Consider the following 52,270-nt stretch of genomic DNA (forward strand, 5'->3'; position numbering starts at 1 on the left):
CTTCCCAGGTGCCAACCATTAAGGGGACTTCACACAAGAGTTGTGCCCATGCAAGTTGCTGCCATGGTGACCCAGGAAGATAGTGGACCTAGATATGAGCCCAAACAGTTTATTGGCCACAATGAATAGGAGACATAGCTTCCAGCTCTCAAGTGGCAGGGTGTGGGAGCTGATGCCTGCATTAACCCATTGTCCAGAATGGCTGTACCCCTACATCCAGAAAAATCAAGAAACATTGTCCACCTCCCCAAGCATGGAATTTTGTTTTGTCAGGACTCTGTGATTGGGAAAACAGGACCTCCTTGAAAAGCCAAAATCTTAATCCTGCACTATACAAAGTCACAGAATCCAAATTTGTTCTTCCTACTTGGGACAATTCAGAGACAATAAGTTAACATAAAAACTAATCACAGTCATGTGCAATATTGGGGCTCTTAGCAGAGCCAAACTCAGAATTGATGTGTGGGGCTATTTCCACATACCAGAACTCACAGAATGCATCCTATACGCTCTCTCTCTCTCTCTCTCTCTCTCTCTCTCTCTCTCTCTCCCTCTCTCTCTCTCTCACACACACACACACACACACACACCTGAGATAGATGAACTCAAATGAGGAATGGATACACCATTAGAGAAGATTAGCAGACACAGCATCAAAAGAATGAGTGCCCCTGAGAACTTAAGATAATTAAACAACATGAAAAGTGACCCTGCAGAAAGGAAGAAAGAGATTTGATGAAGTAGATAAATCTCAATTATAGAAGTTCCCTGAATGCTGAGCAGGATAAGTAAAAACCAACCCTGGAGGTATTGGTTTTGTCAATTTAGATTTTCACAAACCGAGTATTCTTAAGGCAGGGTGGTTCCACCACACACACAAAGTGTCCAAATTCCTGGGCAAGGACTCAGGCCACCTAAACTCTTTTACCCTGAGTAATCTCTCACAGTCCCTGTCTCCCATACATTGGTGGCCCACTGCATGTCTTCTCTGCTTGGTCTGTGCCTATTGGATTAAAAGGTTGGTGGGTTGCCATAGAAGGAAAGATTAAAGGAATTGAAAATGAGTACTGAGCTGGATGACAGACTGCAGCAGTCTGGCTGGGCACAAAATCAGGAGCCACTCAAGCAGGAACAAACTTTATTTCCAAAACTCCTGCCAATGCCACGCACGTGGCCTTCTCCCGGGACACACTACACCAGCAGGAAATCCCTCCTCCGGAATTCCCTCCTACCGCACTTCCCCAACCAATGGGAACTCTCCGGGAGTCCCCAAAGTAGCTCCAAAGTAGCAGGCCAAGGCGGACAGCAGGGGTCTAATCTCCAATTGAATGCACATCTTAACATAATCATTATCATCTCAATGGCTTGCTGGCGTCACCTTTCAACCAAAAATGCCATTCCTACTGGGCTATGGCTCTTAGCAACAGACTGAGCCGACAAGACAGCTGCCTCAGTTCCTGCAGCTAACAACTGATGGGTCACCATGACACAGGGGAGAGAGACACTTCTTGTCACCACTGCCGCCCGAAGGGCTGCACAGACTGGTCTACCAGGTTGACAAAGGCTGTTGCTAAAACGGAGAATTGGAAAGTTAACATTGTGTGCTGGGAAAACCTCCTGCCAGGCACACCTTCCTCAAGAGGAGAGCACATTTGCAAGGAGGGAGGACTCTCCATATAGGCCATGCAGCATGTGCGAAGTGGCTGTGCAACAATTGGCTGCTAATTTGGTTCCTGGAGACCATACAACCTGCCATTTCTTTTTTTCCTTCTTCAGGATGTGTCTGCCAAGTCCCCTCTTAAACCTCCCTGCTGTCTCCATTCCAGACTTGGTTGTGCCCTTCCTCAGTGTGCCTTTACTATGTCCACATGTCTGTACAGAGAAGAATGCCAAAGTGACTCAATCACTGGGCAATTACCTTGCATGTTTTTGGTCCCCAGGACCAGCAGAGGGCACCCAGACAGGGTCTCAGGAAGGGGATGTTCAGAAGAGCAAAGTTACCCCACCCCAAATGTTATCCAACCAGTATGATATGTGCAGGTGTCAAGTTGATTGCAAAGCAGAAGCTGATACACACATGGCCTTGATGCCAACCAGGCATATCATATCAATATTAAGAAAAACCACACACAGTAGGAAATGATCAAACAGGTGGTTCCTTTCTCCTGCTCCCTCTCCTTCTCTTCTTCTTCCTCCTCTTCCTCCTTCTTGTGTGCTGGGGATCATACCCAGTACCTCACAAGTTTTTTGGAGGGAAGTACCAGGGACTGAACTCAGGGACACTCAACTGCTGAACCACATCCCCAGCCCTATTTTGTATTTTATTGAGAGATAGAGTCTCACTCAATTGCTTAGTGCCTTGCTGTTGCTGAGGCTGGCTTTGGACATGATCCATCAATCTCAGCCTCCTGAACTGCTGGGTGCACCATCACATCTGGATCATTTTTTTTCTTTAATATTTATTTTTTAATTGTAGCTGGATGCAATACCTTTATTTCATTTATTTTTATGTGGTGCTGAGGATCGAACCCAGGGCCTCGCATATACTAGGCAAGCACTCTACTGCTAAGCCACAACCCCAGCCCTTTTTTTCTTTTTTTATATTATAAAAATTTCCTCTTTAATCAAGGCTTTAGTATGGAACAGATTTCAGAAATAAAATGGAAAGTTTCCTATACATTGAAATGTAAATCCACAAGTCACCCTACATACAACACCCAGCAGGATAAAACAAAACAGCAAGTTTACACAATCCCTGTAACAACTGCGGTCTGATTCTCAGATTCTTCATTTGCCAAGTGTGTTCTGCTGGATATAAGCACATTGTGGCTTCTGGGGTCACAACCAGCTGAGGCTGGGTCCCCAGAGAACTCATCTGACAGGGCAATGGTGGTGGAGGCTCTATTCCTAGTTACCAGCACATTCAAGCAGTGCACTGAACGTCATTTAAAGATCAAAGTGGAAAACAAGAAGGCAACATAATCATGTTATGAGAAAGATGTTAGCAGGTAAGAGCAGCTATGTAAAGCCTGAGGCTGAAAAGTGGCTCGCCAGCTTCATTTCTTCGGCTTCTTGGGTAGTGGCTGTCAGAACAAGGAGATGTGAGTTTCTAGTTCATGGATTGTATGACAAACCCATCCTGACTCTGTTGAAAGCCAAGATTCCTCCATTCAGATTCAGCATCAAATGGGTTTTAGAGAGGAGTTTTGCTATGTCCTTGGGCCAGTACTTGAGCTCCTTGTCCTTGTATTTGTCCAAGTAGTCCATTTGTTTGTGTGACCTGATGGCTCTGCCTGTGGGCCTCCAGCATGGCACCAATCTCTGAACAACTCCCCAAAGCACGCACTCCCACTCCCTTTGGCCTTGCTCTCCTGGGTAAGCACTCTTTCACTGAGCTTCGTCCCCAGCCCTTTTTGTTTTGTTTTGAGACAGGGTCTTTCTGTATTGTCCTCAAGCTTGTGGTCCTCCTTTCTCAGCCTCCTTAGTAGCTTGGACTCTAGGCCTGTGCCACCATGCCTGGTTCAAAGAGATTTCTTGAGTCTGGCGCCTTAGACCACTCTGCCATCCTGACAGCTGCTCAAAGAGATTTCTTGATGTGGTATAGATAAGACTTAGTTGACTGAAAGTTTTTCACTTCATCCAAATGTTTTGGCACCATTTAGACTGTCATTTATTCTGATTTTCCTAGATTAAAAAAAATTCTGTGGACATCTAAAATATCTTTTCTGGCCAAGTCTGCAGGAAAGAGATTCATTAGGAGAGCCAGCAATCTATATTTAAATGCTTAAGTGTGGCTGTGCTATTATTACTATTTTTTTAAATTATTTTTTTTAAAGAGAGAGCGAGAGAATTTTTAATATTTAATTTTTAGTTTTCGGCAGACACAACATCTTTGTTTGTATGTGGTGCTGAGGATCGAACCCGGGCCGCACGCATGCCAGGCGAGCGCGCTACCGCTTGAGCCACATCCCCAGCCCTATTACTATTTTTTTACAATGGATTTTTTTATGATTTTTTTCTTTTAATTTTATTTATAATGCATAATTGCATAATGGACAGATATCACCAACTTGACTGACCTAAATTAAATATCTTGTGGAAAAAGTATTTTCTATATTATACAAATTACCGATGATTGTTCATAAGCTGGTTAAAAATGTCATCTTGGACCAAGTTTATACAATAAGTAAATCTAACTTTTACAATCAGATATTATATCTTTAAAAAACAAGCAAACTAGTAATGTCGCATTTCTTCAACTTTTAAAACACTTGCCCAAGTTGCTTGCTGGGATTAGAAGCACAGGGATGACAAAGAAATATAAGATAAAAATTTCTTGTGAAACTGTCCATCATTAATGCTTTTCTGATGGGCAGGACTTATACTGATGTGTCAAAAAATACATCTTGAAGAATAATGGAAAAAACACCCTTTTTTATTTCTTCAACTTTTTACCCCTTAAATGTCCACATTAGTAAATCTTACAGTCCACGTGAAACATCTTTTTTTTTGGCACTCAACCACTGAGCCACATCCTCAGCCCTATTTTGTATTTTATTTAGAGACAGAATCTCACTGAGTTGCTTAGCGCCTTGCTAAGTTGCTGAGGCTGGCTTTGAACTCATAATCCTGTCTCAGCCTCTTGAGCTGCTAGGATTAGAGGTGTGAGCCACCACACTTGACTCACGTGAAACATCTTAAAACGTGAGTTACCCAGTGTTCACCATGGCAAATAGCAGATCAAGAGCCAGGGCCTGGCACGCTGGGAAACACCACACAGTCTTCTCTTTCTCTGCTTTATTGATCTAGATACAAGTACATATTCCTGGGAACAAAAGACTGAACCTTGCTTTATCTCCACAGTGATAATAATTAGCTTCCCCGGTAAATAAAAGTAGCCACGTGGCCTAAGTCCAGTCACACGGAAAAGGTCAGGCAGCTCCTGAAATGCCAGCAGCCATCTCTGTCTCTGTCTCCTGTTGTGGCAGAGTTGGTTACCTCCACTGTCATGTTGCCCGGTGGTCGGCAGTAGACACTGTCACACAGAAGGCACTCTAGTGGCTTCCATCTCTGCAGCATGGTTTGTTCCAGTATTTACAGTGCATTTCAGTGAGTCACCTGTTCCACTGCACATGCCCATCAGATGACATCCAGGCCATCAGTAGATCATCACCCCGACTGGGTTTGGCCTGGCACGAACTCTGGACAATGGATCAGCAGACAGAAGTCTGTTTGTGGCACACTTCTGGGAGGAGGGCCCGGGATTGGGCATTTTTCTGGTTCTATCTTTTTCCTCATTTTTTTCATCCACAACTTCTACTTCTGTGCTGTCCTTCAGGGCCTCTAAAATGAGATTAAGTTTTGTAGTGAGAGTCTGCACACGGTGAAATCCAGCAATCAGGGAAATAGGCAAGAAGCCTTGCTCATCCATCTTTCTCTGAAGAAAGAAGTCATGTTCCAAGTTTTCTATACTGAAGTAATGTTCAATTTGATGTTTAATATACTCTTTAAGCAATGCTTCTTCCACAGGATACTCCTGTACACCTGTACCATCGTCATAGTAATCCATCATAATGGTGTTAATTTCTATTTGAAATGGTTGCTCTGTCTTTTCACCGTGAAATCATACAAATAATCAAAGTTCTTCCTCCTCCTCTTCCCTATCCTTGTCCTCTCCCTCAGCCTCTTAAGGAACTTTGGATATTACCCCCCTTACTCCTTACACTGGACGCTTTGGATATTACCACACACCCCTTACACTGTCATCTCTTTTTTGTCTGTCTTGCCTCCAACTTCATGTGTCATTTCTCCTGTTATGGGGTGATTTATTTGCTTCAGGTTAACACTGAAAACTGTTGTGGATCCAGGTCTCTCCTGACTCTCTGGTCTTAGAATCATCTAAGTGCAGTGGTACCCACTTGTGTTTATTAGCTCTCTTTCATTGACTACCTGACTGGGCCTCATCCTTGCTGACATTTTCAACAGGATTGTCTAATTTTGTTTCCTGGTTTTCTTTGCTCTCACTGTTATTCCTCTTTTCAACCTTCTCCTCTTCTTCTTCTTCTTCTTCTTCTTCTTCTTCTTCTTCTTCTTCTTCTTCTTCTTCTTCTTTTCCCCCTAATTTGTGGCTCCTTGGTTGATGACACTCTGAGACTGCAAAAGTTTTTTTTCCGGTGCTTATTAACCCTCCTGGTTTTGGCCAGTTTGCCATATTGCTGAAATCACTGGCCTTATTGGATTTCCTTGTCTTCAGTTCCTGCTTTTATAATTTTAGGGGAACGTGACTTGGCTGCTGATTCTACAATGGATTTAAGCATTTATTTTAGCTATTAAATTAGTTATTACTCCTTAAGGCTTTCTGCAAGTGGTAGAGGAACACAAGAGGGTTATAGTGTTTTAATAGAAATATGGTCCATATGAAATAGGATACTATTTATCTAAATAGACTTCAGGACTTAGTCAAAGTGGTTCTTATCAGAAGCCCAAGTTTTGAGTTGGGAAACACATTTGTTAGAAGCATGATCCAGGATGCTCCAGTGCTGAAATCAGAAGCAGGGCAAGAAGTTCATTAAAATAATCCATTTATAAGCTCAGGGAGTCTTCTTTTCATAAGTAGCAACTTCTCCTGAATTGGTTCAGACTCACAGCTCCGACTGCAGAGATGGTTCTGCTCTAGGAAGCTCCGACATGATTCCCGTCTGTTAATACCTTGGAGGGTACAGGGCTGTATCTTTAATGCAGCTCTTGGTCTAATCTTCCTGCCAAAAAGGAGTCTACAGAACTCCAGGAGCCAAAATTGTTGCTGTAATATGAGAAGGCGACAAGGAAAATGCCTTTTGCTATCAAGCCACGTGTGCTGGGCTAAGAAACAGATTAAATGTCTTTCTGTGTGCGGTGAAGTGACAGGTACCCAATTTCTTCCTCTAAGAGCTTACAATGTGAGAAGAGCATGGTGGGTGTGTACGGCGGGGGGTGCTGCAGTGTGCACGGTCATGGAATAAATGCTTCCTTGGAACAGAGGTTTAGTCAGTAAATAAAAAGCTATATCGAGAGGCTAAAAGTCTGATTTGAAATAAGATCAGGTATAATTTAAAATAAACTCAGGTTGATTAGTTTATAGTTTAAAGCCAGTGGTTAAACTGAACCAAAATCACAAACTAAACCTCATGAGGCTATTTTGTTTGGATCTGAGGAAAGAGTTGCTTCCTGTAAATGTTGTTTTTGTTGTTGTTGTTTTTGGTACAGGGGATTGAACTCAGGGACACTCGACCACTGAGCCACAATATCCAGCCCTATTTTCTATTTTGTTTAGAGACAGGGCCTCACTGACTTGCTTAGCGCCTTGCTTTTGCTGAGGCTGGCTTTTTGAACTCCAGATCCTCCTGCCTCAGCCTCCAGAGTTGCTGGGATTACAGGCCTGTGCCACCTTGCCTAGCTCTGTAAATTTTTCTTAAATCTACATCTTTGGGGCTTCCCAGGAAACTTTTAAAAATTGTTCAGGCCCAACCCCCACATTTTCTGAATCAGAGATGAGGGGATGGAGTCCAGGAATCCTGGATCTGGGAAACGCTGAATGGAATTTGGAGAAAGGTTTCAGTCTTGGGGCCAGACAGACCTGGTTTTGAATCTTGCCAGGGTGCTCTCAAGCAAGTTTCTTCACTCTCCCAAGCTTCAGAACCTCAAAGAAGAGTAAGTTTGTGATGGATCAGTGAGATAGCACATGGTAGGGGCCTTAAAGTTTGGCACAGAGGCTGGACACTACTTGGCATATGGTAATTATGGGATGCTCTCCCCTTCCTAACTCTAGAAAATGATGCCCCTGAAACTGCTGCCCTGGGGATTTCTATGGACACGCAGGTAGCCAATTAAACTTGAATCAGATCACCACATAGTAAGTCATGAAATTAGCTAACTCACAGAGAGGAAGTTTTGGCATCCTGGTTATTACTGATAACCTCAGGTTGAATCTGATTAAATGTGTGAACATCCAATCAAAGGCCAGCAACAGTTGATGGAACCGGTTGAACAGGCCAGTGCAGGCCTTGGGGCTTCTGATTCACTGAGGGCTGGCTGTAGCCCTGGGTCCTGCATGTGATAATCATGCTTTGTGCTTATAGGCCCTCGATATCTTTAGGGTTCACTTGATTGTCACCATAATTGAGGGATGGCCTGCTGGCGCTGTCCCCAGACAACACTTTGCTGGCCTGGCATTAGTGCTCTTGCTCTTCCATCTTTTGAACGTACAACTAGAGGGAATTCGGGGTCCTTTGAAGCCACAGGATAAACGTGACTGAGATTCCTGGAATGACGATTTTACTTCAAGCCAAGAAGGTATGGCATTGTACTTACACTGATAGTAGCTGGTGTTTATGAAGTGTTTGCTTTGTGCCTGGCACTTTTATTCTAAGAACAATCTTATAAGAAAATACTGGGAGGTAAGAACTATTATCATCCTTTGTTGTTGTTGTTTTGGGTGCTGAAAATCAACTCAGGGCCTTGCACATGCTAGGCAAGATAATTCTTGCTTTACAGATGAAGAAAAACCAAGAAGCAGAGAGGTTAAGTATCTAGGCAAAGAAGTATTAGAGAGGAATGAGAAATATGAGGAAAGAGGGCATTCCTGACAGAAGGCATAGCATGTGCAAAAGCCCTGAGGAGGAAATGAATCCAGCTTGAGGAAAAGAAAGGCTGGTCTACAGAGAAAGAAACCAAGGGCTGTCCGATCCTGCAGTTTCTTAGGGGCCACAGTGATTTGTGCTATTGTGATAAGAGCAATGGGAAGTAATTTTAATTTAACTTTTATTATGGGATTTAAAAAGTATGCTCCCAAATAGAACATGAGGTGACAGGCCTTTATGTACATCATCCAGTGTCAACCACTGCAAGAGAGAAGATGACATGAGGAGCTTTGTTATAATGACAAAGAAACCCTGTGGCTTCTGAGAAGGAGGAAGCCTAGTGGATGTGGCGACCACTGCAGTGACCAAGCAAGAATGAGCACCAAGGTAAGGTGCAGATGGAGGGAGGGAAGCAGGAAGATTCCCAAGAAATGGATGTGAAGGGGTCTTGGTTTGGCTTTTCTCAGAAGGGACAAGGATTGTAGGGCAAGCTGTTTAGTTGAGAGGCCAGAAAATATTGACCAGGAAGCAGGGAAAAGAGACGGGGAGAGAAGAAGGCAGGTAGCCAGGACCTTCTCAAGTCAGCTTGGGCAGAACAAGCTACATCCTTTGCAGGGCCCAATACAGAGTGAAAATTGGAGGCCTCTTGCTCATAAGTTGTTAAGAATTTCAAAGTGCTGGTGGCAGAGCACCCAGCCCAGCACGGGTCCCTTCTAAGCATGGGGATCCTGCAGCTAGCTGCCCATGTAGCATGTCCGTGAAGTGGGTCCTGCTGTTGGGCAACTGGAGTTTAAACTTACCAGGAAACTTGGTCACACAGTGTGGAACATACATCTCAGAGGAATGAGGGAGTTTTGCATCATTGCTCAAAGGCTGCTCCTGGAGAATTCCAGCTCCCTGACACTTCCAGACCTCCTTCTGAGGAAAGATGGTTTCCCGGGATACCTTTTGTAGATTCTAAAAGTTGGCATGTGTCAGTGTTCCTACATGGGCCAGGCACCAAGAACCTCTGTATCAGGGCTGAGGACAAGGGAGGTGACTTTGAGGCTTCTGAGTTTTGCGCTGGAAGGTTGGAGGGTCCTTCTTGAGACAGGGGGTGTGGGAAGGGGAGCAGATAGCAGTAGCGGGGAGGAAACATCTAAGTGTGGCTTGAATGTGTTGAGCTTGACTCTTCCACCTAGAGATGTCAAGATGGCCGTTTGAGCTTTGGGTCTTAGGCTCATAGGAAAGTGAATGGGAAAGGCATGCAGTGGGCTCTGAGATGCCTGCTGTTCATTGTCCATAGTCTGGGGCTAGGCCACCAGTCAGCACTGTGGGCTTTAGTTAACTAAAGTAGAAAGCTGCTCCCCGGGCCCCAGCAAGCCATGTGGTCACCCGCCCTGTAAGACCCTCCAGGTTTGTGCCATCCCTCGGAGGAAGGAAGGCTGGAGTCATTTCTGGCACTCCCCAGGCTCCTCCTGTAAATGACCTTCTGATATACAGCTGCCCCAATCCTGACCTGCCCTTGGGAGGAGCAGAGAACAGATAGTCTAAAACCATCAGTGTCAGGCCGACCTGTGCTGCCTCCCTATGCACCCTCCTGTGCCCAGGGTAGGGGTCAAGGAGAGGGAGAGGGAGGTTCTCCAATCACCTGCGCCAACATCACAGTTGTTTTTCCTGTTCTTATCTCCAGCTTGTTTCATGAGTTTTCTCTGGGCAAATAGAATTCTAAGTTTACCAGTGGATATTAAAACAATGAATTTTCTTCCCAGATGGAGACAAGCGAAATGGCTGCAGTTTTACAGAGTCTAATTATCAGGAGTAGTTAAAGTGGCCAAAACTTGGTAAGTGGGCGTCCCACGGTGACATGGGTGTTCTTACATATTTCAATGTCTATTTTTAAAAAAGGGCATACAGGCTCCATTAGTGTCAAGAGATGCTCCTGGAAGCCACTTTATTTTACATCATTAAAGTCAATCTGAGTTTCCAAACAAAGAAGAGGTTAAATGAATCGGACCTGCCAAGTCCAGGTAGCCCTGGAACCCTTGCCCAGTAATTGCTTCATTGTTCTTTCTCATTAAATTGAAGGTCAAAGGAATCCTATGGCAACTTGCTTTTGGGGAGAGAAATCTTTCCAGGGGTCCCTGGAGACTGTGGAGGGGCCCAGGAGCCCACTGCAGGGGCATCTGGGCACAGACACGGGCCATGGGTTGACTTTATGTTTTCATGACCTTAATTCAGGTCCTCCTGGGCAGAGTCTTTCTACTTTCTTGTGCTTGTAAAGAATGTACACATACAAGGGGCTGGGGGTCTAGCTCAGTGGTGGAACACTTGCCTAGCATGTATGAGACACTGAATTTGATCCTCAGCACCACAAAAATAAACAAATAAACAAAAAATAAATAAATAAAGGTATTGTGTCCATCTACAACTAAAATATTAATAGAAAATAACGTTCACATATGAGGTTGGAGTAATCTGAAAAAGAGCCAGAGTGCTTGTCTATGTTACTCTGAAATATTCAGATGGAAAGTAGAAGAAATATAGATGAATGTTGTATTTGTCATTGTGGAAAATTAAACATCTGGCCTGTTAATTATTTTTTAAACTTTTTAATCCAGCTATTTTGGCAAGGCAAAGGCACAGCTTGAGAAATTCCTATTTATTATAATTTCGTGACTGCTTTATTCAGGGGTGATATTCAATTTGAACATTGGGTTCAGCATGTATGCCAGCCCCAAACAGCCAATATAAATTCATGGTGTGTGTTGGCTAGAGGACAGCCCCAATTATTCTGTTCCCTCTTCAGGAGAAGGAAGAAGAGGGGACATTGAGGCAGTACTTTCAGTGGCATGTCCCTTGCGGTAGTGTCTTTCCATAAAAGGGGAGATGAAATGATGCTGGGGAAAAGCTGTGTTGGGAGGATCTGGCATCCGCTGTGAATCAGTCCCTGGGGGCTGATGCCTACCTGGCTGCCCACCCCCAGGACAGGCCTGTTGCTACTCGACATCCTCTAGATACTGAAGCAGCAGAACACAGATACTAAGGACTTGGAATCTGAAGATGAATAATCCGTGATATTAAAAATGACAGTCCAAATTGGTTCCAAATACAAGGATGTTTTCGTAATGGTGCTGGTGCTGATTGTCTCACACAGCTTCATGCTTCAAATATTTTCCAGCCAAATAAAGAGGCCTAATAGCCATCAAACTCTTGTCCAGTATAATTACCATAAATCATTATAAATGGGCTCTAATATTGCTAGAAACATAGATGCATAGCCATGGTCATAGGGAACTCGTGCCAAAAGATTGTTTCACTGAAGGAATGTGATATCTCATTACCTGCACAGCCTGCACTTTGCTCAGGTTGAAGGAAATCTCCCCAAGCCATCCTACCTGCCATGGAGCATAGGGAAGAACTAGAGTGCAATAGCATTCTAGGAGAAAAATCAGTGGGAGATACTTATCTCAGCAAGCACTGTGTGAGCAATAGTAGTAAAGATTAAGAGCTAATATTTATTGAGCACTTATTATATGCCAGGCTTGTTTCAGGTACTTTACAGTGACTACCTTATAAAGTATGTTTGGTTGTTTTACTGATGAGGAAACTGAAACAGGGAGCGGCTGCAGAACTGGCCCAACATTATAGAGCACAGGTGGACTGTAAAGAGTTGGGAATTTTCATCTTGAAATCCATTTGTTTTACACCAATGACTGATTCTTTCTAGGTGTCTTAGGAGAAGGAGAGTCAGCTTCTGCTCTTAAGGGAAGGGTTGGGCGATTAACTTGGAGAAGAACACTCCACGTTCTGGGTGTGTCCTGTAGACATCAGTTTGAAGATAATGGCCTTTAGTGGTTGGACAGATGGAAAAGGCTGGGGAAGGGACATTTGAGCAGATCCTTGGGAAACAGGTAAGTTTGTCCTTGTTTCCCGAGGCTCTGTTCCACCAGATGATATGGTTGTAAGTTCCAGGTAAGTAAGTTTTCATTACTGCTGTCTTCTCTGGCCACAAGCTGGATTTATACCAGAACTTCTGGTCTTCCCCAACCTCTCTGGAAACCTACTCACCCAGCCTCTCCCTACCTTGCTCCCCACCATGGCCACATGGGCCTCCTGATGGCCCTTACTCCACCCAGCCAAGGTCACCAGATTTAGCAAATAAAAATAGAGGATGTTGATTAAATTCAAATTTCAGATAAACAATGAAAAAAAATCAGTATAAGTAGGTACCATGCAATATTTGGGACATACCTAGACTAAAAAAGATTACTTGTTGTCTGATATTCAGATTTAGCTAGGTTGTCCTGTATTTCATCTGGCAACCCAATACTCGGCCCTCAGCACGCCCAGGGCTCTCCCAGTGAGGCTTTTTCTAGTTTGTCTGAAATTCCTTTGTGTATTCTTCAGAAATGGCCTGAGCACCCACCATGAAGAGGCTCTGGGTTCTCTTCCCCTCTCCGGAAGCCCCCTCTGCTCAGTAGGAGAGAGGGGACACACCCCTTAGCAACACTGGTGCAGAGAAATATCAAGTACTGTCAAGAGTTGATGGAAACTGAGGTGAAAAGTTGCGGGACAAGTGGCTTTGAGGGGGACCTTGAGGGAGGGCAGCACCTCGTGGTCAGGGACAGTAGAATGATGTTGTGGGGCTGGGCTCAGGTGAGTGGGGGGCCCCTGGCGCAAAGACTGCGGAAACAGCTTCCCTGAGCCTGGCTCCAGGAAAAGGGTTCCCAAGCAGAAACAAACAGTCCCCAACTCTGGCCACCAGAGGGCGCGCTGGCTTGTGAAATGATTTTCCTCCATTACCGGGAGGAAAACAAGACTGTTCTTGCTGGACGGAGAGATTCCATTAGAACCCGGACAAAGAGGAGAGAAAATCTTGAGTGCAGCCCCTCCTCTCTGACAGCTGAGAGTTTTTATGAAACCCCATAAGAACAAGGACGGCTCCTTTTTGGGTCACAGGTGTCTCCCCAACATCTACTGAAAGACCCTATACTCGAAGGGTGCTCAGTAAGTAAGGACAGAGAAGAAGGGAGGAAGAAGGAGCATCCAACCCAAGGCTCAATAAACACTAATTGAATGCATGGCCCCCAGGAAGGGAAAGCACTTAGAGCCCTTTCCTTCCAGACATTTGTTGTATTGATGCATGGTTGGTCCAGAGTAAAACCTGGGAAAGGAAGTGTTTGGAGGAGCGGGAAGTAAGGGTGATCCTTCAGAAAGAGAGTGAGATGGTGAATGTGCTCGGGAGGAATGGTACATTGGTTCCCAACTGTATCCTGTGACTTTGGAGAGATTATATAACTTTTTTGAGCCTCCGCCTCTACATCTTTAACATGGAAGTGCACTTCCTACTTCAGGGGACAAATGAAAAAAATAGGCGTGATCCTGTGATGGTGCACTGTAAACTGGGAAGTGTGTGTGAAACAATAAGCTGTTGTCAGTGTCTTTTTCCTCCCCTTAAACAAATCAGGGGAGTGAATATGTTGAATGAATGAAAGAAAGGAAGGACAGAAAGAAGGCAGAGAGGGAGGGAGGAAAGAAGATCACACTCTGATGTGATCTGCCTTCCTCCTCGCTCCTCCCCCCTTGGTAAACTTTCTAAAGACCTCCCAGGACTTGCATTCTCCTATTTTTCAATCAAGAAGTATCATTTATTATTTGACAAGTGTTTGCTGAGTCCATTTTTGCCCTCCCAGGAATGTATTTTCTAGTGGGGCCACTGCCCTGGACACCTCCGAATTCCCACACTTGTCTACACTGCTGTAGGGCTGACAAAGCATTTTTATGGCAATATTCTAATTTGTCCTCTAGGTGGCCTTGGGCAGGTGCAGAGACAGGATTAATTTAACTCTTCTCCATTTTAGAGACAGAAAGTGTTCAGAGACATCAAGTTTTTGCTCAAGGTGACTTAGTAATGAGGGGTGATAATAGTCTCTTTACAAAAGGTTCATATAAGGATTTGGAAAACATAACTGGAAGAAATGATCTTGTCTGTCAAATAAATGAGCAAACTGTGGGAAAAAAAGTCCATGCTCTTCAGTGGAGTAAGGAAAAAAAAAAAAGTCACCCAATACACCCTGACCATAGAGGGCCATGAAGCTATTTTTGTGTCTGGTTCTTGATTTTCAGTGCTGGGGATCAAACCCAGGACCTCACATATGCTGAGCAATACTACCATGAGCCATACCCTCAAGCCCAGCTTGTTCAGGTTTTGAGACATCATGGCACCCTCTATGCATTAGGTCCCTGCCAAACTTTTGACATACTTTCTCACGTAATCTGCACAATGAGGTAAGTACTCAGGAAGGTTCCATGACCTTCACACAGCTGGGCAGTGTGGTGGTGGGCTCTGAGCCTGGGTCTCTCTAACTGCAGGCCTGTTCAGCACACATAGGTGATGGAGAATGTTTGTGGGAAGGCTGAATGGATTCTCATTCTGCCAAGTTGTCTTACACTGACATGGTTCTCTTCTCCAAGAAATCTTCTTCCTAATGTGGCAGCTCCCTCTGCACTGAGCTGGCAAAAGAAAGGCTCCTGAAGGCTTGTTGAGTAAAATGAGTGAGAAAAGGAAGTTTCTGTATGTGTTAAAAAAAACAAAACTTCATATGTGCTCATATTTTTGCCTATGTACAAGAATAATTCTGAGAAGGTACTAACCAATTTTCAGTGGTCATCTTTGTGGGGAGTGGTGACAGGTTGAGGGAAAACTTCTAACATAATTCTACAATCTTGGCTGTTGTCTGAATTTCCTGTAATAAGCCTTTAAGAACAGAAGAAATGCATTATTGATCATAGTGAAAACTTAAAAGCCACCCAAATGCTCCCTCCACCCAAAAGTCCTTACCAGGCTGTCCAGCCAGGCTGTCTTCCCAGCTCATCCTGGGGGGTGATTGAGGGTTCAGGCACATCCAAAATGAGGATCAGTCTCAATTTAAGTCAAAGGAAAGCTAGTTGTGTGGCCAAGGCCGGTTCATACCCTTCCCCACAATGTTTGCTGGGACTGGACTGAAAGTCTGTATGGGTGTGTGGGCATACTTGGACACAAGTATAAAAGCCCCCCAACACTTCACTCTGGCCTCTGCTCTACAATCCGCAGGTTCCTCTGTGTGCATAGAAGCTTCCTTTCCTCGTGGTTGGGATCTGCTCAGGGATCAGAAGAACAGATGTGATCATCCCAGCCTCCATTCCCGAGGACCCCTCATAGTTGAGATTTCCCCTAGACTTGAGCCTGCTGCTGGGAATGGGCTAGGAAGGGGGACTCAGGTTCAGCTGGTGTCCCAGAAAACCAATACCCTGGGCAGCCAGCAAAGGTCCCAGATTCTTGTCATTCCCTTTCTCTAGGGGAAGGCAGGGAAGAAAGGCTTCTTCCTCTTGCCTTCTCCTCTGGAGCAGCTTAGAGAGTCTGAGAGCCATTTGGGTGGAATCTCAATTTGGTGGTAAGCATGTTGGTATATTTGGACACGTGTAGAGAAAACTTTGGGAGAATGAGTCCAAAATGTTCCCTGTGGTTATCTCTGGGTTTAGAGCTTATGAGTAAGTGACAATTCCTTCTTTTATCACATTCATGGTGATGTAGTCAGCCCCATATATAAAATCATCAAGAGAGGAAGAGATATAGGAAGAGCCAGAACAAAAGAAAAAATAATGAAGAGAGAATAAAATGAAGTGAGGAGAAGGTTTAGGAGAGGCAGAGAAGGTGTCAGGAGGCAGAGGGCAGAGGAGAGAAGGGGGGTGTGCCCAGGGGGTCTAAGCATGAGCCCAGCAGCTGGTGTCCTCAGAGCCCACAACCTCACCAGGGCCAGTGGGCCTGACATGGATTAGGCTTGCAGCTGCTCAGGGGCCACCTCCAGATGGCATGATAGTCTCCCTTTCAGGCCAACCTTTCAAGTCCTTGGGTTCTGTGGGCAGCTCCAGCATCTCTGCTGCTGATGAGGAAGCAGGTGTGGAAGGTGGCTAGGCCAGAGCAGCTATTAGGACACATTTCTTCATGGGGTTCTCATATTTCTATGCAGCTCATGAGTAGGGGGACTGGCTGCCTCTGCTCCAGATGATCTTTCCTAGGATGTTTGTACAGCAAATATCCTTAAAAGTGCATGATACTGTTTCCTTCTGGAGCAAAGAGCAGCTATGCCTACTGCTCATTATAAAATATTCTGTTCCCTTAAACTTAGGCTTCATTTTTTGGAGGTTTCCATTGCAATCACTTTCTATGATATATTATTAGCCTATGTTCTCAGAAACACAGGGAAGCAGTGGAGATAAGAGCTCAGGCTGCACAGGCTCAAATCCCTGCTCTACCACTGATACACATGTGACCAGGAACAAGTAGAGGTCAACTTTGGGGGCAGTGATTGGAAGGAAACCCAAGGAAGGCTTCTAGAGCTAGTCATTTTCTCTGTCGTCTTGAGCTGAGTGCTGGTTATACAGATGTAAAAATTCATGATTTGTCTCTCTGTATGTAAATTATTTTCCAATAAGAATTTTTAAAAGTGGAAAGGGATGGTTGGGATGGATATGTTTAATTCAAGATAATGAGGCTAGGTTTCTCTGGAGCCTGAAAATGGTTGTTTCAGGAAAATCCATTAGATCCTATACTTTTCACAAGGCAGAGAGATGGATGCAAGCAAAAAGAGCTTAGACTCATTCCAAGAAGCTTTGTCCAGTGACTAAGAGAAACAGACTTAATAACCTTTCACATGTGGGCTGTACTTTGTGGTTTTCAAAACACTTTCATACTTAACTGATCTTCATGTATTGAGTATGGAAAATTATTATTTTAATGGATGATGCTTTTAAAGAAGGCACCAACTTTAGGAAGTTCCTTGATAGGCCAATTTGCAGGTGGAAGGTAATATTCTGGAAGGTGACAGTGAAGCAAAGGGATCATCCAGTGCTCAACATAAGAAATGCAAGAGGATTTTGGTGGAGGCGGGGTAGTGCAGAGGAGAGAGAAAATGGGTAGGTAGTCTTTGGCAAGATGGCAGAGGGCTAATTTCTTAACAATGAAAGTAACTTTTATATAATAACTGTAGTGGGTAGTTGTAGGGCATGTTGTAACATGCGGGGCATGTTGCATCAGAAAAGAGGAAACCTAACTTGCTGGCTGCTACCCGCTTCCCAGTCCTGGGGCCACATGTGGCTAAGAGGGCGCCTGGCGATTAGCCAGAAGTCATTGCCGTGGGTTGTGAGGAAAAATCGGACCACCTCTAGGATAGGCTCAGAACCCTTCTGCCCTCGTGGACAGCTCTTGTCTCCCATTACGGCCTGTAGGATGGGTGTACACGTGAACTCTCCCCACCCTGCTGACCTTTACCCTGATTGGCTCCTGTACATTATATTAGCTGTGTGTGTTTTCTCAATAAATGAGCTCCTGCTTTGACTGTTCTCCCTGACACATCTGATTGTCCTCAGGGAGTGAAGGAGGAAGGGCTGGGTGCGGGCTGTCAGTCGGCCCTCTCCTTTCTTGGCTCATCCTGGTCGGGGCGTGCTCTCCCCCTCTCTCCCACAGGTCAGGAGGGAAGTGGGGGGGCTAAAACCCCGACAGGTACTATCTTATGATCATTCATCAATGCACAAGCACATTCCATACAAAAATATTAAATCCTCCGTTTTGTGGGGAACTGAAGTTTGCTTGTTCCAGATCACAACATAAATGTTCCTTTGGGGAAATCAAGGAGGGAGGCTGAATTGCAGAGACAACAAAACAGCCATGGATGTGGGCTGCTGTGACCATGAACCCGAGTTCATGGCTTGCCACTTGAGAAGGCCAAGGACTTGAGGACACATTGTTGGGACAAGGACCAGGATTTATTTAGAAAGCTAGCAAATCAAAGAAGATGGAAGTTCTTACCAACAAAGACCACCTCACTTAGGGCTTGTAGGTGCAAGGCTTCCAAAGGGAGCGGTGGGGAGGCATATCTCACAATGGACATCATAGGTTTCGAGTAGTCACAAGTTTCGGGTGATCTGGTTTTCTAATGCCTGGACTGCAGTCATCTGCAGACCACTGGAAGTCCTGGGATCTTAAATCTAAAGAAAATTTCCTGATTGGAAAGTCTTATAACTCATGTCATTTTAATTCCTTTTCCAGGAATAGCTAACTCAGCCATTAGCCATTAGGATACAAAAAAGCATCTTTCACCAGAGAAAAGGGAAAGATAACAGAATAGCAACTTTATGCTGGGAAAGATAGGGAAATGCAGCTGCTCACAGAAGTAAAGTTTTAACCCGTGAGTTGCCTTCATTTGGAGAAGTTATCTATAGTGGGGCTAAGGGGAGACTAATAATGCAAGACCCAGTTTGTGACTTCCCAAACTAGTGATTTTGTTTCTATATGTGCACAGTACTGGGGACTGAACTCAGAGCCTTGCACAGGCTAGACAAGCACTATACCACGGAGCTACATCCCCACCCCTTTTTAAATTTACTTTTTATTTTCAGACAGGGTCTTGCTAAGTCACCCAGGCTGACCTTGAACTTGTGATCCTCCTGTCTCAGCCTCCCAAGTGATTTTTTTTTTTTTTGAAGTCAACAAAGAGTAAATGAAGCTAGAGAGTTTGTTTAGGTTTCCTTCTGCAATAATACCAATGAGCTGGAGATGCCCACAGGACAAGAGGTGCCCCTGAGTGCAACCATCCCCAAGTATTCACAGAAATCTTGGGGGAGGATATTGGATTTCCATTGACAAGCGATCTGGGGTCCCAGCCAATTTCATTTAGATTTCAAAGAACAGCAGGACTGCAGCTGGCATCTGGATTATACTCACAACAAACTGTGAAAGATGGGGTGGAAGGATTTATGATCCTATGACAGATAAATTAGCCCCAGAGAGGTTAAGAAACTTATTCAAGGTCACCCAGTGAGTATAGTACAGTGGGATTTGAACTATTTGTTGTTAAAACACCTGGAAAATATTTGTGCCCTAAAAGTACAGCATCCCCAGATCCCCAGACCGTCCTGAATCTTGCCCTCCCCAAGGCTGTGAAAGTTTATTTCCCCTTCCTTTTCATCTGTGTTTGGATTCTTCTGGTAAATTGTCTTCTTTGGCCTCACTAAGCCAGAGGGGTTTCTTAGTTTGTCACTGAAATACTATGACATGTATGGGGCCTTCACTGTCCCCAGCCTCCATCTGGCCCTGAGCAGGCAGACTGGTCCTGCTCTTGGAGAAGCTCATAGGGGGAGAAGGATGGGGCAGCTACCCACTGAAGGAGCTGATAAGAGGGTACAGGAGGGCCAAGAAGGGGCCTGGGCTACCAGTGCCCAAAGTCTAATCCTGAGATCCTCCAAAGACCACCGTCCTCAAGGATATGGGGCAGAATAGTGGAGGATGGGGGAAGAGAATGTCCCTCATTTGCAACAAGAAGACTCGGGTCTATAAATAGCCATCAGAAATAGAGCAGAGAGAGGAGGAGAGAGGAAAAAAGTCATTTGTAGCTTCCATTTAATTCAATAGTGGCCTTTTTCTGCCTTCTGAGACAAGCTATTTGATTCTGTTCTCAGTGGGGGGGGGGAACACCTTAAATTACCAAATAATCTATTCAGCCATCTTGATGCCTCTCAGAGCTGGTGATTCATATCTTAGGTGGCCCTGGTCCAGGTTGTGTGTGTGTGTGCGAGTGGGTGGCTTCTGGGCATAGAGGAGTGACAGCTAAACACCCAAGCTCCTGCCCTCCCTCTCCCTCCAATAAAGGTACCTGCAAAACTAATCAGCACCAGCAGCCAGAGTGGGAGAAATTCATTAGCAGATCTGGTTTTGCATAATTAAGTTGTTGGCATTAGCAAATTAAGTCTGCTTGGCTCCCCTCATGGTAATAGCCATTAGAGAAAACGTGAGGAAACACAGACTCATAATCCCAGCAGTTTTCTGAGATGATAATTAATAACAACAATAAACTGCTAATAAGACTTTACAGTTTTCCCTTCCGTTCACATTCTCTTGCTTGTTCCTCACGACTGGAGAAGAGGAAGCGGATCTGGACTGTTCTCCCTTTGGATGGGCTGAGACCTGGGCAGGGAGCTGTCTTGGAGGCCACCTTCTCCCATCACCCCCACTGCAGGTCCTGGGTATGTCCACATGAGGTTGCACTCAGTGGCCTTTTGAGAACACGGGCTCAGGCAGCACCCATGACCAAGGCTCTGCTCTGCCCACAGCCTCCTGGTGTTCACCTTGGTCTTCCTTTGACTGAGCAAGTCCTTCTACCGACAGCAGCAACAACAATAGTAACAACAAGTAAAAATGAATATGCAAATATTTATGGAACATTTCCAGCCACTGGACATGTTATACACAGTCTCATCAAAAACTCACAGCTGTGTCAATATCATCTTACTTCACTGTGGAGGGAACGAAGGCTCAGAGAGGCATGAGAGATAACCAACTGGAGTGGCTTCCTGGTCCCTGGTGAGTCTCCTTTTCTAAGAATGATATGGACACATTATAGCCCTAGTAGCTATCCCTTTCTCACATGACATGTCCTATGACTCTTCCCCCTTGCTGAAATTGATTGAACTGGGAAGGGGCTACTGACCCCAGTTTGGCCAATGAAAACCTCTATTTTGTTTTCATCAGGCTGGATCTAAGGCAAGGGAAGCAGTATTGCTCTGATGATGGCTGGTACCATGGCCGCCCTGTTTTTCCCATGTGGAGGAAGTCAGGCTGCAACATGAAAGACAGATGCTGAGACAGGGCAGAGGGGTGAGTAGCATCCTATGGTATTTCAGTCTTCATTTTATCTTCTCCTGAGCACATGGGTGATGAAAAGTTCCAGAATCCTTTAACATTCCCCCTCCCCCTTTTTGAGTCAGTTGGATTTGGGTTTCTGTTACTTGGAACTGTGAGCCCTAAGCTTGGACTTTGGATGGGTTCCCCTAGGAAGTGTGTGGTATAGCAGGGACTGGAGTCTTTTTCCCTCTCTGCCATGGGTCTCCTGGTCACTCAGGCATGTCTGAGGGCACAGGGACAGCTGGATCAGTATTCTAGTTCTTGGTGTCCCCCTGGCTATGGTGACTGTTGGTCCTATGCCCTGCAAAGGGTCCCAGTGAGGAGCAGATGGTGCTGAGGCCAAGTCCTCAGCTAAACCCCCAAGTCACTGCACTAGTGTGACACAAGGCTCACTCATGTCACCCTTTTTCTCTGGGCAGGGCTGGCAGAAATGACATTTGGGGCTTTGTGGTTTTGAAGGAGAGGAGGCTACCTGAGGTTGGAAGAGTCAGGAAGGTGAAGGTGTCCTTGGGCTCCCTGGTCTTTGTCCTGGGCCCTCACCTGTGACTGGACTCTGAACGCCCCTGCAGCTGTCACTAGCTCATCTTATGAGTTAGCATGAGAGGCCCCTGCCTTCTTCCTACTCTCTGGCCCCCCTCCTGAGTGGTCAGGATTCACTTTCAGGACCTCCACCTCTTTCCATCTCCCAAGGCTCTCACTGTGCCAGAGATCCCCAGTCCAGCCTCTGGAGAGTGCAGTCGGTGCCCCTGGCATGGTGGTGAGTATGCAGGGGCTGGAGCTAGACTGCCCAGGCCCAGGCCTCAGCTGTGACCTTTGGTGTGCTCTTAACCTCTGCACACCCCAGGATTCTAAGACCATAACAGAGAAGATGGAGGGAGCTGCCTTACAGCATGATCACCAGGACATTACAAGTGAAGTGCCAAGCTCAGTGGATTCAGTAAATACAGGTTAGCAAAGATGGGGGACAGGTAAAGACAGGAAGTGATTTGCCCGAGGTCACTTTGTACATTAGGATGTGGCTGGGACCAGAAGTCAGCCTTCCCCTCACCAACCACTGGTTTACCTCCTCGAAAGACCCAGGAACACTCATTCCAACTCCACATCCTGCCACGTGCCCACCCCCACGGCCAAGGGCTTGCTGTTGTATGGAGGATGCCCGAGTCCTGCGCTTCATGTTTGGCAGCTGCCATGGGAAGGGAATGGTGCTGGGCAGGAGGTAATGTATTTCTGAGTGTCCTAGTTTTTTAAGTAATTCAGGCAGAAACTTATGATTTATTGACATTTCAGGAAAAGCTGACAACCCTCCCTAGTCAGCGCCTTCCTTCTCAAAGGCGCAGGCTCCAGGAGCCTCTGCCACCCTAGAACCAATCCTTTGGAGGTGGGATGTGGGTGGGGAAGAGATCATGCTGCCCAATGGTGGGTGTTATTTGCTGAGGGGTGTGTGGTGGGATCTCCCTCCTGACCTACAAACATTCCAGTCAAGTTTACATTGCTCCCTAAAGGGTGTGCGTGCAAGTTAATATTCATGAATAGAATGGGGTGGACCTCCAGATGTCTTGTCATCACAGGTTTCTTGGAAAGAACAAAGAGCCAGACTCCAGAATGCAGGGCTGAAGGTTATGCTACCATCCAAAGGATGTGGCTGCTTCAGGAAAGTGAACCTCTCTCTCTCATTTTCTGCCTCAAAGATCTCTTTGATTTTTTTTTTAAACCAGAATAATTGATTACCTTTACAATAACTTAAAAATCAATAAGGAAAATTTAATAGCATTCAGGAAAGAGGTCTTAAAGGAGAAATAAAAGGACAAGGGAAGAAGAAATACAGCTGGGAAGGAATTCCAAAGCATCACCAGGTCCCAGAAGAGAGCAGGATGGTGGCCCTGGCATGCTAGGAGGTCAAATGTATTGTCCCCAAGTGAGTCAATGGGGTACTACTATCCTGTGTCCACAAAGTACTGCTGGGTCCTACAATTGTTGACCCCAACATACACCTGCAAGGTAAATAGAACAAACATCACATTACTTCCTTTCTACAGGTAAGAAAACCAAGTCTTGGAGAAGAGACCATGACTTTCCCAAGCACATGTGGATGAGTAATGGCAGGACCTTGACCGGGCCCCTGATAACCCATATGGTACCTTCATGGACCCAGTCCTGCACATTGCACAGCTGAAGGCTGAACCCCTTTTGCTAGATATTTGGGGACAGAAGGCAACCAACTGTACCTGGTAAGCCTGGTCTGGACATGAATCCTGGCCTCTGAATTCCAAAGCTCCAGTTCCTTCTATTACTAGAGCAGTCTCAGGACCAATGAGGGGTCAGAAGGAAGGGTCTGGGACATCATATGGGAAGGCCCCTGGATACAGCACAAAAGTGAACACAGTTTGATCTTCTGCCACTTGGTCCTGGGATGCCCTGAACAAGGTATCTCATCAAGACACACTGAGAACCACTGTGAGTAGGAATTGCTTATAGGCTGTGTGCTCATCCTTAGTGACAAGTGATTGGCCAATGCCCAGAGCCTGGTGGAGATTTCTTTACACGGTTCATTAAGACAAACAAAAAACTCCTAAAACATTCCCATCTCCTCGTGTCACCAGAACAGCTTGACTGTGGAAGATGGCTTTCATCTGGGAGTCCAGTTCAGATGGTCAGCAAGAACTTGGTGAGCAGGCCTGGGGGTATTGGCCATGAGCCCCCCTTAACAGGGAAACAAAAGATGAAGATATAGCCAAAAAGATGGTCCAGTGTGGTGGGTGAGTTTCAGCTCTAGAAGTCAGGAGATTAGACTCTGCAGTCTTACTTCTGTTCATCTGTCTATCCATCTGTCCACTCATCCTCTATCCAACACGAAGCACCTACTTTGGGTAGAAGTTTCTAAGTGGAAAGCGCACGCAAACCCTGAGGGAGGAGGCTGATTCATAAGGGCTCTGCCCTAGGTGGACTGAGTCACTGCAGTCCTGTTCCAACCTTCAGGAGATCCACCTGGTCAGCATCTCATAGCACACAGGACTTGGGGAAGCTGACTCACATCTCCAAATCCTCTGAGACCGAGGCAGCATGATTCATCCACTGATCCATCACCAGTGAGAATGATAACTGCCAGGCAGACCAGAGATTTGTGTGCCTGACCAGCACCTCCTCCCTGCTGGCCAGTGAGGTGGCAGGCCTGGTTTAAAATGGGTCCATGGTGGGCACAGATGACAAAGAGTCAATTAGGGATTCCAGTGATTTGTACATTGAGAAGTGGGGATTAAAGGCAGTCCCCTAACCTCCAATGTGACCGTGCCTTACCCCAGAACTTTTAGCTCAAGCATTTCTTCTTCTAATTAATGGAGACGGGGCCCCATTTACTCTGGACCCTGCTTTGGAAGGTATGGTCCACCCTGCTGCTGGTTTCCCCTTTCCTAAGCTTTGAGAGCGAGCCGATCTCTATACTTTTTGTACACTATACTTGTAGAGGTCTCTTCCATATTATTTTCTTGCAAGGATACAGATGTCCAAAGGGAGCCATGACTGGAGCTGGTGGGGAAGGGCTCCGGCAACTCTGGGTGATGTCATTGAGAGCCGCAGCTGTGCTATCCCAGGTTTCAGGGTCCTTTGGCTCCCTTTCCCTTTGGGTGTCCTCCCTGGTATTACTCATTCTCAGCTATTCTCCCTGGGTAATGTGAGGTCCCAGGATTTTGTGGTGTCTTCTGAATACTATGGGTTCTTCTTGCTTTCATATCCTTAATCCACCTAACACTCAGCATGGAGGTCATAAGGGATGAAAATGGGGTTAATGTTAACATTTTAGTAGGTTGTTTAGGATGCGTTAAGATAAAGGAATGGGCTTCCTAATGGTGCAGCTCCAGCAGAAGTGAGCATGAACCTTCCAATATGTTAACAAGAATCTCTCCCCGACCAGGTGAGACCTAGGGCAAAGACTATCCCTTCTGAGTCTCCATTCCTTTGTCAAATGGGGATGGGAAATACCAAAATCTACCCTGCAGTGTTGTGGTTTAGGGCTTAGAACAGGATTGGTGTTCTTTGTTGGTGGGGGAGCAGATGCTGGAGAATGAACCCAGGGCCAAGCAAAAGGTATGCATGTGCTCTACTGCTGAGCCATCCCCACCCCCATCAGCTCTTCTTGGTAATACTTAGCCTCTCCTCTGAACTGACTCTTTAAGAGGCGCCTCTCTGTCTTGCTGTCTCTCTGTCTTTCATACTTACTTCCCGCTCCTGCCAGGCTCCTTGGGAGGACAGCTCTTCCTCCCAGGAAGGAAGTGCCTACAAAGGGCTTTGGGCATCTCACTATGGGGCACTGGGTCTGGCTTGAGCAGTGATGCTCCAATCCAGAGAAGGCTCCACTTTCTTCTATTTAATTAACTGAAATCTTTGCCTCCTAATGAGTTCTTGTCAAGAAAATTGCTCTCAATCACTTATAGCTATTTTCCTTTCTAATGAGTGTTTAATTCTCGGAATGTTGCCCTAATTGTATTGTATTGTGGCTTATGAGAAGGTAATGATAGTGGGGGCTTGTGTGTGTGTGTGTGTGCTGAATGGGTTTCCCAGGACTGAGCGTAAAGGGTTCTTAGTGACTTTCCCCCCAACTGTGGTGCTAGAGATTGAACTCAGGGCCCCACACATGCTAGGCATGCATTCTAGTACTGAGTTACATCCCCATCCCTTTAAAAATTTTTATTTTGATTCAGTCTTGCTAAGTTGTCCAAGCTGGCTTCAAACTTGCAATCCTTCTACTTCAGCCTCCCAAGCCTCTGGAATTACAGGTGTGAGCCATTGCACCCACTTTGGTGACTTCTTTTTCTGTTGGGAGGTACTGGGAATTGAACCCAGGGGCACTCAAACACTGAGCCACATCCCCAGCCCATTTTTTTAACATTTAATTTTTAGTTGTAGGTGGACACAGTACCTTCATTTTATTTTTATGTGGTGCTAAGGTTCAAACCCAGTGCCTCATGCATGCTAGGTAAGCGTTGTTCCTCTGAGCCACAACCCCAGCCCCTCCAGCCCAATTTTGTATTTTATTTAGAGACAGGGTCTCACTGAATTGCTTAGTGCCTCGCTTTTGCTGAGGCTGGCTTTGAACTCTCGATCCTCCTGCCTCAGCCTCCTGAGCCTCTGGGATTACAGGCATGTGCCACTGGGCCCGGCGCTTGGTGACTTCTTAAAGCCTGCATTTTACTGAACAGAGTAAAAGAAGGACTGGCTCCTACAATGCCCTCACTCACCCTTGGCTTCTGTGCTGTGTCTGACTAGGTACCTGAGGGACCCTGGCCTTCTTGCTGGACCCTCCTTGCTGGACCTTGACCTGAAACATGGTGAGGTCACCAGTTTTGGCCAAAAGTGAGGCAGAAGTGCCTTGGGCTTGAGAAAGGCCAGTGGGAGGTCTTGTTTTCAGCAGTACCGGAAGGGACATGAAGGGTGGCAGTAGGTGCCCAGAGACATGGAGTGGGCTCATGCCCAGAAGGACCAGGGTGGCCCAGCTCCTTTACAGAGTCATTTCCTGTCTCCTGGCCTTTACTCACATGGCCACTTCCTGCGGCCTCATTGACAGAATGTCTGTGTAGATGAAAAACTTCATTTTTCTGCTACTCTGGCAAAACTTCTGGACTCCAGATATGTGGGTTTTTTGTTTTTGTTTTTTCTTATATCAAGCAATTCTTCAATTCTTTGCTTGGGTGTCCTACAGCTGGATGTCCTATAACTCAATTTAGTTCTGACACTATCTGGATTTAGTGCAGACACCAAAGTTAAGGGCTCATGCCCACAAGATTGGTCCCCGTTTTAGATGCTGATTACAAGGGAAGGGTCATCAGGTTTCTTACAACTTCTTTCTCCTACCCACCCTTCTGACTATAAACTGGAGGCTCCCATAACCCAGTCCTCAGGTTCCATAATTTGTTGGAATAGCTCACAGAATTCTTACTTGCTTATGCACACTGGCTTAACTGGTATAAAGGATATAGCTGAATAACCACATGAAGAGGTACATAGGGTGAGATCTGGAAGGATCTTGAATGCTGGGGCTTCTGGTCCCATGGAGCTGAGGTGTGCCACCTTTCTGGTATATACATGTGTTCACCAAGTGTGAAACTCTCCAAATCCACTAGGAATTTTTATGGAAGCTTCATCATGTAACCGTGGTCAGTATTGACTCAATCTCCTGTCCCTCTTCCCAGGGGACTGGGTATAGGGCCAAAGGTTCTAAGCTTCTAACCATGGTGTAGTTCTTCTGACCAGCTGCCGTTCAGGAATCCATCATGACATCGAGAGTTTTGTTCCTTGTTGGAACAAAAGACAGTCCTATTACTCAGGAAATTCCAAGGGATTAGAAGTTCTGTGTCAGGAAATCTGAGGGTCAAAGATCAAATATTATAACAAAAGATATATCCTATTGCTCAGGAAATTATGAAGTTTTAGGAGCTCTATGCCAGGAGCAGGGGACAAAGACTAAAATAATCATCTCTTATATCTATGAAACCATATATTTTATGAACTAGCTCATTTTTTTGGTACTGGAGATTGAACCCAGGAGCACTTAACAACTGTGCCCCAGCCTTTTTTTTTTTTCAATATTTTATTTAGAGACAGGGTCTCACTAAATTGCTTAGGGCTTCACTAAGTTCCTGAGGCTGGCTTTGAACTTGCAATCTTCCTGCCTCAACCTCTTGAGCTGCTGGAATTGTAAGTGTGGAGCCTGAACTAACTCTATTTTTATGACACACACACACACACACACACACTGAAAAAAATAGTTCATTTTAACATTTCACCTAAAAGCATCTCACATCCTGCTAATAGTAGCTGCAACTCTTTGAAAAGCAATTTGAGTTTGGGAAGAGAAAAGAGGCAGGAGTGTGCACATGTGCATATGCTAACTCTTTTTCAGACTGGAACTGGGTAAGGGCAGAGGCTGTGTCTAGTCCTGTACCAGGTGAGCCAGTGTGGGTAGAGGACACAGCTTCACATTCAGGTCTGAGTTGAAAAACCAGCTATTGTTTTACTGTCTGGGCAACTCAAGGGAAACTAAATAATCTTGGTTTTCCATTCAGTACAATGGGATGCCATCTACCCTACAAAGATGTTGGGGCATTTAAACAGGATCATATATCCAGTAACTCAGCTCAGAGTAGATTCTCTTTTTTCTTTTGGTACTGGGGATTGAACTGGGACATTTACCAATGAACTACACCACCAGTATTGTGAATCTTGAGACAGGATCTCGCTAAGTTGCTGAGGGTCCTGCGAATTTTGTCCAGGCTGGCCTTGAACTTGAGATCTTCCTGCCTCAGCCTCCCAAGTCTCTGGGATTACAAGTGTGTACCACTGTGCCTGGCTCAGAGCAGGCTTGAATAGAGGCCAATTTCCTTCTTTCCTTCTTTCCTTCTCTCTCTCTCTCTCTCCCTCCCTCTTCCTGTGCCGGGCATCAAACCGAGGACCTCCTGCTCACCAGGCAAGTGCTCTACCACTGAGCCATACCCTCATACTCCTTTCTCTTTTCTGATATTTGATTAATCAACTAGCATTGGCTACTAGTGAGGTAATATGCCCTCTTTCTCAAAGGAATTTGCCTAGAACCTCAAGAATGTGTCAATCTGGGATTGAAACATTAGCAGTACAGCTGAGAGGCACAGATGCTGAGCAGGCAGCTCCTGACTGGGGATCAGAGTTTCAGTTCTCCCAGTGGGGCCATGACTCCTGCTGACCTGAAAGGCAGAAGTTAAAATGGGAGCTGGTCACAACAACCATGTCATTTTTAGGTTGCCCACCTCTGCAATAATACTTCCTCCTGGAGCTGTGGCAGATAGTGAAACTGACCTTCAGCATACTAGAGAAGGCCCACACGAAAGCAGCCACACTATTAAAATGGCTGAGAGAAACAGGTTTGACCAGGCCACGGGGGCCACCAGTTTGTATCCTCTAGAAGCCTGTTCATGCTATTTCACCACCGGAAGGCCTGGTTGGTGATACCAGTAACTTCCCTTCAATCCTCACCAATCCCTGAAACTCTGGGCAGAGTGAGGAATGAACTTTTTCCTGGGTTCCAAGGCTTGATGCTGCTCCTTTCTCTGTGTCATTTTGTTCCCAGTCTAGATATAAGCTGTCACTTGCCTGGAGGGACTCTGGCTGTGTTTCTTTCTGGGCCTCCTTCCCTGAGGCAGACCAGGTGAGCAGTGGTTGCTTCCGGTCTGTGTGGGATACTTGGCATGGGTCAGTTGCTTCTTCTGATCCTGAGGATTCCCATTCAATCCAAAGTGGCCTGGTGTGACCTCAAACCCAGGCTACTCTGCTGATGACAGTTTCCAGCTCAGATTCCTGGAGCTCAGTCCTGGGGAATCCTGCCTTTTGATCTCATGTCTGCTGCTGAAGGGAGGTCTACTTGGGCAGGTGTCCCTGAAACACACTTGTATGTCCTTTTCTGAGACTTGGCTTACTACATTCCAGCATTGCTGGGAGGACTGAATGGAATGCCCATCTCTTGGCAGAGTGAAAATCACAAACATCAGGGATGGGGATGTAGGTGTGGCTTATGTGCCCTCTGGTCTGGCTGTTGTAGGCTGGTAATCCTCCATGACCAACCCAGTTCCCACCATCACCACCATCACAGGATGGGGATGAGCTAACCCCACCCTGCACTCCTGGTATGAAGCATCCCTCACACCTTGTGTGTTCCAGTTTGTCATGTACTTCTACATCTACACTCTATGGGATCCTGTTCACTGCTCCCAAACTCGGCAGGACAAAAAAAGTTCTATTTGTGTTTTAGGTTCAAGAAGAGAGATCAAGGGCTTATTTAAAGGATACCCAGAGAGGCAAGGACAGAGTCAGGATGAGAACACAGGTTTCTGTGGCTTTCCTTATTGTCCTCTACCTCTCATTCCACCTGAGTGTCCTCTCCTGTTGGGGGACACAGGGCTATGAGTAGGCACATTGCCTTTTATTAAACTAGTGAGCTGTGAAACAGGGAGCAGGGAACATTTGAAACCCAGTAATAGACTCCTGTCTCAAGGTTTACAGTGTACCTGGGTCAGATAATGCGTTTCACAGAGAATGCACTACTGCCTCTTTGTATTCTAGACAAAGTGTTCAACTTGAATTCATCGAGTAGAGGGCCCAGTCTTGGATGACAACAGTCAAAGCAAACAGAAGATGGGATACAGAGATAGTGCCCAGTCTCTCCACCAAATTTATCACATAAGAGGAATAACATACTAGATTAAAAGACATTTAAGGAATGTATCTACCAGTTGCAATCTGTGGTACTAGATCAGACACTGGCCTCCACAAAGTGGCTGTAATCAGGAAAATCTGATTGTCATTTAGGTATTTTACATGGAAGGGAAACTTAACTGAATGGAGTAGGTTGGAAAATAATCAGACAAACCTAAGTTGAAGGACATTCTCCCAAACAATTGATTGGCCCATTCAAAAATATTAGTATTATAAGGATAAAAAAAGGCAGAAGGAGTTGCTATAGAGGGAATGTTTATCTCCCCTGCCCCCAATCTTATATGCTGAAACATACCCCACTGTGAGCATATTTGGAAGTGTGGAGTTTGGAAGGTGATTAGGTCATGAGAGTGGAGTCCTTATAAATGGGATTTGTGGCCTTGTAAGAGGTCCCAGTGGGATTCCTCATCCCTTCTGCCACATAAGGCTACGATGGAAAGAGCCATCTAGGAAGGACAGCAGACTCTCACCAGACACCAAATGTGCTGGTGAACCAAATTTTTGTTGTTTATAAGACATCGAGTTTATGCTATTTTGTTATAACAGCCAAAACAGATGAAGCCAGAAATGCTATCATTTAAAGAAGACTGGAGAGACATGACAATGTAATGCAACAAGTGACCCCTGATTGGATCCAGGAAGTATGGAAGTGTCCCACCCATGTCTCCCCTCAAGACCTGCTGCTGCCCAGTGGGGAGAATGTGGCTGGCGGGCAGCCTCCAGCTGTTGGCTCTTCAGGATCTGCTTTAGGCAGAGAGAAGCCTGCTCCAGGTAACTGACCCAGGAGGGGCTATCAAGTGCGGTCTGGCTCTTGTGTAGTACAATCTGCTGGGCAATTCTTGCTCCCCATTGGGCAAACTGAGGCTTTGTCAGGCTGGTGTGGCAGTTCCGCTCCTTCCTCTGTCCATTCCTCCTTCCTTTCACATGCATATGTACTGATCAACATTTTGCACCCCAAACTTCACTTCTGTGTGAACTTCCAGAGAACTCAACGTTTGAAGCCAACTGAAAAGGCCAGTATTGGGCAATTGGGGAACTTTGAATATGGGCTATATTAATGTTAATAACGTTGTACCAGTGTTACATTTCTTGAATGTGGTAATCGTGTGTATAGGTGACGTCCTGGTTAATGTATTTCTCTACATGGCTGTTGCTGTATCTGTCTATATAGATCTGTTTATATAGGGATCTTTATATCTTCATATAGATATATTGAGCCTATATCTAGACATGAAAATACAGAAATCTATGTACCTCTTGGGAACAGAGACAGGCAGACAGACAAAACAAATGTACCAATTCATAAATCCAGGTGATTTATTGATTTATTTATAGATGCTCATTATATAATTTTTCCCATTTATGGTAGGTTTGAAAATTTTCAAAATAAATGTTGAGAGAAAAATATCTGTATGTGTGTTGTGACCTCACACCTGTTTACCCATGGAAAATTCTGGAAGATTATATCCAACCCAATCTCCGAGTGGCTGGAAAAGTATTATTATTATTATTATTATTATTATTATTATTATTTTGGATACCAGGGATTGAACTCAGTCGGGGCACTCGAACACTGAGCCACATCTCCAGCCCTATTTTGTATTTTACTTAGAGACAAGGTCTCACCGAGTTGCTTAGCGCCTCACTAAGTTGCTGAGGCTGGTTTTGAACTCGTGATCCTCCTGCCTCAGCCTCCCAAGCCTCTGGGATTACAGGCACTGTAATTACAACACTGCGCCCAGATGGAAAAGTATTATTTTTACTTATTTTCTAAATTTCACATGTATTGATTGAATAATAATGATTATTAAAATGATTAACAAAGGCCTAAAGCAGAGGAGAAGGTAAATTTTCCCCTAAACAGGATGGCATAGAGAGAGCCAACTCTCAATCCCAATAGTGTCACTTCCTACATCAGCTTCAGCATGAAGTGGCACTGGCTTGAGAAAATTGCTGGTGATTATGCAGTGGGTAACCAATGAGGCCGGCCTGCTATAGAAGTTGCTGGCTGGGTTGGGCACCAACAGCTCTGTCTGTGGTCATGGCCATATGCTAGTCTCAATTTCCACCTGTGTTGGTGTGGAGAAGACATAATATTACTCTGAGTTATATCTAAAATGGAACTGTCCCACCCCTCTTGAGTGTCATTGTGCATCTAGCAGTTCTAATGTTTTTGTAAACCTTTTTTTTAAAAAAAAACTTTTCCCTTTTATCACATTGCTTCCAGTCTGAAAAAGATTTCTCAGCAATATTCAGTTTAAAGGGAAGACTACATTTAAGTACTCCCAATGTGAGCATCCGGACAGCAGGAAACTTAAGGACTTCCTCGGAAAATCTCACCTGTGGCTTGAGGTCTACCTGGAGGTCTCAGGTGAGCCTGGTGATGGCGCCACACTAAAAGGTAGAACTCACCAAGGACTGGGCCATACTACGGAGCCAGAAGAATGGAGAATCAGAACTGTCATTAAGAGGAGCAAAGTTTGAGGAGGAGAGGTAGCAAGAAAGATGAGTGACATTGGATGAAGGAGAGTTGAAGCCAGGCCTGGGAGGGGATGGGAGTGGGAAACTTCTCCAAGCTGAGTTGTCAAGAGAGTGTCCTCTCCAGCCCCACGCCTCTCAGTCTTGCTGCCTGTGAGCAGGCCTGTCTTGTGTTAAGCCTGCCTGACTTAGGACACTTTCTGTTACTGTGGTTCAAGATTGTCAATCAACAAACATTTTTTTGCTCCTTATTCATCACTGGGTGCTAAAATGAAGCTTTGAATACTCGGGGTGGTCCTTTCTGACACTCCATGGAACCCCAAGCATAGCATGTAGTTATTGATAAGTTTCTTACTTCACAGGGACCTCTCTTATCTCTTTAGCTGGTCTGGAACATTCTGGATGACAAACCTGGATGGGTCTGCTTCACGTTCAAGTTGAACTGTGAGAATAATGGGGACTTTTAGGACTATTTTGACTGGGATCCTGGGTGCTGGGTCAAGTCTGAGTCCGAGGCTACTTGTCCAGAGCAGCTGAAGCCCACACAATCCAAAGCATGACAGTCACCTGCATGCTCAATGAGTTCCACTTTGAACTTATCACTTGTTCTCCAAATTAACTTCCATTCCTGGAGACTTTACTAGTCTAGCCACATATTCCCGCAGGGGTCTTCTAATTCTTTGCTATCACTCATCATATTTTGTTTTAATTGCTTGTTTAACATCAACTTTCTGTAAGATTCTGTAAGAACCTTCACTATGTGTTGGATGTTTTTGCCTCCCAAAGATTCATGTGTTGGGAGTTGGGTTCTCTGTTGTCGGGAAGTGGGACCTTTAAGCGGTGGGGCTAGTGGGAGGTCCTTGGTCAACTGGGGGTCTACCCTCAGAAGTGACTGTGACCTCAGTCTCTCTCTGGCTTCCTGTCTTTAGATGTGATCTCTTCCTCCCATATGTGCTTCTGCCGTCTGCCCTGAGATCCTCATCAGGGCCAAGACAATCTGGTGCCATGTCCTTGAATCTCCAAAACTTTGAGTTAAATAAAACTCTTTTCTGGATAAAGTTAGCCTACTTCAGGTATTCTACTAGAGTAATGAAAAATAGATCAATACATTATCTAAGTTTATGTGGACAGGGATCAGGTCTGCCTTTGTATAGTATTGGGATATTCTTTATGTTTGGCAGTTGGTAATACTCAATAAATATTTGTGGAAGGAATAATGGAATGAAAATTCAAGTAACAATTGAAGAGCAAAGGAATCAGTCCAAGAGCACCTGCCTCAAGCTCAGGTCCAAGGCCACAAGCCAGAGAGCAAATGTGGGACAGGGAGCCACAGTCAGGTACAGGCTGGAAGGTGATGCCAGGCAGCCATGGTTCGGGTCATACACTGTGGGTAAGTCAGGGTGCTGGGACCTGATTGTATCAAGGACAAACCATAAGCTGGTAAGCTGGCCAGCCTAGAGGCAGAGTCCAGCTGGACCCTGGCCTCCCCACTGTCCAGCACTCAGTCAGGCATTCAGAAGTTACATGAGTACAGTGTGATGAGCGATACGGAGCAATTACTAACCCCGCATGGATTTCTCTCATGTGTGGAAGAGCTCGGCACAGATCTTGGCACACAGCAGGATTCGATGAATGATTATTGATCCTAAAATCTAAAAAGCAAAATTGTAGTATTCAACCAAAGAGAGAGCTGTGTCTATTAGGACTTTCTCATTACAAACAGGAGAAACTTAACCAAATGCTTAAATGAAGGCAAAGTGGAAGAAGCAGAGTTTGGGATAGACAGGAACCAGCTCTGGAATCCAGGCATATGAAACAGTGAGGGTTTCTTCTCCGTGTCCCAGTAGGGGAGGTTTGTCCTTCTGACACCCTGCTCAGAGATTCCTTGATTAATAGTTACACCAAGACTCATGTAATAGACAGGGGGAATCCTCCACAGGACAGGAGTGTAGGTGCTGGGAGGGCAAAGTCTACACATTCATCACTCTCAGCCTCTGCAGTGAGTAGACGGGAGTCTTCGTGGCCCTGCCTGGGCTGTCTTGCCTGGTGTCTGTACTCAACTCTTCCTTTGCATTGAGTTGTCCTTTTATGCCTTGGACTGGATACTCGGAACTCTGGCTTCCTCTACCATTCTCATCTGATTTCCCTACTTTGCATTAGGTATCGATAGATCCAGCTTTTCCACTTTTAGTTCCTGAAATGGTCCCCCTGCTTGCCTGGGAGGAGAGGGCAGACGAGGAAATCTCAGCTGTCAGCAATCATAGATGTGATCTGGCACTCTCAGGCCCAGGGCAAAAGAAACTTGTTCAGGGTCAGTGAGTGAGTTAAGCATAGATTCAGGGTCATGGTCCAAGCTTCTTTTTTTCATGAAAGCAACTCTAGAAAACACATTTAAGTGAAAAATAGAGAGTGCCCACCCAAATAAATCCACCATTTACATTTGAAACTCACATCTTTGGATTTCTAGTTTAGTGGGGAGGCAATACAGCAAATTGGTAGAGAATGGGCTGAGCCTGGCAGATAGGAGCCACGTGTCCCTGGAAATGTTGCCTAAACTAAGCTACAGTTATCATTTATAAAATAATGGTATTGTGAAGAAAAGTTATGGCACTGTCTCTTATGCAGTACTTAAAAAATGTTGATAAGTGCTCAATGAATATTAACTTTTAGTAACATCGTGGGTCCTCTCACGCTACCTTGCTGCCTGTCCAGCTCTTTTCCTGATCTATCTCCTTAGGCAATTTTTCTCAATTCCAGGCTTCAGGGGTGCTATCCACTAATTTGGGGGATGCCCTAAAATAGTCGACACCTAGGAGTCAGTACTGAGCAATTTGGTAGGAAGCATGGGGAAGATAAAAGACAAAGTGTGTCCCAAGCACAGATTAAGCATCGTGTTGGACCACAGCAGTTCAATCATGTCTATTCTCCCCTTCTAGTGACAGTACCCTCACTCCTTTTTCCTTTGGGAACATCTTCACCCACTCTAGATGATTTGAATGGTGCTGTCAATTACATTTCCTGATTACCTGGCCCTGCCTCTTCTAGACCATCCAGGCTTAGTCAATCAGAGTATCCCAACTCAGGATTCCATAATGGTCAAGTGATCTCAGGAGGGTCCACTGGATTTCTTTTGGAACTCCTTTTGTCTTTGGAGGCAAGGTGGTGAAAGTATGTGCACATATCTTTACCCACAGGGATAGAGAATGAAATCAACACCACGAGAAACAGACACAGGCAGAGAAGACCCTGAAAGTATCAATTCCCACGTTCTAGCCCAGAGTCCTGGTCCTTGAAGAACTATTTTTCTTTCCCATTTTAGTACCAGGGATTGAATACAGGGGCTCTTAAGCACTGAGCCACATCCCTAGCCCCTTTTTACATTTTATTTAGATAAGTTCTTACTAAGTTGCTTAGGGCCTTGCTAAATTGCTGAGACTAATGTTGAACTTGTGATCCTCCTGCCTCAGCCTCCCAAGGTGTTGGGATTACAGGCATCCCCCTCTGTGCCCAGGCCTGTCAGTATAAACTTCTGTGTAGTTTACCCAGTGCAGTACTCAGTCATGGGAACCAATAAATGTCCTTTAAAACAACAATTTTTTTTTTGTTTTGCCTAAACTGAGTTGTAAGGCTGCTAATTTTTAAAGTCAGAGTCTTTTTTTTTTTCCCCAGAGTCTTGACTAATACAAATACTTTGTTTTAAAGGAGGGAAGTGATTGTGTAATCCTTTGTGATATTGTCCATTCTGCCTCTGATGAGAAGGAATATTATCCCCAAGTGGAAAATACTCCTAGCACGCTGACCAAGATCAAGGGAACCCTGATACAGTTGGGCTAGGGCTTGATGATTTCTTTGGACTCTCTGGAGTTGCATTCTGTCATAATGATTGCTGATAGGATGTGCAGTGTTCACTCCATCAAGCAGAATCTGAATCTCTCAAGTCTTTGGAGTTATTTGAAGAAGCTGTGGTCCTTTCATCTCTTCTGCTTTCCTTGGAGTTTGTTCTGTTTCCTTTCATCTCCATCTCAGCACTCTGAAAAGGTGTAATGGCATGAGATCTAGAGTCTGGGTGTGTATGAAGTATACGGGCATGTTCTGAGCAATCAGAATTAATCATGTGACACCTGTGTGCTACTCCCTTTATCATTGCAGTTAAAAAAAAAAACAACAACAACAAAACAGGACTAGGTGACTGGGCTTATCCCCAGGGAAGGTTTATACTACAGTCCTCCCTGCCTGGCGGAGGCACAGGAAGAAGGCTGGTAACATTGAGTGACCAGCTGGTTGCCGGCCTGAGGAATATCCCCAAAATCCGTGTTGCCATTGTTTGGGAGTCTGCCCACCTTCTCATCAGCTTGTCCCTCTCTTCCTTCAGAAAGTGCTCAGAATGCTTCAGGAAGCCTTGCTCGATTTCTTTTAGTGCTAATAAACCCATCATTTGTTGTTTCTTACATGTGCCCTTCCATTTCTTTGGGCCCCCAATGTACTATATATTATTTGGAGATAAGAACAGTGTATACTGGGTTTCCTTTAAGAACATCATAGAAAATAATGGGGATAAGGGCTCAAAGGCAGCTTAATGGATGGTAGGGCATGTCCAAAGTTTCATGGTCATATAAAATAATAAAACTGGGAGGAAAGTACTTTGTGGTATGTGCTTCTAAGGTAGAAAAGCTGAGAGAGCTGTGACCCACTTTGGGTTTTCATTTCATGAAATTCATAAAAAGATATAAAATAGGATGTTCTTTCCTATCCTCTGTGTAGTTTATCTCTTCTGAAATGTTTATTATTTCTTTTTTTCTGCTGATGTTGGGTTTAGTTTGTTCTTTTTTTTCCAGTTCATTTAGGTGTAAAGTTAATTTATTTGAGATCTTTGTTCTTTTTAAATGTGTTTATCACTATAAACTTCCCTCTCAGCACCGATTTTGCTGCTTCTCATATTTGGTATGCTGTTTTCATTTTCATATGTCCTCAGATTATTTTCACTTGTGATTTCTTCTTTAACCCATTGGTTAAGAGTATGTTGTTTAATATCCCCACACAATAGTCCCTCTTTACCTGCAGTTTCACTTTCTGCACTTTTAGTTATCTATGGCCAACCACAGTCTGAGGATATCAAATGGAAAATTCTAGAAATAAACAATTTATAAATCGTAAATCATGTATCATTTTGGGTAATGTCCCTGCCCAGGACATGAAGCACATGAATCATCCTATTGTCCAGTGTATCTGGACTCTATAAGCTACCCTCTTGTTAATCACTTACTAGCCATCTAACTTACCAGATCTACTGTTGCAGTTATCCCAGTGCTTGAGCTCAAGTAACCCTAAAATATGGGTTAATAATGCTGCCAAAGTGTAAAAGTGGTGATGCAGAGGAGGCACCAGAGCATAAAATGTGGAAGGACAGATTAACTCTGATATTGCAATGCTGCTGATTTAGAGGGAAAATGTGGTTTATTTAGGGTTTGGTATTATTTGTGATTTCAGGCTCCTACTGGGGTCTTGGAATGTATCCCCAGCAATAAGGGGTATTTTCCAGTTTCCCTCTAGCTATTGACTTACAGTTTCATTATATTATGGTTGGAAAAGATACTCTATATGATTTCAATCTTCTTTAATTCCCCTGACTTATTTTGTGCCCTAACATGTGGTTCTGACTAATGAGTGTTTTTTATACACTTGAGAAGAATGTGGTCTGCTGTTCTTGGTAACAAAGACCCTCTCCTCGAATAAATATTCATTGGGCAACTTGGGGTATGCCAGGCAAGTGCTGTACTGCTGAACCATCTTCTCAGAACCTAGAAGGGAAATTTTTAAAAAGGATCTTTAAAAAAAATGTATATCTAACAATACTAAATTGCAAAAGACTTAATGTTTTCTCCTCTGAGATCAAGAACGATAAAAGGACATGTACTCTCCACACTTGTAATTATCCTAGCTGGCACAATCAGATACAGAAGAGGAATGAAGTGTATGTATAACACAGAGCTGCCTCTGTTTACAGATGTCATGATCAGATACACAGAAAATCATAAGAATATACAGAATGTTACTAGAAAACTGAATTTAGCAAGTATGCAAAATAGACTGCATTCTATTATTCAGCATTAAATTGAATTATTAAAAAATAAAATAAACACATGGGAATAAATTTAACAAAATACATGCAAGGCCTGTACGAAACTACAACACATTGTTGGGAGAAGTTAATAATCTAAATAGCTAAAGAGATACACCATGCTATGGCTTGAATATATTGTGTCTCTTCAAAATTCAGACAATGAAACTTAAACCCCAAGGTGACAACATTAAAAGGTGGTGGAACCTGAGAGGGACTCAGGCCATGAGAGTTCTCTCCTCCTGTTTGGGATTGCTACCCTTATAAAAGAGGCTTCACAGAATCACCTGACCCTTCCATTTCTTTAGGTCATGCGAGGATACAGTGTTTGATGCTTATGCCTCTTCTACTATGTCAGGTTGCAGCAAGAAGGTATCGCCTTAGAGACAGACAGACAATAGCCCTCACCAGACACTGAATCTGTCTCTCTCTCTCTCTCTCTCTCTCTCTCTCTCTCTCTCCAGTGCTGAGGATCAAACCCAGTAGCTCATACGTATTAGGCAAGTGCTCAACTGCTATCCCCTCAGCCCTTCTGTCTGCTTCTTGATCCTAAACTTCCCAGCCTCCAGAACTTTGAGAAATAAATTTCTGTTCTTTATAAATTATCAAGTCTAAGGTATTTTGTTATAGCAGCAGGAATGAACTAACACACATCATGATTATGGATCAGAAAACAAAGCCCTATTAACATATAAATTCTCTAAATGGGATGGATTCAAAATAAAAAGCTTCTTCTCTGCAAATGAAACAATAATGTGAATAGAGAGCCCATAGAGTATGGGAGAACATCTTTTTTTTTTTAAATACCTTTATTCTATTTATTCATTTGTATGTGGTGCTGAGGATCGAACCCAGGGCCTCACATGTGCTAAGCAAACACTCTACCGCTGAGCTATAGCCCCAGCACCTGGGAGAACATCTTTACTACATGCACATCAGAGCACTAATTTCCAGGATATATAAAGAACTAAAAACACTTAACACACACACACACAAAAATCACAATAATAAATCAATAAATGAGCTAAGGAACTAAACAGACACTTCTCAGGAGATATACAATTGATCAACAAATATATGAAAAAATGATCAATTTCTCTGGTAATTAGAGAAATGCAAATCAGAACTACTCTAGGATTTCATCTCACTCCAGTCAGAATGGCAATTATCAAGAATACAAAAAATAATAAGTGTTGGCGAGGATGTGGGGGAAAAGGTACACTCATACATTGCTGGTGGCACTGAAATTGGTAAACCACTATGGAAAGGAATATGGAGATTCCTTAGAAAACTTGGAATGGAACCACCATTTGACCCAACTATCTCACTCCTTGGTCTATACTCAAAGGTCTTAAAATCAGCGTAGTACAGTGACACAGCCACATCAGTGTTCATAGCAGCTCCATTTACAATAGCTAAACTGTGGAACCGACCTAGATGCCCTTCAACAGATGAATGGATAAAGAAACTGTGGTATATTTTCACAATGTAATATTACTCAGCATGAAAAGAGAATAAAATTATGGCATTTGCAGGTAAATGGGTGGAGTTGGAGAATATCATGCTAAGTGAAGTAAGTCAATCCCAAAAATGAAAGGCCAAATGTTCTCTCTGATAAGTAGATCAGCATCCATAATGGGGGCATGGGGCATGGGTAGAATGGAGGAACTTTGATTGGGAAAAGGGGAGGAAGGGAGAGGAGGGAACATGGGGGCAGGAAAGATGGTGGACTGAGATGGAAATCATTACTCTAGGTTCACGTATGACTGCACATATGGTGGGACTCCTCATCATGCACAACCAGAGAAATAAAAAGTTGCACTCCATTTGTGTACAATGAATCAAAATGCATTCTGCTGTCATGTGTATCTAATTAGACAAATAAAAAAAGATATAAATTCTCAATCTCAGCTATTTGGGAGTTGGAGGCAGGAAGATCACAAGTTAGAGAATTGTCTGGGCAAGTTAGCGAGACCTTGTCTCAAAACAGAAAATACAAAGGGCTGGGGATATAGCTGACAGGTAGAATGCTCCTGGGTTTAATCCCAAGTATAAAGTAAAAACTTAAAAAGTAAATTCCATACAGATCTATAGATTTAATGAGACTCCAAACAAAATTCCCACAGCTTTTTTTTTTTTTTTTTGCAGACAGTGAAAAACTGATTCTAAAATTTATATGGCAATGCAAAGAACTCAATATAGCCAAATCAATTTTGAAAAAGAATAAGCTGGGAGGACTTACCTGATTTGATTTCAGGACTTAATAAAAAGCTACAATAGTAGAGTCCATAAATATACCCATGCCTATATGATCTCTTGATTTTTTTTTTTTTTTTGTAGTGCTGGGGATCAAATCTATGGTCTCACAAATGTGGGGCAAGCACTGTACCACTGAGGTATATCTCCAACCTTGATTGATTCTTGACAAATTCAATAAAGAAAACTGAGTCTTTTTAACAAAATGTGTTGGAACAAGTAGATATCCCTATGGAGACCCTTACTTCACACCACATACAAAAACTACTTTGAAATGAACCATAGATTTAAATATAAAGAGTAAAACCTTAATGCTTCTAGAGAAAAACTTAGGGAGAAAATCTTTTCATTCTTGGGATGGAAAAAGGTTTCTTAGAACCAAATCACTAACCACGAGAGACAAAGTTGCTAAATTGAATTTTATCTGCTACCTGAAAGACCCAGTTAAGAAAATGGAGAAATAGGGATGTAGCTGAGTGGTAGAGCACTTGTCTAGCATGCGTGAGGCCCGGGGTTCAATCCTTAGCATTGGGGGGAAAGGTAAGGCAAGCCACATCCAGGCAAACTACCTACATGAGTGAAGCGAGAGTGAAAGAATACACAGCAGAATTAAATCCCAATTTAGATAATGGGATTTTTGAATACAGAATATAAAATGCTAAAACCAAGAAAATTTCCCAATACATATATCTAACAAGGACTCTTATTCAAAATATATAAGTACTACTAATCAATAATAAGCAAATCCAATTTTTTAAAAATTGGTCAAAAAATAAAAATAGTACAAAAACTTGACCAAAGTGGGGTTTTTTTTTTTTTTGTCACATCGACCAGATTTGACCAAATTTGTACAAAAATTTGACCTGCATTTCATTCAAGGAAATACAAATTAGAATAATATTGCCTAGTACGCAATGGGTCCTAGGTTCAATCCCCATCACTACTTGTACCAAAAACTACAATAACAACAAAAAACCCAAACCCAAAACCAAGATACCCCACCACCAAAAGAACCCCACAAAAAAACAAAACCACAGAGAAAAACAATACTGATAGCACATTCATTTTCCTGATTATAATTAAAGCGACTAATCATAACAAACATGTAGAACAAAATTGCTGGTACAATTTTGAGAAAAACAATTTAGCATTTCTTAAAATGTTCAAGATGAATTTCTATATGATCTAAAACTTCACTTCTTCATATTTACTTGAGATATATACAGTCTGCACATGAATGTACATAGCATTCTTTGTAATTATAAAAAACTGGGCTGCAGTTGTAGCTCAGTGGTAGAATACTTGCCTAGCATGTGCAAGGCACTGGGTTTAGTCCTCAGCACCACATAAAAATAAATAAAGGCATTGTAATTGTAGAAAACAAGTTCATCAACAAAAGAAAAGACAAATTGTGGTATTCTCAACTATGAAATCTTACTTACTTAGTAAAAAGATATGCACTATCAATGCACACAACATGGGATTAATGGAAAATATATTGAGAGAAGCTAGACACAAAAGAATACATAATAGCTATTATTTCCATTTATATGAATTTATATAGAACCCACAAATCTATTCAATGGTAGCAAAGCAAACTAGTGTTTGCTAGGTGTTAGGGGAAAGGCACAAAGTACATTTTAGGAGTGATGAAAATTTTTCTATCTTGAATATGATGGAGCATTTTAGAGTAGCAAATTCAAATCTTGTTTGTAGAGAGTATACCAAGCTTCATCAGATGCCCACGGATAAAAAGCATTTCACAGATATATTCACAAGAGAAAGAAAAGTAGCAGCCAACTTAGAAAACCATGAGTATGGGTCAACAAAGACTATTCTTATGGTTTGGATATGAAATGTCCTCTGAAATGCTCATAGTTTGGAAGCTCGTGGTCTCTGTTACAGAAAGGTTCAGAGGGGGGATTTTAGGCAGTGATGTGAGTTGTAACCTCATCAGTGGATTAATCCATTTAACATGTTAATAATTTTTTTCTTTTCTTCTGATTTTATTTACCACTTATTAAAAGGTCTAAATAACAATTAACTTATTATGAAAATAGACTGAAAAGTACAAGAGCTGATATAAAATGGTCATAAAGGTTCCCATGGAATTCAAGTAACCAAAGAATAAATCCAGCCAAGGTACAAAGCAGAGCCCAGCCCAGCAGATGCACAATGTGCTGGTTTAATAGGGTTCTAAGAATACCATCAAATGCACACAGTAAACCACATGTGTGGTGACAAGCCATAGCCTAAGAAATATTTCCTTGGCATGATTCCGACCATTTTTTTTTTTTTTTTGGTCTGTGAGTTTCCTTCATTTAGTAACTTAGGATTCCCTTTAACATTTCAACATCAAAATAATTCATCCAAACAGGAGTCACTTTTATAGGTAAGATAAATCAGAGGATAATGTATTGGGGTAGTTTTGTTCTTGTTTATAATCAAAAAGCCTTATATGATCAGGGATTGATGGGAGTGGGAATGACAAATGTACACTTCAGACTTTCATCAATAATGAAAAAATAAAGCATTTTTATAGACTTAAAACTTGTCATTAGTGCATTTAGATTTTGAAGAAAGAATCAAAATGTAAAATACCTCTACAATAATACAATGTTAATAGAAATTGGCCACATACTGAGGCCATTTTTAGTGAGCTACCATTGTTTAAATATAAGAAAAGTAACTTCTTGGTCCAAATTAGTGAAAACTTAAAAAAAGATTGTCTTTAGAGAACATTATTTGAGGACAATGCTTTTTCAGACAGATTCTGATATTCAAAATCGCTATAATTATGGATTAACCTTTAAATCGCATCTTAAAAACCTGTCAGATTTCCATTTCTCCGTGAGATATTCTCACCAGTGTGTTGTTCAATTCCACAGGATAAGTTTTCTTCATTATTATTAAGAACTTCATACATAGTAGGGAGATTGCCATTCATTGCTTTATCATCTCTTGGAAAAGACACAGGCAGACTTGCTAGACTAAAGCTGACATCTTTAAAGGCATGCAACAAGAATATCCCCACAATGATTGTGAAGAAGCCACTCAGAGTCCCAATGATATCATCAGCAGGCATATCTTGCCACTCCTTAAAAAGAATAGCTGAACAAGTTAAAACTGAGGTTGTAAAGAAAACGTAATATATTGGTGTTACAAGGGAAGTGTTGAATACGTCCAGGGCCTGGTTTAGGTAATTGATCTGTGTGCTCACACAGATGACCAGGCTCAGCAGCAGAATCCAGGCCAGGGGATGCCGCAGCACAGGCTTTCCAGCTAACAGTTCTTTGATGGTGATGCCCAAACCCTTTGCACAGGACACTGAAAACGCTCCAATCACAGAGCAGATTGTTATGAACACAAGAATATTTGTCTGTCCGTGGCGAGGTCCCACCCCAAAGATTAATATCAAGGACACAATGACCACAATTGTTGCAAATACCACAAAACCTGGATCACCTAACTTGTGTGACATTTCATTTCATGTCTCAATCTCCTCTTCCTTTGGAACATGGATGACCATAACTGTAGATCCTAGAATGCTTAGCAAACATCCAATTTTCCCATGAAGACTAAGTCTTTCATTTAGAAAGTATGAAGAAAGAACGGCACTTACGAGGACGTTGAGAGCTCCCAGTGGAGTCACTAGCGTGGCTGGTGCAAAGGCATATGCAGCGAAATTGGCCACCTCGCCTTCCCCATTGACAGTAGTCCAGCCCACCACAACCACTCTTTAAGATATGCATGGCCACCTTGACCTGCTCTCATGGATCCTTTTCTGGCAAGTCGTAGAAGGCATTTTTTTTTTCCCCAAAATGAAACTCCCTCCTATGAAAATGCTGGAGGTCACAGCCAATCCCAAACCAATATAGAAATCATAATTTCCACGCCCTGGGCTCATTTCGTGGGTCACTGAAGAAGCTCCTGTGAATCACATTGATTACAGAACACAGAACCTGCTGGCACTGAAGGCAGGGGATGCAGCCTTCACCTGTGTAAGTTTAATGTGGTCTCTCTTTTGAAAACCAGGGATGATTTATTCATTTTCATTTTCTTGTAAATACTACCCTTTATTTAAAGTTTTTTTTTTTTTTTTTTTTTTTTTAACTTTACTGTTCCAGCCAAGACAAAACTACTTGAAACAACTCATTGCACACGCGCCACCGACCAGGCCAAGGAGCCGGATTTCGGTGGGATTGAATGGCAATCCGATGCGCGGTGGATTTCCCCACCGCGGATTACTAGGAGAGCCGCGTCCATCTCAGAACACGCGTGAAAGCAAGTCGCCCCGGAGGGGGCTGTCCCCCGACCCGAGACCGGCAGGCTGGCCCGCAAGTCAGCCCCTTCGCGCGTGCCTCAAAAGGAGGAGCAGCGACCTCACCCTAGGCTGCGCACAATGCGACCCCGGGAACCTTGGCTCACACCCCACACCGGCCGCTCCCTCCAGCTCTCGCGCGGCCACCGCCTCCGTCGCCGTCCGGGGGTAAGTGCGAGCATCGGGGCTGCTGCCGTGCCAGCCGCCTTCTCCATGGAAGCATTGAGATAAACCTACCCAGGACGACCTCCAGCCCCACCGCGGCCGGGACCGGTGGGGGACAATGAAATGCGACCGAGTACATGTTGATAATTTAAATGGACTCCCGGGTGGTAACTCTGGGCAGCTGGCGCTTGACTGGAGGATGTAGGTCACCGGCAGCAGGCCCTTGGAGATTATAGCTTGTCCCTAGCTTCTCTCTCCCCGCCCCCTCTCCTTCTTGTCTGGTGTGAGCTGAGAAGTTCTCCTTTGCCAAGTCCCTGCACCGGGATGTCTTGCCATCCCCTGGGGTCCAGGTCAATGGAGTCTGCTGACTAAACCTCTGAAACCATGAGCCCCCAATAAACTGTTTCTTCTCTGAGTTTATCTTGTCAGTATTTTGTCAGTTTATCTTGTCAGCTACAACTACTCGTAAAAGAATTAAATTCTGAAGGAATTTAGGTAATAGAATTTTGGAATACAGAATATAAAATGGTTAAAGAGAAAAATCAGTAACACGGAAAAAGAAAAAGATAATATCGAGAAAGAGCAAGACAATTAAAAAAGAACTAAATAGAATTTCTAGAAACAAGCAATATGGTCATTCCAATTAAACATTCACTGCACAGTGAAAGAGAAGCATAGACATTGCTAAGAGAATATGCATCACAGTGATAAAATGAAGAGATCGAGAAAAGACTAAGAGTTATGAAAGAATTTTCCAAAATTGATAAAGATATATCTTTAGATTTCAGAAACATGAATCACAAGACTAATATGAAAATAAACCTACATTCATGCATATTGTAATAATATGGTAAAATAGAATATTTTAAAACCAAGTAACAGGGAAAAGACAGATTATAGACATGGGAATTTATAAAAGAAGCCAGATGGTCATGGGATAAGCACTGAGGGAATATAACTCTAAATGCAGGCATTCAGACCCAGGATAAGCCATCATAAAATAAGAAGGAAATAGAGATTTTTTTTTTCAGAAAAGCAAAAATTGAATAGATTATCAGTCAAAGAGTCAACAAATAATTTCTAAAGGAAGTGATCCCAAATATAAGGTGCGATGCAGAAGGTATGCATGGCAAATGAATTGAGAAGCATAGGGAAAAATATGAATAGTTACCATAAAAACAAAAATATAAGTATTTACCATAAAACCCAGATAGATTGAGATAGTGAAAAAAAAATCCAAAGTGGAAGAGTGGTGACTAGAACTAAGGCATTATACCATTCTTGTAAAGAAAGGTGGTGGAAATCCAAATTTAGGCTTGTGTAGGCATGAGAAACTCTGAAGACCAGGTACAAAAGTTAGTGAAATTGTATATAACTTCTAACCATACATACACCAAAATCAGGCCCTTTGAAGGATGGGTGGGAAGGACAATGAAATGTGAGGAGTTCACAGTAGACTTCAATTGTGTTTTTAGAATATTCTATTATTATTATTATTATTATTATTATTATTATTAGTGGGTGGTATTGGGGACTGAAACCAAGAGCACTCTGCCACTGAGCTACATCCCAGGCCCTTTTTATCTTTTGTGACAGGGTCTTGCTAAGTTGCTGAGGCTGGCCTCAAATTTGCAATCCTAGCTGTGATTACAAGATGTGTCTCAATACCCGCCTGGATGATTATTTCTTAGGCAGTCTTCTCAGTATGTGGGTGCTCATTGTCTTCTTGCTTTTTGTAAGTCTGAAATATTTTAAAAATACAGAATGCAACAACATTCACTTTTTTAAAAAAAAAACTCTGCTTTAATCTTTCTTTAGAAGTGGTTCTCAACTGGGGTCTGTTTTCCATTGCATCCCCTCCCCTGCTGCCAGGGGTCCCCAGCTATTTTTGGTTGTTACTCTTGGGTGGTGTACCAGCACCTAGCCTGGGTGTTGCCACATCTTACAATGCACAGATTGGTTTCCTTACTGCAAAGAAGTACCTGATGCAAAGCATCAATAGTGCTGAGCTTGAGAAACTGTTCTTTAGGATACAAAAACTGATTTTTCCCCCCAAATTAGATTTTCTTCTTCCTCTTTTACTTAAAAAGAAATGGAGAATTAAAGTTATCACAAAGCTGTTTTGTTTACAATATCTTTTATGTACATAATCATTCACAGAAAGCAAAATCCTTGATCAAATCATCAGGAAAGACACCAATGGGCAGCATAATTTTTTAAAGCATTAAAAATTGAACTTTGATTGACTGTTAAGTGTCAGGCACAAAGCTGCCACTACCATGGATGCTTCTGCTTGGAGTTTTTCTTTTCTTTTCTTTTCTTTTTTTAAATGTATCTAGGTTTATTTGAGGGATTGGCTCACATGGTTATGAAGACTGGCATGTCCAAAATCTGGGTGCTTCTGTTATGGAATGAAGTTTCCATGAGATAACTAATTACTTTCTGCCTCCCCATCTTCAGGAAAGGGACAAAAAAGATAACTGAAAAAGAAGTTGCTTCTGTTTTCTTGTTAGTTGCACATTAGTATTCGACAGTGGTCCTGTGCTAAATTTTGGGGCCGCTACTGAAATGTCATTAAATTCCAACTTTACACATCTGGCATGCTGCCTAAATGCAGCTCAGTGTGTTAAAGTGTAGATTACAGTCCAACAAATCAATGCTCTGGAATTGTGGGTTTATGTAAACCTGCAATTAAAAACAGTGTGCAATCACTTTCCTTTCCTACCTGATGAGGGGAAGAGAAGCAAGCTATTTTTTTTTTCCTAGAGTGGAGAGGTGAGAATGTCAGTTTAAAATAGAAACATTCCTTGGCACAACCTTTATTTTATTTTATTTATTTATTTATTTATTTATTTTGTGTGTATGGTACTGGGGATTGAACTCAGGGGTGCTCTATCACCAAGCTACATCCCCAGCCTTTTTTTTTTTTTTTTATCTTGAAACGGGGTCTTGCTAAGCTTCTCAGGTTGATTTCAAACTTGGAATACTCCTGCCAGCCTCCTGAGTAGCTGGAATCACAGGCATGTGCCACTGCACCTGGCAAGATATGTTTTTTAATAAAGACAGTTTTGCTGTACATCTGTCAGTCTACTGTTGACCTCTCCCTAATTCAGGGAAGTTCCGTAATTTCCACTGACAAACTGGAGAAATTATTTTTCAGAGAACGTATTTGATGTGGTTGTATTTACCTTAAGAAAGAGAAATCTTTAAGGATTTGTGGGTATAGGAGTTACTGGTAACAGGACAGGGTGGATTTAAGGTGTAAGTATGGAGATTCTTATTAAAAGGTGTAGAGAGGATATTTACAAGGCTCCTAGTGGAAAGGTAGGTGCTGCTCTCAACCCTGCAGAAGACAAGCAGCTCAGGAAGTCCTTCAACAAGGACAGTCACTGCCATACAGCAATTAAAAAAGGCAAGGTGGGGACTAGGAGTATAGCTCAGTGGTAGAACACCCGCCTAGAATGGGCCAGGCTCTGGGTTCCCCAGCTCAAGAGGGAGTAAAAAAAAGGTGGTGGTGGGGGATCAGAATAGACCTTTATTTGTTACCTCCTTGTGGAGATCAGAGTATAAGGTGCAGCTTCAAGATTTCCAGATAACAGGCACTATCCTGATTTTAGAAGTTAAGATGTAATAGCTTGGTATTAGAAAAGGATTTAGGACATAATTATACCCACAGGGTAAAACTATGTCAGCAACAGTAGCTCCAAATTCAAAGGAAAAATTTATCCACAGATACAATTAAGGATGTAATTTTATCTTTTGAGTAGGTAGCTATGACTCTCAACCAGCTACTGAAAATGATTACAGACATAAAACTTTGCTGATATGATTGATCTTTTGATTATCATTTTGGCCAAAGTGAAGCAAAAAAAAAGTATTCTCTTATAAGAAATTTTTCATCACAACAGAAAAATTTCTAGAGATATGTTTTGGTTACATTTCTCATTTTGGGGGTAACATGGGTTTTGCACAGGAAAGGCTTGCATTGTTTTTTTCTTCAGTTACCATAGTATCCTTCACTATTTTTGTTATTGTTTGCCCATTGTTTCCAAGAGCAGGTGTTCCAAGAATCATCTAGACACGCTGTCTAGGAAATTGAGTGTTAATGTGATTGGAAATACATAAGGATGTTGGCTGAATTAAGGGAATTCCCTTATAGAATCTGAACTAAACTGTATCCTTTATTCATTTTTAGATAATTTCAGGGGCTGGGGCTATAGCTCAGTTAGTAGAGTGCTTGCCTTGTATGCACAAGGCCCTGGGTTTGATCCCCAGCACTAACTCCCTACCCCTAAACCTCACATCTTTAGATAATTTCATTTTACTCAAAGGATAATTGATAGACAACTTAAAAAGTACATGATTCAAGATTGAGGATTTAATTGTAATGTAATTTGCATTTAAAATGAAGAACAATCAAATTTCACTATTTTTGCTATTCTTGAGGGCAAGAACGAATTTGACTAAGTGTTTTTTAAAATTTGTTTTTATTAGTTATGCATGATAGTAGAATGCATTTATGCACTTTGATATATCATACATAGATGGGATATAATTTCTCATTTTTCTAAGTATACATGTTGCAGGATCATATTGGTCATATAGTCACGTATATACATACAGTAATAATGTCTGTTTCATTCTACTATCTTTCTTATCCCCACATTCCCTCCTCTCCCCTCTCATCACTTCCCTCTACCTAATCTAAGGTAACACTATTCTTCCCTTGTGCCCTCTAGCTTATTGTGAATTAGCATCTACATATTAGAGAAAACATTCGGCTTTTGGTTTTGTGGGATTGGCTTATTTTGCTTAACATGATATTCTCCAACTCCATTTACTGGCAAATGCCATAATTTCACTTATCTTTAAAGCTAATTAATATTCCATTGAGTATATAGACCACATTTTCTTTATCCATCCACCTCGTTTGGTTCCATTGTCTAACTACTGTGAATTGAGCTGCAAACATTGATGTAGCTGCATCATTATAGTATGCTGATTTTAAGTCCTTTGGGTATAAACCAAGGAGTGGTATAGCTGGGTCAAATGGTGGTTCCATTCCCAATTTTCTGAGGGATATCTATACTGCTTTCCACAGTGGTTGCACCAATTTGCTGTTCCACCAGCAACAGATTGTGGGATAGAGACTGGGTTTGCAAGGGCTGATCTGGTTTTGGTGATCCCAAGAGATGTCAGAGACAGGGCTGAGAAACTGTTGAACATTGACAGAGACAGTTTGACTTTCCAGCAAGATTTATTTTATTTTTTGATTCACTAATCTCTCTACCACATTTGGAAAAGTATGTTTTTTATGCATCGGTGTGTGGAGGACAATGATACATGAATGGGGTTTTGCATTTTGTTGTATTCTTATATCTTTAACTTCTTTTCTCTTTGTTTGTATTCTTCCTCTCTCTTGGCTATTTTCTTTCCCACTTTTCTCCAACAGCCAATCTCTGTCAGCTCCTCTTCCACTCTTCCTGTGAATTTTTACTTCTAGCTTTTCTCTTCCTCCCTCGCGAATACCTCTATTCTCTCATCCATTATTTGAAATTGTAAATCGTTTTTACAAATACCTTGTTTGTACTATAGATAGTTATCAAACTCATCATTTTGGTTTAATGCAAGAAAGAAGTAGATGCCTTAATGGAGCTATTAGGTTTGAGGCTAGATATTGTGTACAATGAGTGCTGTTGATATTGGTCTCACAGTAAAGGTGAAGCGCTTGAAACCTTTAGGGACACTATAGATCTACAGGGTAGAATTTATCCTGCCTTAGAGCCATACTTTTAGGTGGTAAAACAAAATAACAACATAAAAAAACAACAACAAAGGAATAAAGTGCCCCAAACAAACCAAGATGCTTCAACAACAGAAGCCACCAATAACACAGTAGAAGAAATGTCCAAGAAGGAGTTCATATTGTATATAGTTAAATTGATGTGAAGTAAAGGATAGTATAAGGAGTGAAATCAAATAAAAAATCCAGGAAGTGAAAGAGCATTTCAGTGAAAAAAAAAACAAGCAGAAATCCTCAAAATGAAGGAATCAGTAAGCCAAATTATTTATAATTATAATCAATAGAAAGCATCATCAACAGACTAGACCACTTGGAAGGCAGAAACTCAGACAATGAAGACAAAATACGTAATCTTGAAAGTAGAGTTGAATGTGGATAAGATGGTAAGAAACCATAAATAGAACATCCAAGAATTATGGGATAACATGAAAAGACCAAATTTAAGAGTTATCAGAATAGATGAAGGAGCAGAGGTACAAACCAAAGGAATGCACAATCTTTTCAATGATATAATAGCAGAAAACTTCCCAAACCTAAAGAAGGAAATGGAAAAATCAAATACAAGAGGCTTACATAC

The 52,270-nt window shown here is 43.0% G+C and overlaps 1 long non-coding RNA gene and 3 pseudogenes across 4 annotated transcripts; 1 reads left to right on the plus strand and 3 right to left on the minus strand.

Annotated features, from left to right (window-relative positions):
* Nucleotides 1-3,056: 3,056 nt before the first annotated feature.
* On the minus strand, nt 3,057-5,134 carry LOC124086376 (cyclin-dependent kinases regulatory subunit 1-like; annotated as a pseudogene).
* A 35-nt stretch (nt 5,135-5,169) lies between these two features.
* Nucleotides 5,170-6,211, minus strand: LOC124086377 (la-related protein 1B-like; annotated as a pseudogene).
* Nucleotides 6,212-7,545: 1,334 nt separating this feature from the next.
* Nucleotides 7,546-38,720, plus strand: LOC124086731 (uncharacterized). Of its 4 annotated transcripts, XR_009225899.1 has the most exons (8): nt 7,546-8,331; nt 8,871-9,005; nt 10,370-10,441; nt 20,748-20,997; nt 21,166-21,291; nt 22,009-22,075; nt 22,163-22,265; nt 22,393-22,675. It is a non-coding gene; the product is annotated as an uncharacterized LOC124086731 (long non-coding RNA). The 4 variants fall into 4 exon arrangements; XR_006849899.2 differs by lacking the exons at nt 22,009-22,075; nt 22,163-22,265; nt 22,393-22,675 and adding exons at nt 31,099-31,323; nt 32,780-38,720; XR_009225898.1 differs by having other exon boundaries at nt 22,163-22,675.
* A 5,481-nt stretch (nt 38,721-44,201) lies between these two features.
* Nucleotides 44,202-45,386, minus strand: LOC124086619 (magnesium transporter NIPA2-like; annotated as a pseudogene).
* Between the last annotated feature and the right edge of the window lie 6,884 nt (nt 45,387-52,270).

This window comes from Marmota monax, unplaced genomic scaffold, assembly GCF_021218885.2.
Source record: "Marmota monax isolate L192 unplaced genomic scaffold, Marmota_monax_Labrador192_F-V1.1 WCK01_AAM20220418_F8-fsc00024, whole genome shotgun sequence".
NCBI classification, from domain to species: Eukaryota; Metazoa; Chordata; class Mammalia; order Rodentia; family Sciuridae; genus Marmota; species Marmota monax.